This window comes from Prionailurus bengalensis, chromosome C1 (assembly GCF_016509475.1).
Source record: "Prionailurus bengalensis isolate Pbe53 chromosome C1, Fcat_Pben_1.1_paternal_pri, whole genome shotgun sequence".
NCBI classification, from domain to species: domain Eukaryota; kingdom Metazoa; phylum Chordata; class Mammalia; order Carnivora; family Felidae; genus Prionailurus; species Prionailurus bengalensis.
Window position 1 is genome coordinate 66,647,938 of NC_057345.1, and position 72,089 is coordinate 66,720,026.

Consider the following 72,089-nt stretch of genomic DNA (forward strand, 5'->3'; position numbering starts at 1 on the left):
TCACACAGCTCACAGAGTTGAAGGAGGAACTGAAAAACCATACATGTCTTTAGGCAAGACAGCCAGGGACAGAATGAATTAGCATACAGCATACACCTGGGAAAATTTGCAGAAGGGTGTCTTCGGTTATGCATCTTCAGGACCTGAATTAATGACTGTCTTATGCAAGCCTCTCTCATTACATGTTTCCAAATTAAATCACAATCTCACTTCGTGAAGTCTGTGACAAATTTTCCATTATCCATGTGTGATTAAAGTTCAATAGGTTTTCATGCAATGTGCCCGATTTGGTTTTATCAATGATATTTGTATATTCAATAGGTGGATATGAACATCTCTAATCCCTAGTTTTAGACTCTGTACCTACAAAAATAAAGCTGACATTTAACCACAGCCAGTGTCATTTACCTAGTAAGCAGACATCTTATTTTATTAATATCATGCCAGATTTCTTCCCAGTAGTGATTATTTTGGAGATTAGTTGTATTGTAATATGTTGTATTTCTCCATTCTACCATTGACGATGAAAACAAGATTGACATAGTTAAGTATACCCAGAGAGAAAAATACTCTTACAGCAATATTAATTCTGCAAGATTTAAGAAATGTATTATTTTATATTTTTAAATAAAAGCTATATGGTAGATAAATCTAAGCCCTAATTTAAAATATATTCTTTATGGAAAAGCTCAGGTTCTTATCAGTCAACTGATTCACCTTTCAGAAAGTTTTTCTAAAAATGTGGTCAAAGTTTCTGCAAGCAAATTTATAAATAATCTCATTTTGAATTTTGAAAAAGAGATAATGAATACTTTTCCCCTTTTGATTTAATTCTTTAAAAGGTTCTGATGAAAAAATATGCTGATTCTTCCATAGAAGGGATTACCAATTTTTAAACTGAAAATGTAACAATTTCTCCTTTCCTCACCCCCACTAGATTAAATCACTTTCAGTGACTATAAAAAGGAGGTCACTGCAAATGCCAAGTAAAAATACTCATCTACTTGAACTCAAATTATCTGGATATTTGTTAATGTAGATAATATATAGAGGATAACTACTTCACGGTATTTTTGTTATTAATATTATGACTGTATTCATTCCACAGGAAGAGGCAGTTTCTGATTAATGGTTGATTTTGCATCCTTGGATTTTGACAATGAAAACTTGTGCTTCACTGACTTTTTCTGGCAAGTAGGAATTTTTTAAAAGTTCTTTTTATTTCATATTCTACTTCTATGAAAGCTAAATGACTACTGATAGTGTTTAAATTATGTTATAGAATAATTTAGGCATGAAAAACTTGCAAATACAAGAAACCAAAAGTGTTTGTGTCCTTTTATTCACTCAGTAATTCAGCAGACATTTATTGTATCATTAGACCTTTGTGTCAGGTACTTGGCTAGAACTTGGGAATCAAAGATTTTAAAAAATACTAATTAAATACAATTTTTTAATTACAGAGATGAACATTACCAAAACCTTTCATTTTTCTCAGAAGTAAATCTAAATACTAGTAAATAAATACTCTTCCCAGGTACCACCATAGACTCAGAATGAAGACATAGGAATCTATCTTCCTCTGAGGTTTTATCATCATCATTTTAAAGGATATCAATAAGTTTGAACATTGAATGTCTTTTTATCTGTTCATTCATAGACATAGTTAAGCGTTCATTTGGAATTTATACATACATATATATTAACACCCATACATGGAAGTTATTCTTTCAAAGGTGGATTTATATTCTGATCAATTTATCTATTTTGTTTCTATTAGAATATAGAAATGAGCACAGAAATAGATTCTTTGAAATGGATAGGTTGCTTAAATTTTTGTGTTAAAATCAATGCTTTTTGAGCTAAAAAAATTATTACAGCTTAACATCCTTAGATCCCACCCCTTCACCCCCCACTTTTAATTCCAGACAGAATGAATATTAGCATTTTGGCATGCTTGGCAATATTATCAGGGATCTCGGAATACTCTCAGGAGTCTGTAAATGACAAAAATGGTAAACAAAAATATTTATGAAACTCAATAAAAGAATCAAACCCACCTTTTTCTGCACATTTGAAAGTTGGGTCTTATTGTGAAATTCAGACAAGAATACACGTTGAGGCCTAAAAGCAAATTTCTCATACCTGCTGATGTTTAGCAAATGAGGACTAAATGAGTTTAGTCAATTGGGCCCAATATGTTTCTTTCCAATTCCAACATGCTATGGTTGGTTAGACCAAATTTCTATGATCAAGCTACAGTTTTGCACATACAGATGAAACCATTGCTTTTCCTCTGACCTACAGCACCTCCTCTGCTTTTTTGCCTTTGTCCCTGGGAATTTCCATGGTTTCCTATATTGAATGGGGCTCTAATTTTGTAACCTGGGAGAGGAAAAGGATATAGCTCTTATGAACAAACACAAGGTTACAGAGAAAAAGTTATAAGAATTTTATTTGCATAAAATACCTTATGATAAGCCTTCTTGAGAAAAAAGATGAAGGTTACTTTGGGGGTTGTTGTTCCATTCTCTGGACAGGCAGGAATAATATTTCTTAAAGAAAATAAGGCACAAAGTGTGTGGGTGAATGTCTAGAGCTTATACCTGAGAAAGTAAGCAAAAAAAAAAAAAGGCATGTACTAGGTCTAGAAAAACTATCAGTTGAGAAGAATGTCTTTTAAAAGTAATATAGGGATGTCTGGGTGGCTCAGTTGATTAAGCATCAGATTTCGGCTCAGGTCATGATCTCGTGGTCTGTGAGTTCCAGCCCCATGTAGGGCTCTGTGCTGACAACTCAGAGCCTGGAGCTTGTTCGGATTCTGTGTCTCCCTCTCTCTCTGCCTCTCCCCCACTAGTGCTTGCTCTCTCTCTCTCTCTCAAAATAATAAACATTAAAGAAATTAAAAATAAATAAAAATCATTTAACAGATTTGCATGAGGGATAAAGTTAAATGTGAATGAAGAATTTATTAAAAACAAACAAGTGATCATTTATAAGTATGGTATATTGATCCATTAAACATTCACTCCAAATGTGTTCTTCAGAGCCACGTTTTTATATCTATTTCTTTCCTTTAACTCTTGGGTATTTCTGTTCCACAACCTAAAAAAATATACATGCTTGTTTACTATTCTGTTAATTTTTATGTGTGCAATGAAGATGCAATGAGAAGATGAAGATTTGTTCACTCACACTGGTCCCTATTTCCTCTTCCTGAATCCACTTTTTTAAATGTTCATTTGTTTAATTTGAGAGAGAAAGAAAGCACAAGTGAGGGAGGGGCAGAGAGAGAAGAAAAGAGAGAAAGTCCAAAGCAAGTTCCACACTGTCAGCACAGAGCCTGACCTGGACTCGAACCCATGAACTGTGAGATCATGACCTGAGCTGAAATCAAGAATTGGTGCTTAACCAACTGAGCCACCCAGGCACTCCTTCTTAAATCTACTTCTGAAAGCTTTATTATTGTTCAAGATTTTTTGTTGTTGGCTAACTTACCAAATTGTATACTTGTATCTCTAATTTACTTTTTTCTTTCTTTTTTTTTAGTGACAATATTATTTTGTTTGACTTATACACAATGTTCACCTTTGCAGACTATAATTCCTTTCAACCCCTTCCCAAACAACACTCTACTCTCTATGATTACACGTTAGTTTTCATTGTCTTGAAATTTATGCTACCAGAGTAATATAGTATGTACTCATGCCTGGCTTTATTTATTTATTTATTTATTCATAATTTTTTAAAGTTTATTTATTTATTTTTGATAGAGGGAGAGAGAACATGAACAGGGGAAAGGCAGAGAGAGGGAGAGAGAGAATCTCAAGCAGGATCCGTGCTGTCAGCACAGAGCCCAATACTGGGCTCAATCCCACCAACCACGACATCATGACCTGAACTGAAAACAATCACTTGAGTCACTCAGGTGCCCCTTTTATTTATCTTATTTAATTTTAATTTTAATTTTATTTTATTTTAGAGAGCATGAGTTGGGGGAAGGGGCAGAGGGAGAGAGAAAGAATCTTGAGCAGGCTCCAAGCTCAGGGCAGAGCCCAATGCAGGGCTCTATATCACAACCCTGGGATCATGACCTGAGCTGAAATCAAGAGTCAGACAGTCAACCAGCTGAGGCACCCAGGCATCCCTGGACCCTTTTATTTAAAAAAATGATTTTTAAATTCATTCACAATGTTAAGTGATGTAGTATTTCTTTCCTTTTTGTTGCTAAATAGTATTCCATATGGATACACTATATTTTGTTTATCTTTTCACCTATTCATGGGCCCTTGGGTCATTTTAAGTGCTTGGCTACAGCAGTAATAAAACAATTGGTATTAGTCGGAATACTAATGAATAGAATTTCTGAATTGTATGGTGGGGATGTGTTGGACTCAGAAAATTCCAATTCGTGAGATCATGACCTGAGCCTAAGTCAGATGCTTAACCGACTAAGCCACCCAGGCACCCTGATCATTTGTATTTTAATATATGTTTTAGATTCAGCTTGTCAAATTTATTTGAAAAAAAAATCACACTGCAATTTTGAAAAGGATCGTGTTGAATCGATAGCTCAAAGAGAAATCGAGTCTTAACAATACTGAATTTTCCAATTCATAAACATAGCATAGTTCATTATTCATTTGCAACATTTGCCTCTGTTTTGCATATTTTGCTAAATATGCTTGAGTAATTCTGTGTTTGAATTTATTGTCAATTAAGTCATATTTAAAAAATGAGACCTAGTATGGCGCATAAAGTATGATATCATTTAAATGATTTTAAAGTATGAAAAACAATATTCATATATTTTAATTTATGATGAACGTGTGGTAAATTTATTTTAAAAACATACATGGAAGTGACAGACACCAATTCAGGACAGTGCTTAGTCTTGGAAAGAGAAGATAGGGATACAATCAGAAAGAAGTATAAAAGGATTTTAGTTATATTTTAATCTCATTTTTCTTTAAAATCTCTGTGGTATGTATGACCAAATAAATACCTACCATTGTTTTCAACAGTGTTCTTGATGTTTAAAGATTTCATAATGAAAGTGAGAGAAAGAAGGGGGTGGAACTTGAAAAGTGACACTAGTTCAGATTACGGGAGAGATGGTACTTCCTCAAACTGAAGTGACAGCTTTGGAACTGGACACATATTTAGGAGAAAGAATCAATAGCACATGTTGGAGAAAGGAGGCGGTTATCAGTTGAATGATGTTATATTCAGTCTTTAAAGATGAATGCATTTGAATACCAGGAGCTCTGTTGGTGGCAACTAGAATCTTATTATATAAGCACTAAGGGTAAAAATGGCAACAAGATAATGGGACCTAATGCTCCAGGTTGATTCCAAGTCTCTGCCCATTTAATTCCTGTGCCAACATGGCTAAATGTAGCTGGACAAAAGCACACAATCATACTGAAAGGAATAATTTTAATATATATATATATTATATTATATTATCTATATTAAATATGTTTAAATTATATAAATTAAATTATATAATATATATTAAATATATATATGTGTATTTATACACACACACACACACATATGTACATATAAACTCTGAAAAACTTACCTAATGCAAGTCTTCTAAACAAACCCTTTACCCTAATTTCACTTTTATTTTAGTAAGATGAACAAATAAGCAAAAAGAAAAATTGGAGTAATCTGGTCTGAACTCCATTAACAAAACCTTATTGTCTAACATAGTTATATTTCTGCCATACCTGCTTCTATTCAACCTCAGTAGGATATTACTACCTCTGCTTCTCAAGACCAATCCCCTTTATCAGTGCTTTTGATTTCCATTTTCTCTTCCATGATTTCTTTCTAAGAATGATTTTTTCTGACTCCTTTACTTTAATAGTTTTGTATTGATTTATTACATGCAACTTACAAATATTCTAAGCTTTACATTTTTTAAAATTTATGCCTCATCTAGATTTTCTCTTAAACTTCTTTTCTTCATGTGTAGACTTCTTCAGAATAGTCTTCAGTGTTATTTCCATTTCATCACCTCCTGTTATCCCGCGGACACTTTAACGTGGCTTTTTCTTTTTTTTCTTTTTTTTTTTTAACGTTTATTTTATTTTTGGGACAGAGAGAGACAGAGCATGAACGGGGGAGGGGCAGAGAGAGAGGGAGACACAGAATCGGAAACAGGCTCCAGGCTCTGAGCCATCAGCCCAGAGCCCGACACGGGGCTCGAACTCACGGACCGCGAGATTGTGACCTGGCTGAAGTCGGACGCTTAACCGACTGCGCCACCCAGGCGCCCCAAACGTGGCTTTTTCTTTCCAACACTTCCTTAAACTTCTTTAATGATGGTACTCAATGACCTTCTAAATGCCATATCTAGTGGCAAGTACCTTCTCATCTTTATCTTATTTTATACAGTCTTATGTGGCATCGTTGACATTTCTTGTTGGACTTTTACGATTCTTTTTTGTCCAACTTCTCTAGTTATTAGGCTATCGTTTCTCTAATAGCTTCGAAGATCCTTCCTCTCCTTCTGACCATTATTTAATTATTGGCTCATTGTTTTTTTACTCCATATATTCTTCTAGGGCATTTTAATATGATGATCTAAAACTTCTGTACTGTTGACTCTAATGTCTAGACCTCAGAATTCTCTCTATGCTTCCAACTTATAAATATATGCTTTAGTTTATATATAAAATGGTGTTTTGGACATTGCAATTGCACATCCGACAAGAACCTCAAAAGGAATTTACTCACACTGCATTAGTCATTTCTTCTCCAATCCCAGGTCCATAAATTCTTCTCCTTTGCTTTCTCTTACTTATAGTACACCACTATAGGCCTAATTGCCAAGATGAGGAATGAGGAATTGTGTGGGTCTTTCTCTCAATACTGGCAATTGTCAAGTCTTGCCCACCTTTGCCTCCTCAATGACAATTCCTCCTCTTTCTCCTGGTTGTGGTACTGTTGTAATACCTCATTCCCTGTTATCTCTGACCTGAATCTGCAATAACGGTATTGCAGTATATAGAGTATATTGCGGTATAAGAGAAACTACTCTCTTAGTTTCCTATTCACAATAGAGTAAGTTGTCACATTATACAATGGCATTCACGCTTCTCAATATAATACCACTGTCCATTTTAACAGTTTCCACTTCTTGTCTCCAACTTCAACCTCTAGAAAAATGAAAAATGGCTAGTATTTCATGACTTGCTACATGTTGATACTGTTAAAAGATAAAGTAGGGCATGTTTAAAATGTCTAAAGTTTTATTTGAGCAAAGATTGATCCAGATTGGCCAGAATCAAGTGGGTGTGGCCAATGCTCCACCCTGAAGAAGTTAAGAAAAGACTTAAGAGAAGAGGTAGCAGCAAAGCAAGAAAGTCATTTGACTGCCTATAGCTTGAGAAGTTGCATTATTTGGGAAAGGCTAATTGTCTGTGGCTGTTGTCCTTAGGTTTTGATTTCTTAATGTTGATACATTTATAAGCTTGGGCTTCGGTTTGCTTAGTAGGTTGCTAAAAGCACCTCAGTCTAATGGCCTCTTAATTTAATCAATGAACAATATATACTTCAAGGTCTGTGAAGATTTTCTCTCTCTCTTCTCTTTTCTCTGACATCTGCTGGTTTTCTCCTTTCTCTAACTTTTAACCTGAACAACTTTTACTCATCTCTGAGATTTTCACCTCTTAACGTCGTGACCCATATCTTTCTTCTCCCCCAAACTGGATTAGCATTTCTCCTCTACTGACTTGTTGCATTCCGTGACTATTTTTTATCCACAATACTTATCCCATTGCCTTTATTTACTATCTTTACATATGCCTTCCAAATTAATCTCTCTAACAGTAGAGATAAACCTTCATTCATCTCTTTATCCCAATTGCCTAACATAAGGACTATAAAGTAAAAATGAAGGATGCCTTTTGTGATAGACGGAATTTTAATTTGCTCTTCAATTTTCGCACCCTCTGGTGTATACAGCTTTTATAATCCTTTCCCATTGAGTCTGGATGGGACCATGAATATGATGGTTATCACCCCCATGATTAGGTCCCAAATCAGTTGTGTTTTAATTAATCAAAAAGGAGATTATCCTGGATGAGACTTACCTAATTATGTGAACACATATAAAGAACTGGGCTTTCCTAAAGTCAGAGAAATTTCCTTGCTGTCATTGAAAAAGGAAACCCCATGAATTCTACAGATTCAAGGAAATTAATTCCAGGAATAATCTTGTGAGCATGGAAGAGTGAGTACACAGAAGAGAACTCAGCCCAAGACAACACTTTAACTACCATCCCGTGAGATCTGGGGCAAAGGACCCAGCCAACTGTGTTATACTTCTCACCCACAGAAACTCTGAGATAATAAATTTGTATTGTTTTAGTGTGTTAAGTTGTAGCAATTTATTGCACAGCAATTTTTTATTTTTATTTTTTTAATTGTTTTAAATTTATTTTGAGAGAGAGAGAGAGAGAGAGAGAGAGAACACAAGCAGGAGAGGGGCAGAGAGAATCTCAAGCAAGCTGTGCACTTTGAGCATGGAGCCCAATGCAGGGGCTCGAACTCATGAACCCTGAGATCTAAGCCTCAATCGAGAGTTGGACACTTACCCGACTGAGCCACCCAGGCGCCCTGAAACTAATATACTTTTTTAAAAGCTACCCTGCTGAAAGAGCTATAGTTTGTTGAGTTGGTCAAAAGAATTGTAGTCACAGGAGAAGGCTCTCCCTTTCTAGGATTTCTTGTGGTGGCCATGACAATGATGGCAGTTGCAGGAAAACTAATGGTGAATAGCTAACAACAGTAGAATCCTAAGTGGAGTCATGATTGATTTCCTTCCAGCGATGACTGAGTCAAGGAAAGCCATAGCAAACCGAGATAGCAAGTAAGGAGTAAGAAAATGAAAAAGGGACAGAGTTTGGAAACAGGGAGCATCTTTAACGGTAAGGTAGAGAGGCCTAAAGCAAACCCCTTTCCTACTTAAGTTCTGATTAGGCCAAGGACAGTTTGAATCCGGGAAGAAGTTATGGCACTAAATGATATTTTTACTCTAAATGATAACGAGCAAGGTTTAAAGAACTGAGGTATGAAAAAAGTGCTTTACAACACAGGAAAAGGTCTGGCATCTGGGGTGTAACTAGTGACCAGGTTGCTGTGCTGGAGTCTTCGGAAGTTGATAGGAACTTGTTAAATTTGATGCAACTTACGAAATTTTGTTGCAAAGATACACAGGATAGTAGGCTCAGAAAATAGAATCATTTGCATACTTGCAGCCAAGTTTTAGGAGGATCTGATAGGTTTTCAAGAAAAAACAATTCTGCTTACTGTTATCCTGACTCAGCTTTGTTATTCTATTCTAATCCTTTCTTTCTTTCTTTCTTTCTTTCTTTCTTTCTTTCTTTCTCTCTTTCTTTTCTTTCTTTCTTTCTTTCTTTCTTTCTTTCTTTCTTTCTTTCTGTCTTTCTATTAAAGTTTATTTATTTATTTTGAAGGGGAGGGACAGAGAGAGGGAGAGAGAAAATCCCAAGCAGGCTCCACACTGTCAGTGCAGAGCACAATGTGGGGTTCGAACCCACGAACCGTAAGATCATGACCCGAGCCGAAATCAAGAGTCAGATACTTAACAGACTTAGCTACCCTGACACCCTGTCTAATTATATTTTCTTACTCTCTTTGCTTTTAGTATTTCCTTCTTCATTGAAGTGGAATCTCCAAAATGCTGTGTTCCTCAAATGAATCTTCTAAACTGGGTAAATCATGATAATCCTATTCGCTTTGCTAGTGATTTGCTTTTGAAGGATATGGGAGAGTAAATATCCTGGAGGGAATCTGGAAAGGTTTCCTTGCACTGAAGACAGTACAGCAAGAGGAGAAATGGTATCTCTACTTTGTTTTCGGGTATTGCTGGCTCTGGAGGTTGCTTATTAAACCACTGTAGGCATTTTGCTTCCATCTGAGAGCAAAGCCATGAACAGTGTGTGTTTCCCTGGGAAGTGAAGCTGGAGCCTTCAAATATTTCCTCTAGATCACACCTGCTTCTGGAATTTTTATTTGAGAAAATGTGGTTCTCTCATTATTCAATCCAGTTTGGGATAGAGTATTTTATTAGCTGCAGTCAGAAAGCATCCAAAGTGATAACAGTCCAAATGGTTTTTGGCCTCTAAGGCACTTAGCTGTCTTTGTATTTCTGTGTGTCTCATAATTAAAAGCCCTGAGAGAGAAGATATGGTTTATTTACTAGTCACAGTGTGGTACAGAGCGGCTCTCATAGGCAAATTTTGGTACTTGGCAGGATTCATCATAAACCAGTGCCTCTATAGCCATTTTGACATGAGAATTCGATCCCTACAATAGTCAGGAATAGCCACACATACAGATTCTCATTCCGATTCACAGTAGCTTCCTTCAGGGACAGGCATAAAGCTGCATTGCACAGAGATGGACATTGGGAATGATGGGCTGTTTGAGATGCATGGCCTGGCCGGGAAAGATGTTTCATAGGAGAATGCAAGAAATCTGAAGATTAACATCGCATTTAGTTGGTTTCTCTAAGTTTGCTTCAAATAAGAAATCTCCAAGTGAGGCAATGAAAAAATGATCTTACTCCACTGAGGTCGTTAAAATAGCCATTAATGAAAAAGAGAAATCTCTTTAAAGTTTGTTTTGCCTCTGAACATAGCAATATCCCCTTAGACCAGCTATTGTGTTAAAATCTATAGCAGCAGAATAGAAACATGGAAATGAAATGACCCATGATGCTCATGTGTTTATTTAAATTAAAAGGGGAAAACTGCTGACTAATGTAAAATCAAATACCAGGCCTCTATTATTATTTTCCCTCAGATTTTTCAAGATAGCTAAATTGCTGAGCAAATTTCATCAAATATATAGATATTTATGCACACTTTATATATTATCTTCAAAACAAAAAGCCACTTAAGTCTTTATTTTTTTCTCTAGAAGCCAGGACTTTTAAAATTATAAGAATAGAATAATACACAATCCATTTTATGGATTAAGAAAGAAACCTTAGAATAACTTGATCATCTGTGCATCAGAATAAAACATTTCAAACAGCAACATCTTTCTTTTTCTTTTCCTGTTTTTTTGTTTGTTTGTTTTTTTAGAGTGACTATACATGACAGAACACCGAGTTTGTGAATGCAAATAAATTTCCAGTTGGCTGATGAATAAAATCACTACAGAGTTGATCTGATAAATGATTATTCAAAACCTAAGAGATATTTCATATAATGATAGAGCTCTGGTAAATAAGTGTATGTTAAAAAAGAATAGGTGTTTTCTACAGGAAAGTCACTCTGTTAATATGTTGTTTCCATTCTTCTCTAGCACAATAAGTGACCACCTGAATACTAAACAGTATCAATTTGGTGTGATGCTTTCTGACAGTTGTATTTGAAAGAAACCTTATGTAAACACATGCATGTTAGTGGGAGATGAGAAAAAAAAATGATGCTCACGGCAATCTGATGGTATTCTCTAATATATAATGCTGTTTGTGTCTCTTCTTTGATTATCTTTATGTCACAATTATTAGCAGCCATTAGTGCCCTCAGGATAAAGCAAAGCAAAGCAAAACAAAAGAAAACAAAACAAAGACCTGTCAATCTGCAACTGACAGATAGGTCTTTGAGGTTGTAGATGGATTTATTGGCTCTCTGTTTCGAATGCTGCCAAAAAAAAAAAAAAAAAAAAAAAATCCTGAACAGTTTCCTGCCTGAAAGAGGCTGAGGACTGAGCACCTGGAGGCCTTTAATAATGATGATGGTAGGAAAGCACCATACTTTTGAAGTTAAATTTCAATGTGAAATTTATTGAGTACTCTGGCTCAGAAAGAAATTCCTCTGGTGAGAGAGAGGAACATATAACATTTCCTGAAGAGCTTACAAATGTTTTGTTAGATTCTGTTCGTCAAGGGTATCAATCACTCTAAGAAATAAAGCCTCATTTGAGTTCCATTGAACAATATGACATAAGTATTGTTTCTTATTTTTGGTTTCAATATTCATACTCTTTTCTATAGTTTGAAGGACTGAAAAAGTGAAGTTTTTTTTTTCTTTTCTGTTTTGGTTTTTTTTTTGTGTGTGTGTGTGTGGTAGGGTATGATACAGTCCTCTCTTATTTCAAAAATTATTTGGCTTTATGATTTTACTAAATGCAAATAAAATGTGTCATTCACAACCTCTAACTGCAACAAACACTCGTTTATACCCACACCTGAGTAGTATACTGTGGTTCAGGACTGGAACTATCATTCTCTGTTTATTAGTTTTTTCCAATAACATTGAACTTGTATGTGCCAAGCAGGGTGCTAGGAGCCAGTGATTCAAAAGTGATAAACATGAACGTGATCCCTTTATATATACCTTTTTTGTGCTTAGAATATTTTGAGAGGGACCAACAAATAAGGACTAGCCAGGCAAGTATGACAGTGTACTACGTATTTCTAGTTGAGTTAACTGGGAAATATTTTTCAAAGCACTTGAGCTCCCAGAAACTCAACTGCGTCATCCATAATGTGGAATAATAACTTATTACCTGGGTGAAAACAATATGAGTGCGCAGAAGCTTTTATTCTGGACTCTTAAAACTGTAATATCTATGAGTCAACAAAATCATAATTTCTTGGAAATTGCTTAAAATATGAAACGTACTTTAACCAAAGCTTCACCTGCTGAAAACAATTATGGGAGCAATTAAACTCCCAGATTCTAACCTTGTTATTCCCTTGAAGGTTTCTCCAGAAAAGGGTCTGTTTGGCATCTAGAGAGTCACAGCCAGGATGTGGTGGACTCCATGATTACCTTGGTACCAGCTGCTAACTGAAGCTGAAGTTTTCTCTTTTATGGGTAGGCAATTGGTATGCAGAAAAATGACAAAAGTTCTTGTAAGTTTCCAGGTATTTATATTCTTCTGAACAGATTCCATAAAGCCAGGTTAAAAAAAAAAAAAAAACTTACTAGGAAACAAATTAATAGAGTTCTCTGGGTCATGAATACCTTATGAAACTTCCAAAATTGCATCTGGAAAGAAAGAAGACTGACATAAAAGAATTTAATACACTTTCACAGAAGGTACTAGGAACTGACATTGGTAGATTTAACATTGTGGCACATGTGAAACTTTGTTTCCGAGTTTGCAGAATATGGAACAAGTTCTACGCATTTGCCAGGTTTTCAGATAAAAGATAATACATGTACGACAACTGCCAGTATGTTACATCCTCTTCGTCTCTTAAATCTTCTAATTTACATTTTCTTCCTATATTTAATTTAAACAATATTCTGAGAACATGATTTAAAAATCTGCTGCCATATAGGATAGAACATCATGTATCTGAAATAATTGACACGAGTCGCACTGTTACTGAGACAGAAGAACGCTGACTAGTCAAAGTCAACTTTGAAATTAATTTTAAAAATATATTCAGTTTCTTACAAAGGAATAAGATAATGAAATCAGTAATGTGGTGTTATTATCGCCATCATTATTATAGAAATAAAGAAATTGAAGTAGATGGCAACTTAGGTCGTTTCTAGTGATAATAGCTTTTGGGAGTTCTAACTTTCTCATAATACTATAAATTAAATGAAATAATCTGTGCAGTGATTTGAAAATTATAGTGTTTTGTTTAAGTGTGCAGTTCAGGCCATCTGATGGTCAGTTCTTTCTTAGTTGATTGGTTACATAAAACAAATGCTCGATTTAATGTTTTAAAACAACTTTATGCCTTTCTCAATTGCGTGTGTTAGTGTACTCACTTATTTTTAAGATATCGCTAGAGAACTACTATAGCACTATCTTGGGGGTCGGAGCTGAGAGGGTTTGGTTAGAATGTGAAGGAACTAAGCCCTCACCATCCCTTAGTGTTTTCAGGTAGACAAACCTAACTATTACAGAATGGTTTGAGAATTATTTTACCTATCACAGAAGATTCGTTGGAACATGTGCCTGGCCATACTTTTAATTTTACATGGCTCTTTGGAATTTCATAGAAGAGAATTCTGATCATGTCTGTTGTTGCAGTTTTAGTAAGCATAAAGTTATGAGAGGGAATGGACATCGTTAGCAGAAATGAATCTGGGTGGAGAAACAATGGGTCTTTGTTGTTTTTTCTTTAATTTTTTTTTTAACGTTTATTTATTTTTGAGACAGAGAGAGACAGAGCATTGAACGGGGGAGGGTCAGAGAGAGAGGGAGACACAGAATCCGAAGCAGGCTCCAGGCTCTGAGCTGTCAGCACAGAGCCCGACGCGGGGCTTGAACCCACGGACCGCGAGATCATGACCTGAGCCGAAGTCGGCCGCTCAACCAACTGAGCCACCCAGATGCCCCACAATGGGTCTTTGGAAAAACATATCAGTTGGAGGAGACACCCTGCAGAGTCGACTAGGCTAGCAGCAGATCTGCTTGGGTGAAGGAGTGATGTTTCTAGGCACAGCATCTCTGGGAAGGAAAGGCTAGAATAAAGGAAGAGCCAAGTGCTCTGCATAGAGAATTCCTTATGAAAACAGAAAAAAACAAAACTGGTGATCCAATAGGATGGCAGTTACTGACTGATGGGGAAAAGAAAGGAACATAAAAGGATGGCAGTTCAGAGTAGGGAGAATATTGGTCCATGGCTATTCTGGAGTTATATTTGGGCATCTAGTCATACCACTCAGAGGATCATTGACTAAACAAGCCACCAGTAACTTTCCTTCAGATGTACATAAGCTGGAAAGATAAAAAAATCGTCATTCCTTTTGTCAGACATCTGTTTGTATGTTATACCATGTACTCTGTCAGTTCATTTAACCAATATGTGCCTATGTTACACTAGGCCCTGTTCAAGGCATTGGAATTAGTGCAAAGACTAAGATAGACCAGGTTTTATTCTTGTGATGTTTACCATCCAGTAAAGTGAACATTAAAAAGAAAAAAGCAAATTATGATAATTTCTGATGGCATATGTGTTATGGGGCAATGTTAGTATAATGTGGTAGAATGACTGAGGCATCTCTGATTAGAAGTGTCAAAAGTTCCACTGAATATAGAGCTGAAGAATGAAAAGGGAGATCAGATTAAGTTCATCCAAAAAAGAAAGAAGAATCCAACTGTATCAGATTCTGCTGAGCATTTCCACGAGAGAAAGACAAAGTGTCATCAGATTTAGTAAAATAGAGGTCATGGCGAACTTTGACAAAATATGATCGAAATTGAAATACGGTAAATGTAGAGGGGAGACAGTTTATAGCAAATGCGTGGGGAGCCTGGGTGGCTCAGTCGGATCATGATCTTGTGGTCTGTGGGTTCCAGCCCCATGTGGGGTTCTGTGCTGACAGCTCAGCCTAGAGCCTGCTTCAGATTCTGTCTCCCTCTCTCTCTGCCCCTCCCCACTTGCACTCTGTCTCTCTCTGTCTCTCAAAAATAAATAAATGTTAAAAAAATTTTTTTAAAAAGAAACACAATGCTTAGTGTTGCTATGACAGAAACTGGGGATAGGGTAGCAGATGGAGAGAAATTGTGGGCCAAGAGGTAACTTTTTTAATGTTGGGAGATTAGATTTTAATGATAGGCATTATTGGAGTAGTAATGATACAGATACTAGCCATGATGAAATAATCATAGTGCTGGTTTATCATCTGCCAGGTGATTTTCTAAAGGATTTACCTGAGTTATCTAAATTTATCCTCACAAAATCCCTTCAAAGAAGGTTCTACAACAAGCTCAGCTTTACAGAGAAGAAAACTGAGAAACAAAGATAAATGACTTTGCAAGGTTATTCACAAAGTAAATACAGAGTCATAATTTGAGCCGAAAATATTTGACTCTAGAACATTTGTAGAACTTTATCAAATGCCTTATCTTTGTCAATTTGTCATAATTTATGTTTTTATTTTTGTGTAATCAGTTGACAATGTGGACCAGGTTAATTGATTCATAGTGTTAAACTAATATTATTATTCCAAATGCCTTAAATTATGTGAAATTATCTTTTTTACATATGGCTTAGCCAGATTGCTAATATTTTATTTGGGGGTTTTGCAACTTTATCCATGAACATAATTTTTCCTTCTCATTCTAACTCTGTCTTATTTTGCTATAATGTCTATGCTAATCTCATAATTTAAATTGGAGAGTGTTTTTATTTCTCTGTTAGCTAAAAAACAAACAAGCAAACAAAAATGTAGAATTTGAATTACATCTTCCTTCTGTATTTGGTAGACCTCATCAGAAAGACATTAGGATGGATAGTTTTCGTTTTGGAAAGTTTTTAAATTATTGATTTACTTTGCTGGTTATGAGGCCAATCACATATTTTAATTCTTCTTAATCTATTTTGGAACTATTAGTCCTTAGGAAATATTACTGCCTCCACTTTATACCTAAAGAAAGTAGGCTTGGAGAGCTCATCACTTCCCTGTGGGGACTCTGGTGGCAATCTGGGAAGGTAGAACTTGAACCCAAGCAGCTGATTCCAAAATCCAAACTTTTTAAGCTTCTGTACTGCACTGCCCATTAAGTTTTACATTTCGAGAAATGTGTCCATTTCATGTAAGTTTTCAGGTTTTTACAAAGGTGTTTATGTTTCATTTTCAAACACTAATGACCTATAATTATAACTTTATTTATGTTACTACTTTTGCATGTGTACCTCCTTTCTTTTCTTCTTACTCACCTAACTAGAGATTTATCATTTTTTTCAGCTCGTCCAGTGAACCGACCTCTGGCTGTGCGCTACTTTATCATTTATTGTCTTTTATTTTGTTCATCTCTGCTGCATCCTTTTATTTATCCCATCTTCTCATTTATATTTTGCTGTTTTTCCTAATTTAAGTTACCAGTTTAGATCATTCATATTGAATATACCTTCTAGAATCATCAATATTTCACATAAAAAATTATCATTTAATTTAGTTCCATTTCTTTTTCATTTCCCTTTTGATTTGCTCTTTGGTCAATGAGTTATTTAGAATTAAAATACAAGTCTTTACTATTTTGTTATTTTTATTATAGCTACTTATTGTATGCTTGTTGTATGCTGTTCTTAGTTTATATTCTTAATAATTACGTATTTAAACATATAATGTCACCAAAGGACAATTCAGGAGACAGAAAGCATATGTTATTTCAATAAGAAAACTTCAAAATAAAGAATTATTTACTTAGTACAAAATTATTAGCTACCAAAGGAATAAAAGAAGACTTAAAAGTGTCCCTTCATGCCAGCCAATATGACTGCTTCTCCTAAATGACACTTTCTCAATGAATAGCAGCATTATTTACCCTGTGGACCAAGTTAGGAGCATCTAGTCTTTTTTCTAAATCACCTTCTTCATCTCATCAAGTCACCATGTAGTGGAGAGTCTAAGACTATCCAATCAATTTGTGCACTGGCACCTGGGGAATATTTTAGAGATGCAAATTCAGTAAGTTTTCTCAACTCTTTATAATATTTCCATGCCTCTTTCTTCCCTTGGGGATAAAAATCTTTAATCCGATTTCTAAGAAATCTTTATTCTTCTGCCCATGCTGATTTACCATCCACTTCCTGCTTTTTCTAGAATGAACTGCTTGTAGTCTCCGAATGCATGATGGGCTTAGGCATGCATTTTTCTCTACATTCTATCTTGTATAAGATTTTTAAATATATTTGTTCTTTGCACTTGGAACACTCAACTTGGAGCTGTTCTACTCTTTCCCCCTACCTCTAAGATAAATTTATATCTGAGTTCTAAAATTCATATTAGCTATTACATCAATTCAGAAATATTTCTTCTCTTCCTTCTGGGATGGACATTAAATGTTCTCCTTTGACATCCTCATCATATCTATATTATAGAATTTATATACTGCACTCTGTTATTATCTCCAATTTACGAGAATAAAACTAAGAATCAGATAAGTTAAGCTGTTTAGTCAAGACCACCTAAAAAGATATAAATTAAATTGTACTGTTTAGTTTTCTGGCCTTCTTATTATGCTAATATCTAAGGGACAGAGAAAAACCCAAATCATAGCATACATAAAGTGACATAGTTCTAAAGGAAATTTTTAGATAGGAATTTCAAATGTTTTAAAAAGAAAGATAGCACTGTTTTGAAAAAAAAATATGAAACTGTAGTCAGAAACTTAACATGGAACATCCACTCCTCTCCCCAGCTTCCTGGGTGTAGCAGTTTGGAAAACATTGCCTTATTTATTTTTCTTGTAGTATCAGAAACAATACAAACCTGCATGCCTAACAAATCATCTGTGAGATAATGGCAAGGGGTTAGAAAGCTTAAGAAAAACAGGAAACAATCCCCATGGTACTTTAAATATTAATCAAAACAAGTTTTCCTTCAGAAGATTTATGGTGAAGCTAAGATCAACAGAATGAGTCATATCCAGTCCAGAATGCGCCAGGGGGAGGGGAGAGGAAAATGTCAGTTTACGATTCATTCTACTATTGGGAGGAAGGTTATACAATTATAACGAGTATAAATTACAGAAAGCACAACCGAATCATATAACATATGTTTGTACAAATTATTCACAAGTTCCATGACTTCGTTATTCAATCATATTTATTTCAGTCTTTTGGGATTATTTGTCCATGTGCCTGAAGCCAGTAAAAACAGGTGACAGAGAAGTTACAAGGAGTTCTGATTTTGAAATCACATTATTCTCCCCACCCCCCTTTTCAGGGAAGCTTTTATCTTGTAAGGTTTAAGAGGTTAAAATTTATAGTGAAGTGGATATAGCTTTAAAACACAACTCTGTTATTTACCAACTGGTGACCTTTGGCAATTTGCTTAATTTCACTAAGGTTAAATTTCTTCACTTCTGTAAATGTAAATAGCAATATCTACACCATATAATTGCTGCGAAGATGAATAAAACTAAATATCAATTACAAAGTGACAAAGAAGTGACACAAAACTCAAAATGGCTATGGAAAAGGAAATGCATTTATTGGTTTTCATAACTCTTAAGTGTAGCAATAATTCTGTTTCATAGGAAGCTTAATCCAGGTTCAAGTAATATTACTAGGTTTCAAGGTTCTGGTTATTTTCTCTATATATCCTTCTCTATATATCCTTTCTCTATATATCCTTTTTCTATATATCCTTCATGCAAGCACATTCACAGCCTTTTCCTCCATTTGTCATATAAAATGTTCTTGATGATTTTCATATCCCTTTCTATTTAATTTAGCCAGTAGAAAATTCAGTATAAAAGATAGATCTTGGTTTTAGATATATTTACCAAAAGTCTTAAGATTCACTTTTTTAAATGTAATTTTTTAAAGTTTATTTATCTGTGAAAGAGAGAGGGGTGGCAGAGAGAGACGGAGAGAGAGAGAACCCTAAGCAGGCTCGACACTGCCAATATTGAGCCAGGTGTGAAGCTCAAACTCACGAACCAAGATATCATGACCTGAGCTGAAACCAGGAGTCTGAGGCTTAACAGACTGAGCCACCCAGGACCGCCCCCCCCCCCCATAAGATTCACTTTAATTAACTGTCTTAGGTTATATGCTGTCCTTAGAACCATTTACCATCACTAATTGAATAATACAGTGACCTGATTAAGTTGGGCCTGACTCACATTCTCCATCCTAGAGCAAATGATTGACAGGTCTCCTTTCTGGATGTCATGAGCTGAGAGGGAGGGATGAATCTCTGGATAAAAATTAGAAAGACTGAAGAACTGTTCCAGAACGAGAGTGAATGGGGTCCTGAGTGTGGCTGGTGAATAACCAAAATTCCTCTCTCTGCTAAAGATGTGTTAATCAGAAGTAATTTTAGGGGTGACTGGGTGGCTCAGTCTGTGGAAAGTCCGACTTCAGCTCAGGTCATGATCTCACGGTTTGTGCATTCCAGCCTGCCATTGGGCTCTGTGCTGACAGCTTGGAGCCTGGAGCCTGTTTCAGATTCTGTGTCTTCCTTGAGTGGATTCATGTGTCTTCCATGAGTGGAAACCCCTCTTCCACTCATGCTTGCTCTCTCTCTCTCTCTCTCAAAAACAAACGTTAAATTTTTTTAAATAAATAAATAACAATTAAAAAGAAAAAGAAATACTTTTAAATCTTCTGGTTTATGACCCAATAAATACGGTAAGTCTGTGTTTCCAATCACATGATGTAGTGAGTGCGCAGGCTCAAATAAGACCGTTGTGTGAATAATTTGGCATGAGTGTGCCTGGTACTGGCTAACTAATAGAACTGTTTGGAGATTTAACAACAAATCGAGTTGGTAGGTTTTTTTTTTTTAATTTTGTTTTTCCTTTTCAATTTTTTATTTAAATTCTAGTTAGTTAACATACAGTGCAACATTGGTTTCAGGAGAGTTGGTCGTTTTTAAGTACAATAGTGCCATAATGGAATTTCAGTCACACTAGTTATTTACAGTGGCACAGATCCACCCATAACGAAGAAGAATTAACTGACATCTAAACAAATTTAAGGCACTTATGTGGATAACATACTTCCTGAGGCTATCTGTGTTTCTTGCTTGGGTAGTAGGAAAGACTGGGAAACATTCTCTGGACTTACAAATAATTTGGGAGGTTGGATTGTGTTTTGGGACCATCTGGGGAAGTATAATTTTTCCTATTTTGACCAAAATTTGAGTTCTATGGAAGAAAATATAGCATGATTCAAATTCAATATACCTTTCTTGCCAAAAAGGTAAATGGCAAGAAAGGTTTTCACTTGTTATTTTCATAAAATAGTTTCTTTAAGGAAAGAAATATGTCCTTAGATTCTCAGACATGGACATCAAACCATCATTGGGTAAGCCATTTGGTTGTGTGTCCAAGAGACACTTGACAATTTTAACCATCAGGCACTGCACTGAACTTTCTGGTTCCTCTCAGAGAGGGTTGAGAACATGATCCTACTCAGGTATTCCTTTGTGGCTTAAAGGACAAATGATAGCTAAAAGTTGTTCGTGTTCAAAAGACTTGAACTATCACTGAGTCCTGCTCCAGATGGAAAACAGCATGGAAGCTTTAAGGCATTTTCAGAAATGCAAATGCTTCTTCAGTGTCTGTTTTGACTTGACAACTACTTCAACATGGAGTTTTGACTTTGGAAATTTAGATCTACCACTATTTACCATAAGTTGACAGAAGCTCTATGCTGTCTACATAAAGATTTCACTTTTCTAGGTCACTGAGGCACAGTTTAGAGAAGTTATTTCTTTTGGTATGATGGAGGGTACTCTGGAGGACTAGAAGCAGGAAATTATTCACATGGTTGAACATTGTGTGCTAAGGGAGTAATATGCTCATTTCAGTCCCCTCCAGGATCAGCCCAAGTGTAAGAGGATATCTCATAGATTTATCGGTCAGTGTTAGCAAAGGGCACTGAGGAAACTGCTAAAATTAAATTAGAATTTTCTAATTCAGCCTGGCCAATTAAAACCGATTATCATATTACCTTGCAGTTTCATAAAGGTTTGTTTCTAAATATATTAAACTGTCCTTTGAGTATTAATTAAAGAACACTCACAACTCACTTAAGAGATTTTATCTTTTTATGCTACGGCTATATATAGAATATATATTTATTTTCATGAAGAAACTTTAAGCAAAAAGAACCATAGCAGTTTGTGCACTGGTCATTGGTGAGTCAGAGGCCAAGGAAGAAACAGGGCTCTTGACTGCTGTTTTGTTCTGTGCTGGTGATTACAGTCTAAACTGCTTCCTTATATCCTGCTCTTGTTTTCTGACATTGAAAAGAAAAAAAAAAGTCAACAAACACATACTTAAAATCTGAGCCATTAAAATCACTCCTTTTTTAAAGTATTATATGTATTCTTGTTTTATCTTAATCATTAAGCGTGACTACTTTTAAATCAATCTTTCAGAATGTGATGGGAGATTGACCACATTGAGGTCAAGTGCATCGATGAGGGTTTAGAACAAAGACCTTCTGCCTTGAGCACACCTCCCCTAGTCCTCCCCCCCAAACCCCGCCCCCAGAAGCCCACACTGAGAGGCAGAGACTACAGCCATTCCCCCCCCACCGCCCCCGTGACTCTTACCCCAGCCGCTGAGTAGTAAGAAAAGCACTTAAGAAAGATGAAAAGTGATTCTGACATTTTGCCCAGATGTTGATTAACAGCTAGAGACAGTACAAATAAAAATGTTTAATCACAGTTTTAAAGGAGCGATATAAATACAACACCATCTGACCTTTGGAGAAAAGGAAAAAAAAATGACCTTTGCAGTGTGCAGTTTTTACCTTTATCACAAAAGCCACACCTCTTTAATGTGTTGTGTGCTGGCTGTAGTCTAGAATAACTTTCTTCTTGCTTGTGTCTGTAAAAAATATTAGAGTTTAATTTTTGTGACAACCCATTTTAGGCACAAGGATGTGCCAAGTAACTCAAATCAAATATTTTTATATTGTCTATTGTACATCAAATGTACCGCAAAAAGTTCAACTTTTCTTCAGAAATTCCATTGTATGTTATTTGTCCAATATGAAAAAAAATACTTAAACAATTCTGTATGTATATTGACCTCTAAGAGAGCCTGCTGTGGCAAACTTTATAATGCAGTGGTCTGAAAAGTACAATTAATTTTTTCTTAAGAACTAACAAACAAAACAAACCCTTTCACAGATCCTGAACTACCCCACCCACCATTCTTTATAGCTACAGTTAATGACTTCCCCAATTCTCTTCATGTCCTGCTCTCCTCCTGTAACCTCGTTAATGAAAAATAGAAGTGATATTTTACTGTTTTATATCTATGTATTTCAAGATGCAGTCTTGTCAAAATGCACATTAAAAACTCTTTATTTGCCTCAGTTGAGTTGTTTGAATTGTGTATACAACCATTTGTAATGACCCGGCTCTCTACATGTGCATTAACTTGAAAAGAACCCTTCCCTCATCCCCAGTTGCTGGACACAGTTTTTCATGACAATTTTTTTTTCAAGAAATAGATTCAAGAGTTAGAAGAGTGAAATATGATGCATATATTCTCCCTGAGTCAATACTCCCCAAAATGAATCTCACAAAAAACTCCTTGAAAGTAATATGTAACTCTAAATGTCAGCAAGCCTTATTATCTTTCCTAAGGTCTTGGTCATTGGGGGTACCAAAGAGTGGTCTAGTTGAATTGCTTCATAAAATTGCTTAATCTTAGAAGAAGGGACTCTTTCAAAAATACCACTTTATGAACACAATTCCATTACAACCGAAAAGACACACAGAATAAGCAATTCTGTTAAAACAAACTTAATGATCACATGCTGCTCTTCCTCAAAGCTGGCTCATCTAGTAAAATAAAGTGTTATTTTATTCAAGCCCCCACCCCTTTTTCTTAAAGGTTTATTTATTTGGGGGAGAAAGAGCGCAAGTGGGAGAGGGGCAGAGAGAAGGGTACGGAGGATCTCAAGTGGCCTCTGCGCTGACAGAGGCAAGCCCTAAGCGAGGCTGGAAGTCAGGAACTGTGAGATCGTGACCTGAGCCCAAACCAGATGCTCAACTGACTGAGCCATCCAGGTGCCCGTTCAAGCCTTATTTTAACTCTTGGCCCCAACTAGAAATGGAACCCAGAATGGGCTTTTAGAAATCTCTGAACACGAAAAGGTTAGGAATGCTCATAGACTTTACATGGGAAGCTCATTTGTTCGGCCAGGTAGTCGTCCTTCACATTCCTTAACACTCCTGTTTCCTTATCCCCTCCCGTCATTCTCATCTGAGTCAATGCACAGTGATGGGCTTGGAGACACAATTATCTGTCATTAGCTTAAAGCTATTTATGCTTAGTAGGATTTGCAATATCCTTCTTCATAAAGGAGCCACCACCATTGTTGCTGTGTGTGTATTTAATGTGCATCATTACAAAGGGACCATCTGTGCTATTAGGTTAAGTAAGTAGACAGGTCTTGTGGCTACTAAAGTATCTATTGCAACCCTGAAGGTGAAGGAAGAGGGGGTGAGAAAACTTAGTTGTTATCATACAACAGCGATATTTGAGGAAATAGGTATTGATAGGGAAAGGAAATAGAAGAAGATGAATATTACAATCATGGTTTAAAGAGAAGCATTTATTTCATGTACTTCACACTGAATATTGATTCGGGGTAGTGTTTTTATCACACCCAATATCACTTGTCCCAAATCCTTTAATCCAGAATTCTTGCTCATTTGGCTATCTGTACACTTTCTGTTTCTCTTACAACGGACTGCCCTTCTCCTTTCTCTGTCACTCCACAGCAAATGCTTATCCGATAACAAAAGGGACTAATGATGGGTGTCATTGTAGGCCAAGTGATATGAAGGCATTTCTAGCAAGATAGAGGGAGCAAGAGCTTCAAGATTGGGAAGACAGAATTTCCTTGGAACTTATAGTACATGAAACCGGAGAGAGAACAGAACGCTAGGATTGACGGGTTCGTGGACCCTCAGCCCCAGATGGCTCTGGTTTACCCTGAGCAGAAGCAGTATGCTGCTGAGAGGGAGCCTGTTCATTTTCCACTTGAATGGAATCTGAAAGCACAAAAATCTCACAAGAAACTTGAGTCTCACAAGGTTTCAAACCAAATTTTGCAGATTCAGGAGTGAAGTCAACTGAACTTGATAAAATTGTGTGCTTTGGTTTTTTTCCCCATCTCTCCAAATGAACCATCTGTGCTATTATATCAAGTACAGGGAGAGAATCATGTCTTACTCAACCTCTCCCAGATCCCTAGTTAGCAGCCATCCACATGCATTCTGTCGAGGGTGGGGAATGACATTTACCTCCTTTTCTGTTCACTGTCACCTGTCTCTTGACCTCATGGAGGCTGATTACTCCTTGATAAGTATTCTCTTTCTCACTACTCCCCTAGACTGTATTAAATTGATGTGGAGTTTGTCCCTGTGTTGCCTCAGGAAAAGGTGCCACGTGCTCATTGACACTGGTTCTGTTCTTTGCCACTTGATAGGATGAAAGGCTTACTCACTGGCAACTGGCAGGTTTTCCGGAGAACAGTGGGCAGGGCACCAAGTGCGTGATAGACTCAGTTCCTGGGCTTCATAGGCTTCATTAGCAGGACACTTAAAATTACTCCTTTTATCTTTACTTAAACCCCGCTGGGTTCCTTTCTCTCATTTTTTTGAATGTCTGATTACATATTTAAATTTTGAATTTAGCTTGATATTATTCATGCATTTTTGTCTTAGCCAAAACAGTAGTGAATTTGGGGTTAGATACTCTAAATACATTTCTTTTCTCTTTTTTTATTCCTTTGGAATTTGCTATGATGTAATTGTTGTGCTTGGTAGATAAAGATGTTCAACATGCTTAATTGTATCTAATGTATGATAATTTCCCCCTCAGCCACGTCTTCATATTTTTCCTCATCCTTTGCAGGTACAACACCAGAGAAGTTCTGTTAAATAAATAAAAGAGCGTTTGTCATGTGTCAGCCGTTGTTTTAAGACCTTTATCGTGTATTAAGTCATGTGATGCTCCAAACTATCCAATAAATAGGGACCATGGTTATTCTCCACATGAAGGTTAAGTACTTTGACCATTCTTGTCACATGCTAGTGACAAGAATTCCACTCAAGCAGCTGCTATAGAAGTTGTGCCTTTAACCACTGTACCCTGCTGCCTCTCGAGCCCTATCATTTCTTTCAGGAATAATTTATTTTAGCCCTCTGTAAAGTGTTCTGGGAGGTTTCGTCTAGGACTTGTTACAGGAGGACACAATCCTCTTGTGTTCTTTTAACTGGCTGATTCCACGGGAACAGGTAAGGAAATCTCTGTGAGGTAAGGAAATCTCTTGAAATCAAGTGGTACGAGAAAGCTCTTGTCACAAACACAATCCATTAAAAACCACATGCACCAGTTCGAGCCCCGCGTCAGGCTCTGGGCTGATGGCTCAGAGCCTGGAGCCTGTTTCCGATTCTGTGTCTCCCTCTCTCTCTGCCCCTCCCCCGTTCATGCTCTGTCTCTCTCTGTCCCCAAAATAAATAAACTTTGAAAAAAAAAAAAACCACATGCACCAACTCCACTTACACAGACCACGCAATAGGACTTATTTTTCCCCAGATCATTGTAGACAACTATCCAAATCAGCAAGACAAGAGCTAAGTTGACAGAATAAAAAGTGGTTTGCATTGAAAAGAAGAGTGGAAGGTAAATTTGTACTGTATACCTTCACTTAAATAATTTCTGCAGGCTTTGTTATTATTGAAGGAATGTAGGGGATGAGAGAATTTCAGAATGAGATGTTAAAATTAAGCTTGAGATCATACTGCCTTGACTGCTCCTTCTGTGATGTTGAGAAACAGATAACAAATTACCACGGGATATGTTGTGATTTCATGATGACACTTGCCTTTGATCTGTTGGTTGAGTCCCCCATCTGGTGGCTGAATTTCTCATGAATGCTGTGACAGAGGAGATTTTAGGTCTGACGTTAGCCACAAGCAGGGTTTTGTAACCCCAAGGGCCCTCAGAATGAGTTCTCTTTTACTTGGAATTTGTCTTTAGAAATATTAAATGTTTTTCTTTTATTTTGACCTTAGTGAATAATTACTTCCTGAAGGATTTAAAGTTTATACATCTTATACCACATTGCTGGGCTCTCTTCACAAATGTTTCTCAAACTGTGATATGGGACCAACTCATCAGCCGGGTGGTTTATGAAATGAAGATTTCTGGACCTCATCCTAGACCTACTTACTCCTCTGAGATGAATCCTTTGAGATGAAACTCAAGAACCTATATTTTAAATAAATATCACAGATGGGTTTTGCATACTAAGCAGAGAATCGGGAAAGGGTCTTAACTTGTCCTCTTTTTTTTGGCTATTGTTAATATTTTTCTGAGGTAGAGGAAAACTTTAAAATACTAAATAAATGAAAAATATTATGTAGCCATCAGTGAAGTAAAGAAGTTTTGTCTTCTCAAAAGGATTCTGCAGACAAGAGTATTGTCTGTACTTGTCCATAGCCATCAAATCTGACATAACTACTTTGGCAGCCACTTCAAACATTTTTGGAGGAAAGTATAAAATTATACTCTCTCTCTCTCTCTCCCTCTCTGTCTCTTTAATTTTTTTAATTACTTTTTTTTATATATTTTTATGTCAGTCACATTCCTCCATGCTCTTTCCTGGAAAAAAATCTGACAGAATTGTTGTGGACCTGCAGCCTTGCAAAATAGAAAATTTCTCCTCAGAGAATACTGTCTTTTTTTTTTTAATGTGACCTTTTTCTTTGAATCATTGCTTCCTATTTACCAGTACTGTCAGCAGGTGACATACTTTGTACAGGATGAAGTGACAGAGGCTGGCACTAACCTGGTGAACCCTGCACATAACTTAGGATGCAAATCCAAACATTTGAGAGGAGGTCTGCCAATCAAAAAATCTTTTGAGTGTACTAACAGATAGTCTTTTTCTCTTTGAACAGAGGACCTGAGCTATACTTGTGTCAGCTGGATGCCTTTCCTTGTTTCTCTCTTACGATTCCATCGTAAACAGCAGATACTTTAGGGTGATGAAAACACATTCACATCAGTGTGAATTAGAAAAAAAAAAGGCCTTTTAATTTCAGTCTACCTGTTTCACAAAATAACACAAAAGAAAACATAAATATGCATTAACTTTAACAACAACAGAAAATCATCTGCATAGAGAGTTACACATTCTTTCTGTACTGCCATTGATTTCCAGTCTAAGTCAACATTCCTGTAAAGCTTTGTAAAATGATTTTCTTTTTTTAAATTATTTTTAAAATATAATTTATTGTCATATTGGCTTACATACAACACCCAGTGCTCATCCCATCAAGTGCCCTTCTCAGTGTCCATCACCCACTTTCCCCTCTCCCCACCCCCCATCAACCCTCACTTTGTTCTCTGTATTTAAGAGTCTTTTATGATAAAGAAGATGTGGTTTATATATACAAGGGAGCACTACTTGGCAATGAGAAAGAATGAAATCATGCCATTTGCAGCAACATGTATAGAACTGGAGGGTATTATACTAAGTGAAATAAGTCAGTCGGAGAAAGACAGATATCGTATGTTTTCACTCACATGTGGATCTTGAGAATCTTAACAGAAGACCATGGGGTAGGGAAGGGGAAAAAATAGTTACAAACAGAGAGGGAGGAGGGCAAATGATTTCTAAGTCGGTAATTTTCTTGGCCAATGACTCTGCATTAGAGGTAGCTGATTCTATCTGGCCTTTGAAATCTGGGCGTAGTCACATGACTACATATTCCTCCCATTGTTTGTTTACTTTCACCTCTTGTAGATGTGATGGGATGCCGTTGACTACAGGAGCATCGTATCCGAAATTAAAATTTCCACGGACATGAATATTCAGTGGATATATTGTGGTCAAGGCTTAGGGAATGAATAAACTACAGAGTAATTTGTAATTGATATTTATTTAAATTGAAATTTAATGACTAGATATTCTAAAAGGATAAAATAATACGTAAAGATAAAACTGGATTATTGAGGATTTCCTACATCATGAGTTTCTTGAACGATTGTCTCATTTATCTTCGTTTATCCCTGTAGTAGAACACATTGTCTAGAATTCAGAATACTGAAACCAACAACTTGAGCTTGCAAGCTAGTTCTGTTACTTATTATATGTGTTTGGTTAAGTTACTGAAGTCCTGCCATGTACACACTGGGAATAATAATAGTACTTATCTCCTAGGGTCTGTAAGCATTGAATGACATAATAAATGTAACACTTGACATTCTTCTTCACATATTCTAAACTTCAATATTAATTATGCTATTTATCAGTACAGAATGAAAAGGGTTAATATTTAAATCAAGGAGGGTTTTTTTTAATGTTGGTTTTTGAAAGAGAGAGAGAGCACGACACTAGTGGGAATGGAGCAGAGATAGAGGGAACAGTGGATCCAAAGCGGGCTCTGTGCTGGCCGCAGAGAGCCTGACATGGGGCCTGAACTCACAAACTGTGAGATTGTGACCTAAACTGAATTTGGATGCTCAACCACCTGAGCTGCCCAGGTGCCCCTAAAACAAGATTTTAAGACTGTCAGATATACTCTAATCTGTCTTGGCTCTGGATTTTCCGCAATTGTTCGCTGATTCCACATTCTTTTGCTCACCTTGATCTTTCTGATTGAAATGCCTTTTATAACTATTTCCTAGTGTCCCTCATACAGGCAAATTCTTATTTATTATCAAAACATGGAGAATAAAGACTAGAAAAAATAGAAAAAAACACATTGTTCTCACAAGCTTGAACTTGGAAATCAACACAATGCATGATGATAAAGCCTACAAGGTTACCTTAAAGGTAGAGACTAGTTCCTATGTCACCAACACTTGACTCCAACTTAGTGATTCCCCCCGCCCCCACCCCTTCGAAAAAAAGTAACTTTGCTCCCAAAAGGTTATTTGGCAACATCTAGAGCCATTTTTTTTTCTCACAACTTGGGAGACAGTTAACTCTACTAGAAGACAGAGATGCGGGTAAACATCCTACAATGCACTTCGCAGCTCCCATAACAAGTAAATATTCAGCTTAAAATGTCAGTAGTGCTGAGATTGAGTAACCTTCCAACCCAATAATGCATATGTATCTAAATAATGAATATAATTTCCAGAAGAGATATTTATAAACCATGGAAGTATACAAAAAGAGAATCACAGAGGCAAATGTTTTGAGTGCCCGGGGCGCCTGGGTGGCTAAGTCAGTTAAACGTCCGACTTGGGCTCAGGTCACTATCTCCCGGTTCTTGGATTTGAGCCCCGCATCAAGCTCTGTGCTGACAGCTTGGAGCCTGGAGCTGCTGAGGATTCTGTGTCTCCCTCTCTCTCTGTCCCTCCCCCACTGGTGCTCTGTCTCTCTCTCTCTCTCTCTCTCTCTTTCTCAAAAATAAATAAAATGTAAAAAAATAAAAATTAAAAAAAATATTTTGAGTGTCCAACCAATTATCTTCCTGGGGCTAAGTTAGCCTCTGAGATGGACATAATGTCTTTATCCTCCTGGTAGCTGCTCCAGTCTTGTAGAAAGGCACCATTTGAATTCTAAAATGACTGTTTCTAATTCCATACTCATCAAGAAATCTACCAATATGGATTTTTTATAGTTTGTATGGAAAAGATGTCTTTGATAACTTGTGTCTTTCAAGATATTGGACCATTTCCTATAAGGTGTCAAAGTTACTGGCATAAATTTGTTCAAAATATTTTCTTATTATCCTCTTAATATCTGTAGAGTCTATAGTAACATCACCTCGCACATTCCTTATATTGTAACTTTTTTTTCCTTCTTTTTTTTTTTTTGATCAGTCTGGCTAGAGTTTATCAGTTTTATTAACCTCAAAAAGTCAGCTTTTGGTTCCATCAATTTTCCTTATTTTTTCCTTTTCTTTTTTAAACATTTATTTCATTGATTTCACTATTATCTTTCTTTCTCCTACTTACTTTGAAGTTAATGTGCTCTTCTTCCTCCAGTTTAAGGTAAAAGCCAAGATTATTGATTTGATACTGTTCTTTTGTATTATAAGAATTCAGTGATACAAACTTTCCTCGAAGAACCACTTTAGTGGCATCCCACAAATTTTGAAACATTGTGTTTTCATTTTCACTCAGACAAAATAATCTTTAATGTCTCTTTCACATCTTTGACCCATGAGTATTTACAGTATGCTCTTTAATTTACAAATATTGAGGAATTTATCAGAAATCTTTCTATTTTTGATTTCTAAATATTCCAATTGTAATCACAAAGCATACTTTTAATGGCTTGAATATTTTAAAATGTATTAAGATTTCTTTTGTGGTTCAAGATATGATCAATCTTGTCCAGTGTATGCAGTGGAAAAGTATGTATATTCTCTAGTGTTGTGTAGGGTGTTCTTTAAATAAATGTCATTGAGTAACATAGTGAATAGTTTTGCTCACTGTTCACTTCATAACAGTTGAATTGTCAAGGTAGATATTAAATTGTAGGCTCCTGTCTAGGAAACCAACCTGCCTAGTCCAGCCAGTCTCTTCTTTTTTTCGTATTCACCATTTTAGGAAATTCCAGTCCAGCCTTCCCCATGATTCAACCCAATGTTAACTATTTGAAGAAGCCTTCTTGCTTTCTTCGAATAGCATAAGAACTAATAGTATTGTTTATATTGATAGCATATTTAATTTTGTATATATTTATTTTCATGTTCTATTGTACCTTGAAAATAAAGACTAGTTCTTATCTATGTGCATATTCATAGCAGATGGTAAAGAACTTGGAATATGGCATGTGTTAAAACAGTGGAATAGAATTGTTATCTCTTAAAGCTTTGTGTTAATCGTAATTCATTTGCACAAAAATTGATCTTCCTTTGATTAAATAGATTCCTTCTAAAGTATTCCAAACCAGTGACCAACCATCATTACTTTGAACACTTCTAATAATTTGCAACTTGTTATTCCTAGAACTAACTTAATTTATGCTTTGAGAGTTCTATTAACTTTTTTCCCTAGGTTATATTAAAACCTGCCTTGTTGTTATCTGCATCTAGAAAAAAAGATGCACCTTCTTGTTTTGTTTTTTCTTCCTCGATTCTCTTTGCCATTTTCTTGTCATGCTAAGAATTTACTGTCCTTTCATGCATTTCTTCTCTATGACATGGCCTAGTGACCATCACCATTGTAGTTATTTTACACCATGTGTAGATGCATACTTCAGGTTGTCAAAGCATATTCTGTGGTATACATAAATGTAACCAGTTTCCTATATCTGGGCCAATCATAACTTCTCTTGTACTGAACCCTATGCTTCTGTATGATAGTCACAGAAAGAGTGAATAGTGGGACAGATGAAGAAATGAGGGGCTGTCTATTTTTCTAACACTTATCTAGAGATATTATGCACGTTTCTGCAGGTTGTTCACTGCACAAGGGTGTCCCCCTAAAGAAAAAAGTGAAGAATAAAGCCAAATTGGGGCGCCTGGGTGGTGCAGTCGGTTAAGCGTCCGACTTCAGCCAGGTCATGATCTTGCGGTCCGTGAGTTCGAGCCCTGCGTCGGGCTCTGGGCTGATGGCTCAGAGCCTGGAGCCTGTTTCCGATTCTGTGTCTCCCTCTCTCTCTGCCCCTCCCCCGTTCATGCTCTGTCTCTCTCTGTCCCAAAAATAAATAAACGTTGAAAAAAAAATAAAGCCAAATTACCACTCTGTTGGTCAAGTCTTTTACTCAGTTGTGGGGTTGTGTCTGTCCAGCGTAAAAAGTGCCTTCTGATGGAGCCACGCTGTGCTCTTAGGGTTTGCATCTATCTGGAGAGAGACACCCTTGACCAATTATCACAACAATGCTGTGTTGTATATTTTCATCTCAGCCCTCTTCGCATCCACCCCTCACATCACAGATGATGAAATTGATGTCTAAAGTGGCGACCTCAAGCCACACAAGTCATGAATATTTTGCACAAAATGTACTATGGAAATCATATGCTGAATGAATTTTCTTATTTTAGCTTTTGCCTATATTTGTTCCAAATGCTCATTTAAGCAAGACTTTATGAACTTAGATTATGTTTCCTATAACATGTGTCCGATGCTGTAAAATAATCTCTAATCCTAATAACTTGAACATGAAGTTGTTAGATGGGAAAGTGCAGAACGCAGATATTATCAGCATTAAGGGTACACATGATGGCTTCAGGCAGGTTGATTCACTGTTATGGTTAAAACCATATTTCATCTTAAGACAGCTTCACTATGGTGGGTTAGTGAACACAGATCATATACTGTAATAATTTTTACCATAGGGTTCATAGAGACATCAGAATAAAAGTGGACATCACATCATACTCAACCAAGAAGTTACAAAGTAAAATGTATTAAAAATTAATTTTCTGAATTCCATTGTATTTGCCATATTAACTTTATGTATCATTTCATTTTCTTTCTGCTATAAAATTCATTAATTTTAATCCAGGATTAACACAATAAGAAGAGAGAAATTGGTTTTCTGTAGCATCTTCCACACTCAAAGTATCCTAATGTGCTTTATAAATAATGAATGAGATACTGTTAGAGTAAGGAGTTGGTAGGCAAACAGAGTAACCATTGTACAAACTGGTGATAACTCTCAAAAAAAAAAAAAGATAAATACGAAAATGAAAGCACTTTCATGCCGTCTTTTTTTCCTCTAAGTTTTGGTGAAATTTTTAAGTAAGTTGTTATCTGGGAGTAAATGTCATGTCTAAAGAGAGGGATCAGAGAATGACTATTAGAAAATTCATTAATCAGGGTTGTATTTGTAAGTCATAATAATCATTTATTAGCCTAAGTAAGACTCCTGAGGTTTTTCACTTCTAAAACTTATCCTTCTATAATGAAAAAAAAAAATGGGCTCGAGGTTGAAACCTCAACCAAGCAATGGAAGATAGTTTAGAACCCCTAGAGCCCATTTAATTCAAGCATAGTATCTTTTCCTACAGGCAATAATATATATATATATTAAACTCAAATGAATTTACCCCAAATATTTTTTTGAGTTGGAAACAGAACTCAAACCCAAACAAACCCTATCTTATTAGGCCTCAGTATGTTTCTCTCTAGTCAACAATTTGAGGAAATATGGCAGGAGCTTGAACACCATGATGAATGAGGAAGCCACAGGTGAACCTGGCGGGGGGGGGGGGGGGGGGGGCGGAGTTCCTTTACTTTCTAGACAAAGCTTCTTGAATCCTTAAATTTACTGTCTTTAAAGGCTCCTTGCAAGTTAAAGAAATTTAATTTGCCATTTCTTCTTTGGAAACGTAACTCAACTGTTGGAAGCCTGTCTACTGTTTCAAAGTAGAAAAATGTCATATGGGGAGGGAAGATTAGACAGGACAATATTTTTCTACATCTGTATGTGTTAATTTAGAAAGCTAATTCATTAGCTGCCAGAGGCCTTATCTGAGGGAAGGGGTGAGTCCAAAAGGAATTCTAGCTGTGTGGGCAGAAGCTGAGTAGAAGTCAGACTGGATCAGTCTTGACTGATATTCAAGTGAGTGAAAGTGCTTGTAATCTAAGAGGTGTGCATTGCAGTTGAAGACAGGAGCCACATGGGTTGTAGAGGAATTATCTCAGAGAACATGTCCCTGGAGCAAAAGGGAAGTCAGACAAGAAGATGGGAGAAGAGTTCCAAAGCTGAGATGCTCAAAACCAGATCCTGGGGCAAACTGGGAGTCAGACACAGAAAATATATAGAGAGGATGTGGTTGGAGTGATTCAAGTACAGTGGTGATCTAGGGTCAGCAAATTTCTGTAAAGGGATAATGAGTAAATGTTTTATGCTTTGTGAAACATGTGGTCTCTATGGCCTATACTCTGCCACTGCAGGACCATAGATAATGCCTAAGTGAATACCGCATGTGGCTGTGTTCCAGTGACACCTTACTTGCATAGAGAGATGACACTCTGCCTTTGGCCCACAGGCCTTAGATGGTCAACCTTTGACACGAACAACAGTGCTGATTTAAGATAATCCATAGTCAGACAATAATCATGTTATATGAGCAAGGGACACAGGGCACAGGTGGTGCATATAGACTCCTGGCACCTGGACACTCTTTGCTGAAGGCAGTGCTGCTGAAAGACTTGCATTGGGACTGGTCTTTGGAAAATGGGAGGCCTGGTATGGTCTTTGGGTATTGGAGACAAGGATTAACATAGATTCAAAACTTGAAGGGAAGAATGCCAAGGAAAAATGTACTCATTTTAAAACCTTATTCCTTACCTTATGGTCATCTATCCAGATAAGCATGGAGAACTCTTCCTGAATCCCAGGGAATGTATGTAGACAAATAATGTCTTTGTCACTTTGGTGGCTTTAGAGATTCTGTTTTGTGCTTTACATTTTAAGTTTTGATAACTGTATGCATCTCACTGTGGGTTAAGCTGCCTCATAGACAGAGCTACTAGCATGTTCTCCAGGATGTGTATTGCATTGTTGTTAGGAAGGGTATTTGATGAAATTGTGATATATACTAGTGACTATTTAAAGTAATATGCTGCCTGACTGAAAATAGAATCAATGTGTAAACATATGTGTGTTTATGGGGTATGAGAATATACAACCAAACTTCACCAACTGGGGAAGAAAAAAAATCAGTGCTCTGAGAGCAAGGAGAGAACAGGGACATTAGTAAGGTCATCAGTCTCTATCTGAGCTTTAAAACAAACTCCAAATGGAGGAATAGTCAAATATATTTTTTGACGCCTGGAGGCAAACAAAGAATTTTTATGTAGGGATTTTTTTTAAATACCAACTTTGAGTTATTGTTAAAGTATTTTTTATCTTTAAAGGTCTTTTAGATATTTGTGTGTTTTATTCATAAAACAATGCATATATATTCTCTATTTCATTTTTTGTTGTTTCAGCTGCAATAATTCTAAGTGATATCTAGAGTCATATCATCCACTCTTACAGAATTACGTCAAGGTGTTGGAAAGAACTGTAGGTTTTCTTAAGGTCTTTCTCACAAATTATGTTTCTCCCTAGAAAGAAAACTTTCCTTAGTATGCCAACACTTTAGTCCATTCCATTTAAATGACTTTAATTTGTATAAATCATCATTGCCATTATAATCATCATCATCACTATTTATCATATCAGACATGGGTAAAGTGCCTTGATACATTACATCTCTTAGCATTTACAATGATTCAGGGAAAGAGATGAGAACACGAGATTTAGAGAGATTAAGTACCATGGTCACCATTTGGCATACAGCAGAGCTAGGATTTGAAACCAAATCCAACTGACTCCCATTATCTTTATACATAATAATCCATAAATACATACATATATGTAGTGTAACTAATACCAAAAATTGTAATATGAATACTAATTGCTAACATTTACTGAGCACTTAGCCATTAATTGAGATAGAACTCTGAATCTGATGCTTTTTCTATTACAATGCAATCTTAAATCATCAGCTTATTATGTAGAACTCCATATTTTTGCTTCTGATTTTCAGAGTTGACTTCAGTATCAGTGATGGTTGCATTATTTAGCATGGTCCAAAATGTGTCTGGCTTAGTAACTAAATCCTTCTTTCCCTACTTTATTTTGCTTCCCAGGCAGCATATAGGAATTTGTTTTTAGTGAACACAGAGCCATGCCTCCTGCAATAGTTTAGTCTTCATTTGCCATTTACATTCTGTAAAGAAAGACTATGTTGTTGATAACGCCCTTCAATGCTAGGAGAGAAAATCAGACAGCTTCTTTCGAATATAAATCTTTTCTCTTTTATGTTCACACATTTATTGGGCTAATATTTCATGAGCATATATAATGTACAAGGTGCTAGGCTAGGGCCAAATTGGGTAGTGAACAAACAGGTTAAGTCCCTACTCTAGCAAGGTTTAAATTTTGGTGCATAAAGAGAGACAATAAATGAATCAATGAATAAATCCATATTATTTCTGGTGGTAACAAGTACTATGAAGAAACAAAAGGAAGAATAAGAAGTAGAAATTGACAAAGCTGGATGGAGATGTGATATTTTGGCTGTCTTGCTCCAATCCCCTAATTTACTTATGTAGGGAATCTTGCATACATGGGGTCTAAATAAATTTGAACTGTCTTGTCTGCGATTCTCTAGGGGCTTCTTAAATATGCATTTCTTTCTCCGTAACCTTTTTCATTTTCCTCTAGGACATCGACTTTGAAATGTTGTGAATAATGCAATTTAAGATGGAACTGCATACAGGAAAGTGGGCCGGAAAATCTGCAATGTCCTATAGCTGTCCAAAGAAACATACTTTTAATGGTTTTTCAATGCTCATAAAAAATGAGCAGCCGGGGCTTCAGATTTCCCCATCTAGGAGTTACATGATTGAAATCCCACATTCCCACCCAAGGAGAAATTGTGGTTAAAAGTTTTCATGTGTGTGCATATGTGTGTGTATGTGCGTGTACGTGTTACGTGGCTGTTTGACTCCAGCTGGAATATAGATTTGGTCCTAAGTCAGAAGAGAGCAATAAGATTGTTTTAAGGTTATTGATTTTTAAAGATGGCAGGGGAGAAATTCTGGGCCATTACATTCTTGAGTCCTAAAGTGAGAAACCTGTCATAAGAAAACAGGATTCAATAGTATCTGAGCGGGTTTGGAGATTGATGGAGGAACCTAGAAAATTATAAACAGTAGAGCATGGAGGTACATCATTCCAACTAGGGATGGCATTTGAATGGTGCCATTAATGTGCAATGATCTCTGAGTAAAGGACCTGGAGCCAACATTAACCATAATGATTCACAGAAGTGAAAATACTCGTGTCCAGGTGCAAAATCAACATTCCTTAAGAAATCTGTTGAGTAACTCCAGATGTTTGTATTGAGGTTCCCTTGTAATGAATGTCACTTTTCCAGTTTTTAACAACCTTAGACCTCATATGGGCCTATCTTAAAGCAACTTTGGTTTTTTGTTTGTTCTGAAAAGCAACTGAATGCTTATATCTGTGGTAATTCAAATTTAACAAATAAAGGTAGACATGATGTGTTGATACTTTTATTAGCCCAAAACTTTGGAATTTTAGTTTAAACTAAAATCATGGAGTGTAAATTAACTTGTATTCAGAAAAAATATTTCATAGGATTTCATAGGAGAACTGGTTCTATGGGGGAAGGATAGAAGGGAATTTATAAAGACACCATATCTCCAAGGATGTTAAATTGCCATAATATGAAAAATTAATAGTTAACAAAAGAACATTATTTTAAAATACTAAGGAAATTAATTTTTAAAAACTCTCCCATTCCTGAGATATTTGGAGAAAAATGTTTAATGCATAAACTAAGCAGGGGTACATTTGTTTCTGTTTTGAATGTTCTCCCATGGAGGTTTGGCCTATCTTTTACACATACAAATATAAGCTGCCAGGAATCCTTAGGCACTAAAGAGGATTCGAGGTACTTCAACATGGAGGTAAAGCTTATAAATACAGGACATTAAAAGTCAGGAAAATATATCACCAGAGCCCAATGTGGATAAAGAATCTAATACCATACAACCTTAAGGTTTTTTATAAAATCCCGAACTGTAAAATATCATTTACAAAGTAAGGAGACATTCACATTTTTTTGGAAAGCCCTAAAAAAGAAAAAAAATAACTAAAACACATAAACACACAAAATTCTATTATTGTCATGTTCTGAAAAATGTGGGAGATAAAAGCCATCCAGAATGTAATGTTGATATCCTGTTTATTGAAGTATAGCACTAGAAATTTTTTCACCAAGGATTTTGTATTAAGGAAAGTTATATTTGAAGAAATTAAATTAAAAGACATAATATAGGACAATGGAAAAGCTACTCTCAAGTTTCTCTTACTTGTTTTAGCCTGCTTGTTGTTGATGGATATGTTAGACATGCAAGTTTTCATTTTTCTAGTTTTTAACTAAATCCTTGTATAAAATAAGGCATTTGTATTTAAAGGATAACTTTGCTAATTAACCAACCTTATAGGAATAGTGAAATTATAAAGAGTGTATTTCACATTTAGAGTGAAGATATCATATCTAGAGTTTTAAAATGAAAACAAAAGAAGAGTAAAAAAATGTCTACAGGGGTTCCTGGGTGGCTCAGTCGGTTAAGCATCTGACTTTTGGTTTAGGCTCAGGTCATGATTTCACAGTTCGTGAGTTTGAGCCCCACGTTGGGCTCACTCAGAGCCCGCTACCCATCCTCTGTCCCCTTCTCTCTCTGTCCCTCCCCCACTCATGTTCTCTCTCTGCCCCTTCCCTGCTCATGTTCTCTCTCTCTCTCTCTCGAAAATAAACATTAAAAAAAGAATGTCTATGATTTAATGTAAATTACCATTACCAGCATGCATCATCCTTTTTCCTTGATTTAATGACTCATTAAAAATCTGTATATTTCTTTAAAAAATCTATTTCTAAGATTGACGATTTTTAAAAAAATCCAATTCTAGGATGAGAAAAGTATGCCTCTGTACCCAGCGGATTTACAAACTTGGATGAAAGGGAAGTACTAACAAATAATTTTTATTTTGTTGGTAAATGCTAAAAGATTGATGCTTAGGGAATTACAGAGGCATGAAGTTCGGCATATGATCTTTGCCTTATGGATATCAAGGAAGATTTTATGTGGAGGAGGTGATATTGAGTTGAACTTGAGTCACGCCTAGGGAGTTGGCCAAATGAAAGAGGGGCAGACAGGAATTGTAAGCAGAGAGAATAGTGATAAAGCTAGGAGCAGCAGAAATCTTATTTTCTATCTTGCCATGTTACCACATAATCACCTCAGTTCAAACCTTGGGTCAAATAAACTATTCTATTACTGAGGGAATATTTTATTATATTATAATGTTTGCTGAGCATCTAGTATGCACCTAGCACTATGCTGGAGGCTGGGGAGATATAGAGAGTCTGTAAAATCCTGTCCCTATTAACAAGGAAGTTAATTATCGAATGGAAAAAAATAGATCAGTTCAAGAAAAAAGTGCTAAGAATAATAAAAGTGATGCACAATTGAATCAAAGCAACTAAGACTTTGTATCTTATTGTAGCAAAGTTTTACTAAATTACAGGAAGATATTTCTCTTCATGCTTTGATAGGTAGAAGATGTTTGTTTCCCAAGCTTGATGTTTTGTTTTATACCCTGCTGATTTAAAATATGGGAAACATGCTCTGTGTTTAGAAAGCAACTTGTAGTCTGGGGCTGGAGGAGAGTGTTTTCCTATCCTACTTGGCCCCTTAGCTATTTACTTCCTCACTTGCTGCTGCTGAATTCTTCAGAATATTTTTATCAAATGGTCTTGTTCACTTGGTGACTCTGGGAGCAGAGAAGGATAACATGATAGTTCATGATCTTTACACGAGAGTTGTTGTTAAGAAAACAAAGTTAAATCACAGACGTGATACTTGTACTTGAAACAAGTTTGTTGTGCAGTTTGACAATAGAATGTGTGATTTGGTTACTGGATAAATCCAGCTCTCTTTTAAACCAGTTGACTGAGTTTATTTGGGGGGGACTAATACTACAGATGATTTCTGTATTTAGAAAAAAATGTGTGAAATGTAGACATAGTCTCAATCTCTTCTCTGGCTAATGGGTCTATCTCACTATCACACCTGCTTTGAGTTAGGTATGGATACAGTGGAATTATGATTTGAATACGATCTAAGACATTACATAATTATGTTACATTACTTAGATACAAGCATCAATCTTCTTTGTCAACCACTGACATTTTTTGAGAGGCCTACGAAAGTTAAATTATGGATATAGAAAGACACCATTCATACTTCACATGATTTTATAGTCCTTTGTGTTCTGGTAAGGTTGAATGGGCAGTGGCTCTGGCTGGTGGATATCAATGACCCCACTGGAAATTGTTAGATGATGAACAAATGGGTAAGACGTCTATCGTTTTCTGGATGTGATAATTGAACTGAGGTGAGTCCCTTGAACAAGAAGATTAGATAGGTTAGAACTAATAGTGAAGAAAACTCTATTTTCCAGTTTATTCCAACTTAACTCTAGGGACAGAAAACTTCAATTTACTGCCAGAGCAAAGGTCATGAGGTGATGTTCAAGCAATGTTACAGTCAGATTTCCAGGTATCTGGAGTGGATATCATTTAGAATCCAAAAGCTTAGAGTTAGAGTAGGATAATTTCAAGTATCAACAGCATATTTGTACCTGTGTTCAAAATTCAGCTTGGAAAAAGCAGTTTTTCCAGTAAGACGTCTGTAAATAAGAGATATACACTGGGGACCAACAAAAATCATAACTGTGATAACTAAAGTGGATGTCTTTTTGTTCCTACTGAAACTAATTGTTATTTTAGAAAACTTATTTGGAATTAAGCACAATTACTCACATAAACTTATTTACACATTTCTCTCATTTGTTTATCGTTTAGTCATCCATTCTTCCATTAAAAGTACGTTTACTGAGTTTCAATTATGCAAGCCAGAGCTGGAGATATGGGCATAAAAAAGACAAGCCCAGCCCTAGCCCTCCTGAATATCATATTCAAGGAGAGCACATAGACAAAACAATTAATTCCACAAATGGTCATTACATTACAATCGAGATAAGAGGTGCAAAGGAAGGTAAAGGGTTCTTGGAAATAACTGGAGGATTTGATATAGTCTGGAGTTAAAACAGTTTCCCTTGAAAAAAGAAATTCCACTGATCCCTAAAGGACGGAGAGACATGAATAAAAGAAGTAGAAATTAATGGACATAGTGCTGTACAGAAAGGAGCACGTGTAACCATCCTGAAGCTCATGGCCTGGGGAAGGCCAGAGTCTTGGGATGTGGGGTTACAAGAGATAATGGAACACCACAGGCAGGTAAAGGGGTTCCCACTCTGCAGTGCAGCATGCAAAGACTATGGTCTTTATGACCAATAAGAAGACTGAAAAGGGTTTTAAATGAAGATTGACATAGCCATACTTTCATTTTAAATAAAGTGCTCTGGAGGCAACATGAAGATGGTTCTGGATTGAAAATGAGAAGAATAAGTAAAAAAGACTAGCTAGGAAACTATTTCTGTAATTCAGAGAGAGTCCAACAGAAGCCTTGACTGGTGCAGTGGAAATATAGTTGGGGAAAATAACCAGAGAGAAGAGACATTTAGGAGGTAAAATTGATAGGATTGGGTGATTAATTGAAAATAGGGCTGGGAAAGGATGATTTGAAGAATGAGCTCCATATTTGGGGTCTGTGTAATTAGGCACAGTGGTGCTATTTATTGGCTAAAAGAAAACACCAAAGAAGGAAACATTTTGGGAGCAGTCATTGATAAAGTGGAATCAACTAATGATCTATAAAACATATTACATTCTAACAAGTAGATGGAACAAAATACCCATGTTTTGATAGCACGTTTCTGTCACCTGGGCAGTGAGCAACATGTTTAACACAAATGTTTCTCCTTTCATGGACAAAGTCACTGAGTACAGGTCTGGAGAGAAAAAGGATTTTTCTTTTTTAGAAAGAGTTATTCTCCTACTGTACTTCATTCATCATTCATTCCTTTCTCAATAATTCATCAAATACCTATTGGACAACTTACATATTACTGACTTTTACTGGTCATTGGAGACGTGGCAATGAACAAAGAAGATGCAGACCTGGACCATTTTTCCCTCGTGAACTTTCCAGTGCGAAAGGATTTAGAATGTACCAGGCGTGGCGGCACGTCACCTCTTCTGAGGTACTCATGTAGGGGTGATAGAGATGCCATGCTCTTCAGATTCATCTCCTGGAATGGCAGGTTACAGGACTGAGAATTAAAACTTCCAAGCTTCAGATTAGTCTCCATGAAAATAACATTCTCCCCAAGAGGCCTAATGCAGAGATTTCCAACAGTGTGGGGATTAGCCATAGCTGGTGCTAAAACTACCAAGTCCTACTGTTTAGAGGGACGTGGAGGCAGGAAGTGTAGCTGGCACATAAAAGAGTAGGAAATGAAATTGAATCACGGTGAAGGGACCCTTGGCTGGTACTGCGCTAAGAACCAGGCCTAAAGTTAAAAAACAAGAGTGGGCCCGTTTTGTCAGTGAGCAAATCTATAGGTGCAGAGAAAGAAAATCTGGTTGCCAAGGCTCAGAATTAGTAGGCAGCCCCTGGAAACTAACTCACGGTCCAGAAACACCAAGGAGTGATGAATCTAAGTGAGACCACTCAGGGTCGGCCTGTTAGGGATTATCTCCAAGAGAGAAGCTCTTTCAACATCTCAAAGTAAGCAATGTTACCTTTTAGTGGTCTGGTCTCTCACTCCATCTCGTAGAAAAGAAACTTTATTCCTCAACAAATATTAACAAATTGTTTACAGGGAGAGGGAGACTAAGACAGAGGACTAAAATTTTTATGAGAGCCTTAAAGGAAGAAATGAAATAAGGGGATTGACTGAGAATACAACTACTACTCATATATTGCATTTATATAGGTCTGGTGCCTTATAAAGCACTTTCACTTACGTTACCCTCCACTTCTGACATTAAGCTATATATGTTAATGTGTTATATATGTATGTACAGGTGTATATATATATGTACACAATATGCACGTTATATATTATATATTGTATATTATTTTTTACGGATAATATATACATTACATACATAACATATATATACCATACACTCATTGTGGGGGTGTGTGTGTGTGTATATATATATATATACACACACACACACACACACACACATACACACTCCTGCTCAATTGGCACACTGTGCTTATTGTACTTTCTACTTACTGAACATGGCTTATGCAAATGTTAGTTTAATGCCTAAGCATCAGGAGAACTGAGATCGTGACTGTTTTCCTGCTGTATCTTCTTTGATGGTAATTGAGAGGAATCAAGTAAACATATCAAAGGAGGAATTATTTTATTTTGTAGATGAGTAAGTTGAAACTCAGACATGCAAAATGGTTTGTATAAGGCTTCAAAATGTGAAAACAGTAGACCCAGGCCTCTGTACTTCAAATTCCTTGCTGGTATACAAGGATGGACAAGATCAAGGGAAGTACCTAAAAGAGAAGTTTGAACAACTGGGAGATCTTTGAAAGGAGGTGGATTCAAGTAGGTAGGAAAATACAGAGAAGAAGGCATAAGACACAGAATATGCTGTGGAAAGTTGTTGAATTTCTTTTACCTTCTCAGTATTGCTGTCGGTGGGTGTGTTTATGCCTATTAAATTTTAATTAGGTGATTATGTAGCTACCTAAATAGATGAAGTTAGAGGAAACTAATCTTCACTGAGCAACTACTATGAAGTTATGTATATTACTTCATTGACTCTGTATGCCTATCCTGGAAGAGGTAATTACTAACATTCTTGTTAAAGATGGAGAATCAAGACTAATAAATTTTCTAAGTTCTCGCAGTAAATGGCAGGCCCAGTCTTTATAATCCCCTATCTCTTCATGGAATTGGCAAATACACATCAAGTGCCTACCATGACAACTTAGTCTTCAGTATGGGAGGCAAGTACAATTAGTGAGAAGAGCTGAGACATTTCCAGATGCTAAGGGAACATTTGCAGGAGTAGCCCCTAAGGCCATCCTGGGGGTATCAATAAAAGCTTTCTGGAAGAATTATCTTCAAGTTTAAAACCTGAAGAACGCAGAAAGTCCTGAAGTCTTTTCACTGTATCTAAAACTATTGGATACAGGAAAACAATTTCCTGAAGGAAATTGGATATCTTTAATTCAAGTTAATTCTAGATAATTAACTGCCCAGATTGCCTAAATTTTAACTTCCTACTTCATCGCCCACCCATGCGAGTGTGACTTCATAAATGGAAGTGTTACCACATGGCAGAGAACTAAATGTAAATTGATTTTATAATGATATGATTTACCAGTAAATACTACCCAACTTTATTGCATAATCATCTACACGTAGTGATCTATGACACTTTGATCAATACCTTCCACAGTTTCTCTCTTTATTCAATTTATGTGGCTTTTTCTGTTTCCTTCCTAGATGTACTGACTTTCATTTTCTATTCTACTTTTCTGTGTAAGAAGATTCAAGATTACTTTGTCTTTATTATATCCCTGAATCATATGAACACAAAGTATATAAATATGCCTCTGTAGTTTCAATTGTCCTAATTTGGTGTCTGTGAGTATCAGTGACTTCCAACTACAGCCCCTCCACCCACGCATTTATTTTGAAGACCGTGTAATAAATGAGGAACACACAATTGCACTAAGCACTTAACTACATGTCTGGTCTTGCTTTGCTATCTTCAGCTAGCTTTTAATCTCCACGAATGTTAAAAGACTTTCAGTTTTTAGAGTGAAGTATTATGGTACAGTGCCAGATACATGACAGTTAAAACACCCACAGACTTTTGGCAGGGAATAAATCAGTGAATGTTCATATGGGTGAACAGTGTCTTAACAAGGGAACCATATGTGTTCCAATGAAAGGTTTGATGGAAGCAGAACTATATGTGTTCCAACGAAAAGTTTTATAGAATTATATATATAATTAAAAGAGTAAATATATATATGTATATATGTATATATATATGTATATGTATATATATGTATATATATATGTATATATATATATATACATATATATATTTAAAAGAGAAAAAGTATACCAAACAATTTCTGCCACCTGAAAACTTAGATTTTTAGAAGATGAATATTGCAGGGCATGCTTGATAAGGGCAGTTTTCCTTTATCTCTGATAGCTATATTTGGAGTGGCCTTATGTCCACATAAAAACTTGCACATGTAACTGCCAAAAACTAAAAGTAGCCAAGATGTCCTTCAATAGCAGAATGGATAAACTGTGGTATATTCACATAATGGAATATTATTCAGTGATAATAAAGAAATGAGCTTTCAAGCCATGGAAAGGCAGAAAGGTGTGTTCCTAAATAAAAGAAGCTAGTCTGAAAAAACTTCATACTGTACGAGCAAAACTACAGAGACAGTAAATATATCAGTGATTGCCAGGGGTTTGGTTATGGGGAAGCTGGAATCAGTGAAATAAGAGAGTTATCTAGGGGCAGCAAAACCATTCCGCATGCCACTGTAATCACGGATACATGTCATTGTGCATTTGTCAAAATTCATAGAACTGCAGAACATAAAGAGTGAATCCTAATGCATACAAATTTTAAAAAAATATTTAGGAGGTGATGGCATCTGTGGATGGGATGCAGAATGTGACAAAATCTAACCATATTACAAATGTACGAAACAACTTCACTAAAAGAGGTGAGAGAAAAAGATACTGACATAAAGAACTCTAGAAACATGTGGTATCTGTGAGGCTAAGGCAAAAAAAAAAACCCAAAAAAACAAAAAACAAAAAACAAAAAAACAACAAAAACAACAGCAAAACAACAACAACAACAGCAAAAAAAAACCCACAAAACCACAGACAAATGAAAAAGAAACTAAACATAAGCACTGTAGTCTAGTCGATACCATTATACATACATACTGGAACCGAAGACCTCGTGGATTTGACAGCAGATGCTGTGAGATTACATATCAGCAAAGAGAAGGGTATAGAATGCTTCATGTGGTAATGGATTGAAATTCGAGACTTTAGTAGAAACTTATTTTGACAGTGTAGATACAAATTATTACATATAAAATACTTATAGATATGAGCATATACATGGATTAGTACAGATACACACATTTCTGTGTTTTGTAAGCTGAGAGGGTTCAGAAGCAGAAACACCCAAGTAGCAATGCGCATAGCTAGGCCCAAATCTTCATTTCTTACTTTTTAATGTTTATTTATTTTTGAGAAAGAGAGAGAGAGACAGACAGAGCATGAGTGGGGGAGGGGCAGAGAGAGAGGGAGACAGAATCAAAAGCAGGCTCCAGGCTCCAAGGTGTCAGCACAGAGCTTGACACAGGGCTTGAACTCACCAGCCATGAGATCATGACCTGAGCCAAAGTTAAATGCTTAACTGACTGAGCCACCCAGGCCCCCCCCCATCTTGATTTCTAATACCATTCTCTAATAAAGGGAACCAAGTAACCTTGGAGAAAGGATTGATTCTAAGAATGGGGTAGGAAATATACAAGATGAGCCTATTGCATCTTATAGTGACAGAAAGTGAGGAAGTAATAAAAGAAAACCCTTAATAATGGGACTATGTGAAAGGGATGCAGAAACTCTGTTAGCAACAAAAGAGTTCCCAATTGTTCCAGCAGGAATTTGAGAAACAAAATAAAGTAGAATTGGATTATAACCCAAAGTATAAACGAAATATCCATTAGTCTGTACTAATTTAATAAAGAAATTAGTACATAATTTTATATTAGTACATATTAGTACATAATTTTAGTACATAATTTTATGTACTAATTTAGTACATATTAGTACATAATTAGTACTAATAATTTAATATTAGTACATAATTTAATAAAGAAATAATATATAATTCACATAAATAGGGGATAAGAGACAAATCACCATGCAGAAGAATTCCAAATAATTTATGTAGATAATTTGTCCTCAAAAGGTGGTGTAGGCTACCCATAGTGAATTCCTTTCAGAAAGTACAATTTGGAAGGTGGGAAAAAAATTACTTTACCATGGAGAAACCTGATAAACATTTCTTCAGTTAGGTGATCAGATTCAATATCTACAGAGGTCAGTCATGCTGATAGCTATACTCTTGATATGATGTGTTAAAATGGTAATTTTGCCCTGTGATCTTCTCCTCCAAAACCCATTAGCCCAGTCTAATCATGAGAAAAATATAAGCCAAAGCCTAATTGAGGAACAGTCTACAAAATACTTGATCAACACTCCTCAAATCTCTCAAGGTCATCAAAATCAACAAAGTCTGAAAAACTGTTGCAAACAGGAGGATCCTAAGGAGACATAACTACTAAATGTAATGAATCCTGGATGAGAACCTGGAACAGAAAAAAGACATTGAGTAAAAACGTAGGTAATCTGAGAAATATGGACATTAGTTAATTTAGCAATACCGGCTCATTAGTTGTAACAAATGCACCTTTCTAATGTAAGATGTTAATAATAGAGGAAACTCAGTGCTGGGTACATGGGAATTCCATGTATTAGTTTTGCAAGTGTTTGGTAAGTCTAAATCTGATCTAAAATAAAAAGTTTACTTATGTTTTTGAATGTTTATTTAATTTTGAGAGAGCACAAACAGGGAAGGGTAGAGAGAGGGGGACAGAGGATCTGAAATGGTCTCTGCGCAGACAGGCGTGAGACCTACGTGGGGGTCGAATTCAAACCGTGAGATCATTACCTGAGCTGAAGCAGATGCTCAGCCAGCTGAGCCACTGAGGTGCCCCTAAAATAAAAAGTTTGTTTTAAGAACAACCATTTTTTGTCACCTGACAGCTTGAACTTGGAAGATGACAAGTACAAAGACTGAGAAGTAAAGGAGGGTTTTCTCTCTTCTCTGAAGTCTAAATTGAGAGATCTGAAAGAAGAAGAGTAATGATAATTTCTATATGTTTTATAAATACATATATGTGTGTGTATGTGAGTAAAGGAAAAATTAATCATATGATTAATATATCAAGATAACTTCAGTCTTTAATTCCCAAACACAGTAAACATATTCCCAATTTATTCATTCATTTTTTTTCACTCAGAAAACATTTTTTCAAAGCCAACAATATAGTCTGTGCTATTCTAACATCTGTGGGAAAGAACACAAACAAGATCCCTGCCATCACAGAACTTAAATTATAATGAGGGAAAAGGGACAATCAACAAGTAAGTATTACTTTAGGTTTTACATTGGAATGAGGGAATATATAGAATGTCAGAATATTTTGGTAGTCTGGGAAGGCCTTTTTTGAGAAAGCTCTCTTTCAACTGAGACCTGAAAATAGGAGGAGTGAGGCATAAGAAATAACTCGAAGAAGGGTGTTGGATACAGAAGAAACAGCTTAATAAAGAAAAGTCTTGGTAGTCGGAACAAGACTGATGTGTTAAAAGAACAGCTTATCTCGTCTTTGTTCTTTCAATACGTCACATACATATATGTAATATCACTAGCATAAGACACTACATATATATTAGACAGTATATATATATGTGTGTGTGTGTGTGTGTGTGTGTGTGTGTGTGGAGAGAGAGAGAGAGAGAGAGAGAATGAGGGAGACGTAGGAAGCACTGATCATTTAAAGGGTAGAAAGGCTTTTACTACAGAGTATTAAGAATTGCTCGAATGACTAAAGAAAGATTTAAGTTCTAAATTTTTGAAATGATCCTCAGGCTGCACCATGGAGCCCAGCCACCATGGGAACTGTGCCTCTTCTAAGATCAGGCAATGTGACCACAGAATTCCATTGCTCCTGGTGTGCTTAAGAAGAATATTATTGCAGCAAGATCTGGAATCAAACCTCTGTGACACACTCAACAGAAACAAAATGGACATCTCACTCTTGAGACCCTTGAATGTAATGGCTGGGCTTTGACAACTCTACCAGTGATTCCATGGAAAAAGAAATTCTCTAAAGATTATACCTGCCTGGTGGAACCAGCAAAAACAGAAGTTCTGCCCTCACGTAAGTCTTGCCTCTTAATTGACATGAGACAACACTGATTTGTTCAAAACTATATCCTATGTTTAATCACAGGTTCCAGCAAGTCTGTTAAACATAATTTTAGCTGTACGCACACTCCATTGTGGAAAGCACGTTAGAAGTAGGAAGGACTATGGTTTCAAGAATAGCAAGTTATTGTGTCAAAAGTTGCCGAGAAAAAATGGGGCTGGAGATATGCCAATTGAATTAAAAAATATAAAGATCACTAGTGCCCTTGGCAGATGTAGTTTCTGTTAGAATCATGGAAACAGAAACCTTACACACTAGTTAAGACATGCAAAGGAATGTACATGAATTAAACTCTAAGCCAAAGCATTAGGAGAAATCAAGGATTAGGTCCTAACACCCAACTCATTGCTTCCCAGCAGACATTTATTGTGAGGGCTATGAAAAATGCACTTCAAAGATCATGAAGTCAAATTGATGGGCTGGATATGTCTTCAAAGTATGAACATCAATGTTTGAGTAAGCTAAACAAATCTAGAAATATGTTAAGAGTGGAGTATGTTTTTATTTCTATGGCTGGCCAGGTTGAAAGTGAGAATGTAGACAAGCATCAAATCCAAATAACAAAGATAAAGGGGCAAAGTAGATAAACAGTTTATTTAGGACTTTTGGAACCAAATGGAATTATTTCAAGCAAAGGTGTAGAAAAATTTTCCATAAAAGGATCAGGAACTAATGGTTTGTGTTCCAGGGCTTTCTTCCCTACCATGTGAATGGTGCATCATTTAGAAATGAACGTAATCGTGGTTAGAGGTACCTCAGTTTTGGAAAAAGTTTGTGAAATGATTAGCTGTGAGGTTGATGTAAAAAAAATCTTACAGAGTGGGATATTAAAAAAAATCAAGGGACCTTAGTTCAGCTTTGGTATCATAAAGCAGTCATTGACAGGATTCTACTTCCAAAAACTCATATTTTACCCAACTGAGAAAGAGTATTCCAAGATGCAATGTATCATGCTCTCTTTCTGACTCCAAAGTCAATACAAACATGCTTACATTCCATAAACACACATTTTAAATTGATCCTTTCATTTTACTACCTATCACAAGCTTTCCAGTCGCTTCCTTGTCTCTATCCTCCAATAAATGATTTCCCGAGAACAAAAACATTATCATTTGACTATAAATTTCCTGTTTGGGAGATAGTTAAGGGTAACCCTCATATGAGAACCTTTCTTGGTTTCCTACAATTTCTATTACGAATGGCAAAAGTAGCATCATACTTTCTACTTATTAGACAATGTAAACAACGTTTCTTTAAATTTCTCTCTTCCTTCCTTCCTTCCTTCCATTCTTTCTTTCTGTCTTTCTTTCTTTCTTTCCCCCCTATAATTTGGCTAGTTATTTCTTTCTAACTCACGAGCATACCTCACTTTATGAATTTCTTCCCTCTTTCACTCTAAACTATATTAGAACATTCTATGTTCCCTTTTTTCTTCTATTCTCCAGATAGATTCCTTTTCTTTCCTCCTTCCCCACTGCTCTCCAATGTCTAATTTTTCCATCACTTTTCTGCTCAGATGACATTTCCCAGAAGACAGAGAAACTTCTATCCAATGTCCTGAAGGAAAGTGTGCCAAGATCACTTTTCATTTGTGGTCAAATTTTGTTCCCCTCTGCCCTGAAACTATGGTCATAGGATTTGCAAATGATGAAGAGATCATTAATATAAATCTGCACAACAAATTTTATTCCTTTGTCTTTTATCTTTTCCTAAGTTATGTTTCATTCCAAAAACCAAGATTCTAGCTTCTATGTCATAATGAATTGTTTTTGTTTGTTTATCCCTTAAAAATACTAGTATAAGATGCTACAAATCACTACAATAACTGATTTTGCAGCAACAATGAAATAGTTCATTTCAGGGCTTAGCCAGTAGTGAGACTAGTAACCTGCATAATCTTGATTTTTCTTATAAGCATTTGAAAAATGTTTTTTCCATAAATAGTTTAGATATTTTCCCTAAATGATTAGAATGGTTTTTCTATTTATTATACTATATTAAAATACAGATATACAATCTTTAGAATACTTTTTTTTGCATAGTTTCTCATTCTATGGTGAACTTTTTTTTTAAGGAAAATCTGTGATTGGCATACTTAAACATAAGTATATTCTCTGTTTCTTTTCACAAGGTACCAACATCTGCAATGGATTCTTTGAGTGTGACATTCAGAGTACTTCTTTTTTTTTTTAAGTTTTTTTTTTTAAGTTTTTTTTCAACGTTTATTTATTTTTGGGACAGAGAGAGACAGAGTATGAACGGGGGAGGGGAAGAGAGAGAGGGAGACACAGAATCAGAAACAGGCTCCAGGCTCTGAGCCATCAGCCCAGAGCCTGACGCGGGGCTCGAACTCACAGACCGCGAGATCGTGACCTGGCTGAAGCAGAGTACTTCTTTACAAAGTTATGTTAATGTAAAACTGTTTTCTCTCAACATACGTATTCAGTTATAATTATAAATACAAATCCCTGAGTAGCTGTGGTCTGCGACCCTCAAATTTATATAAGAGATCATAGAACCCACAGATATTAATTGAAAACTCTCCTCTGCAATTTTTCAACAATTTTTCAACATTTTTCCATTTTTTCAATGGAAAAATGTTACAGTCAACACATCCAGAGCCAAATTATTTGGATATTGTTTTGTAGCTGGTCTTTGAAAGGTTTAATCACATTGTTAAGGTCATCTAAGTAAGCAGTGATATAGCCATTGTTCTTCAAAATATTCACTTTCCTTCTATTTTTCTTTTTTTTTAAGTTTATTTATTTATTTATTGATTGATTGATTGAGAGAGAGCACAAGCAGGGGAGAGGCAGACAGGGAGAGAGGGAGGGAGAGAGAGAGAGAGAGAGAGAGAGAGAGAGAGAGAGAATCTGACCATGCAGAGCCCGATGCAGTGCTCTAATTCATGAACCATGAGATCATGACCTGAGCTGAAATCAAGAGTTGTATGCTTAACCCACTGAGCCACCCGGTGGTGCCCCTTCCATCACATTTTGATCCTGCATGAACCTGGGCAAGACAATTGACTCTCTCCAGCCTTGGTATTTTTCATTCATTAAAAAAAAAAATAGAGGCCCTTTCAATAAAATAATGCAGGTTGAAATCATTTTATAAGATATAAACCTATGATGATGCAACCTTTCTATTTTTTTCTTTTAGAGATTAATTTTTTTTGTTTTTTTATTTTAAATTTTATTTTTTTAAATTTACATCCAAATTAGCATATAGTACAACAATGATTTCAGTAGTAGATTCCTTAATGCCCCTTACCCATTTAGCCCATCCCCCCTCCCAAAACCCCTCCAGTAACCTTCAGTTTGTTCTCCATATTTATGAGTCTCTTCTGTTTTGTCCCCCTCCCTGTTTTTATATTATTTTTGTTTCCCTTCCCTTACGTTCATCTATTTTGTCTCTCAAAGTCTTCATATGAATGAAGTCATATGGTATTTGTCTTTCTCTGACTAATTTCACTTAGCATAATACCCTCCAGTTCCATCCACGTAGATGCAAATGGCAAGATTTCATTCTTTTTGATCAGCTAGTAATACTCCATTATATATATATATATATATATATATATATATATATATAACACATGTTCTTTATCCATTCATCCATCGATGGACTTTGGGCTCTTTCCATACTTTGGCTATTGTTGATAGTATTGCTATAAACATGGGGGTGCATGTGTCCCTTCGACACAGCACACCTGTATCCCATGGATAAATGCCTAGTAGTGCAATAGCTGGGTCGTAGGGTAGTTCTATTTTTAGTTTTTTGAGAAACCTCCATACTGTTTTCCAGAGTGGCTGTACCAGCTTGCATTCCCACCAACAATGCAAAAAAGATCCTCTTTCTCTGCATCCTCTCCAACATCTGTTGTTGCTTGAGTTGCTAATGTTAGCCATTCTGACAGGTGTAAGGAGGTATCTCATTGTGGTTTGATTTGTATTTCCCTGATGATGAGTGAGGTTGAGCATTTTTTCATGTGTCGCTTGGCCATCTGGATGTCTTCCTTGGAGAAGTGTCTATTCATGTCTTTTGCCCATTTCTTCACTGGATTATTTGTCTTTTGGGTGTTGATATTGATAAATTCTTTATAAATTTTGGATACTAACTAACACTTTATCTGATATGTAATTTGCAAATATCTACTCCCATTCTGTCAGTTGCCTTTTAGTTATGCTGATTGTTTCCTTTGCTGTGCAGAGGCTTTTTATTTTGATGAGGTCCCAGTAGTTCATTTTTGCTTTTGTTTCCCTTGCCTCCAGAGACGTGTTGAGTAAGACGTTGCTGCGGCCAAGATCAAAGAAGTTTTTCCTGTCTTTGCTCGAGGATTTTGATGGCTTCCTCTCTTACATTGAGGTCTTTCATCCATTTTGAGTTCATTTTTGGGTATGGTGTAAGAAAGTGGTCCAGGTTCATTCTTCTGTATGTCGCTGTCCAGTTTTCCCAGCACCACTTGCTGAAGACACTGTCTTTATTCCATTGGATATTCTTTCCTGCTTTGTCAAAGATTAGTTGGCCATACGTTTGTGGGTCCATTTCTGGGTTCTCTATTGTGTTCCATTGACCTGAGTGTCTGTTCTTGTGCCAGTACCATACTGTCTTGATGATTACAGCTTTGTAGTATAGCTTGAAGTCTGGGATTGTGATGCTTCCTACTTTGGTTTTCTTTTTCAAGATTGCTTTGGCTAGTCAGGGTCTTTTCTGGTTCCATACAAATTTTAGGATTATTTGTTCTAGCTCTGTGAAGAATGCTGGTGTTTCTTTGATAGGGATTGCATTGAATATGTAGATTGCTTTGGGTAGTATTGACATTTTAACAATATTTGTTCTTCTTATCCAGGAATATGGAATCTTTTTCCAATTTTTTGTGTCTTCTTCAATTTCTTTCATAAGCTTTCTATAGTTTTCAGTGTATAGATTTTTCACCTCTTGGTTAGATTTATTCCTAGGTAATTTATGATTTTTTGTGCAACTGTGAATGGGATCGATTCCTTGATTTCTCTTTCTGTCACTTCATTGTTGGTGTATAGGATTGCAACTGATATCTGTGTGTTGATTTTACATCCTGCAACTTTGCTGATTTCATGAATCAATTCTAGCAGTTTTTTTGTGGAATCTTTTGGGTTTTCTGTATACAGTATCATGTCATTTGCGAAGAGTGAAAGTTTGACCTCCTCCTGGCTGATTTGGATGCCTTTTATTTCTTTGTGTTGTCTGAATGCAAAGGCTAAGCCTTCCAATACTATGTTAAATAACAGTGGTGAGAGTGGACATCCCTGTCTTGTTCCTGACCTTAGGGGGAAAGCTCTCAGTTTTTCCCCATTGAGGATGATATTAGCGTTGGGTCGTTCATATATGGCTTTTATGATCTCAAGGTATTCTCCTTCTATCCCTACTTTCTTGAGGGTTTTGATCAAGAAAGAATGCTGTATTTTGTCAAATGCTTTCTCTGCATCTATTGAGAGGATCATATGGTTCTTGTCCTTTCTTTTATTGATGTGATGAATCACGTTAATTGTTTTGCAGATATTGAACCAGCCCTGCATCCCAGGTATGAATTGCGCTTGGTCGTGGTGAATAATTTTTTTACTGTATTGTTGGATCCAGTTGGCTAATATCTTGTTGAGGATTTTGCATCCATGTTCATCAGAGAAATGAGTCTATTGTTCTCCTTTTTAGTGGGGTCTCTGGTTTTGGAATCAAGGTAATGCTGTCTTCATAGAAAGAGTTTGGAAGTTTTCCTTCCATTTCTATTTTTTGGAACACTTTCAAAAGAATAGGTGTTAACTCTTCCTTAAATGTTTGGTAGAATTCCCCTGGAAAGCCCTCTGGCCCTGTATTCTTGTTTTTTGGCAGATTTTTTATTACTAATTCGATTTCCTTACTGGTTATGGTTCTGTTCAAATTTTCTATTTCTTCCTGTTTCAGTTTTGGTAGTGTATATGTTTCTAGGAGTTTGTCCATTTCTTCCAGATTGCCCTTTTATTGGCATATAATTGCTCATAATATTCTCTTATTATTGTTTTTATTTCTGCTGTGTTGGTTGTGATCTCTCCTCTTTCATTTTGGATTTCATTTATTTGGGTTCTTTCGTTTTTCTTTTTGATCAAACTGGCTAGTGGTTTATCAATTTTGTTAATTCTTTCCAGGAACCAGCTTCTGGTTTCATTGATCTGTTGTACTGTTTTTTTTTTGTTTGTTTGTTTGTTTGTTTGTTGTTGTTTTTTGTTTTTTTTTTGTTTCAATAGCATTAATTTCTGCTCTAATCTTTATTATTTCTTGTCTTCTGCTGGTTTTGGGTTTTATTTGCTGTTCTTTTTCCAGCTCCTTAAGGCATAAGGTTAGGTTGTGTATCTGAGATCTTTCTTCCTTCTTTAGGAAACCTGGATTACTATATACTTTCCTCTTATGACCGCCTTTGCTGCATCCCAGAGGTTTTGGGTTGTGGTGTTATCATTTTCATTGACTTCTATATACTTTTTCATTTCCTCTTTAAATTTTTTTTTTCAACGTTTATTTATTTTTGAGACAAAGAGAGACAGAGCATGAACAGGGGAGGGGCAGAGAGAGAGGGAGACACAGAATCTGAAACAGGCTGCAGGGTCTGAGCGGTCAGCACAGAGCCCGATGTGGGGCTCGAACTCACGGGCCGTGAGATCATGACCTGAGCCAAAGTCCCGAAGTCAGACGCTTAACCGACCAAGCCACCCAGGCGCCCCTTCATTTCCTCTTTAACTGCTTGGTTAGCCTATTCATTCTTTAGTAGGATGTTCTTCAGTCTCCAAATATATGTTACCTTTCCAAAATTTGTCTTGTGGTTGATTTCAAGTTTCATAGTGTTGTGATCTGAAAATATGCACAGTATGATCTTGATCTTTTTGTACTTACTTAGGGCTGATTTGTGTCCCAGTATATGGTCTATTCTTGAGAACATTCCATGTACACTGGAGAAGAATGTATATTCTGCTGCTTTAGGATGAAATGTTCTGAATATATCTGTTAAGTCCATCTGGTCCAGTGTGTCATTCAAAGCCATTGTTTCCTTGTTGATGTTTTGATTAGATGATCTGTCTATTCCTGTGAGTGGGGTGTTGAAGTCTCCTACTATTATGGTATTACTATTGATGAGTTTCTTTATGCTTGTGATTAATTGATTTATATATTTGGGTGCTTGCACATTTGGCGCATAAATGTTTACAATTGTTAGGTCTTCTTGGTGGATAGATCCTTTGATTATGATATAATGTCCTTCTGCATCTCTTGATACAGTCTTTATTTTAAAGTCTAGATTGTCTGATATAAGTATGGCTACTCCGGCTTTCTTTTGTTGACCATTAGCATGATAGATACTTCTCCATCCCCTTATTTTCAATCTGAAGGTGTCTTTAGGTCTAAAGTGGGTCTCTTTAAACAGCATATAGATGGATCTTGTTTTATTATCCATTGTGTTACACTATGTCTTTTTATTGGAGCATTGGGCCTGCTGATGTTTAGAGTGAGTACTGAAAGATAGGAATTTTTTGCCGTTATGTTGCTTGTAGAGTTAGAGTTTCTGGTGGTGTTCTCTGGTCCTTTCTAATCTTTGTTACTTTTCAGGTATATATATATATATATATATATATATGTACACACATATATATATATATATATACACACACACACACATATATATATATTTTTTTTTTCCCATCTTTTCTCCCCTCAGAGAGTCCCTCTTAAATTTCTTGCACAAATTTCTGGTCACAAACTCCTTTAAATTTTGTTTGTCTGGGAAACTTTTTATCTCTCCTTCTATTTTGATTTGAATGACACCCTTGCTGGATAGAGAATTCTTGGCTGCATATTTTTCTGATTCAGCACACTGAATATGTCCTTCCACTCCTTTCTGGCCTGCCAAGTTTCTGTGGATAGGTTTGTGCAAACCTGATCTGTATTCCTTTGTAGGTTAGGGACTTTTTTTCCCTTGCTGCTTTCATGATTCTCTCCTTGCTTGAGTATTTTGTGAATTGGACTATGATATGCCTTGCTGATGGCTGGTTTTTGTTGAATCTAATGTGGGTCTTCTGTGCTTCCTGCATTTTGATGTCTGTGTCTTTCCTCAGGTTAGGAAAGTTTTCTACTATGATTTGCTCACATAACCCTTTTACCCCTATTTCTCTCTTCCTCTTCTTGGACCCCTATGATTCTGATGTTGTCCCTTTTTAATGAGTCACTGATTTCTCTAATTCTTAAATCGTGCTCTTTTGCCTTAATCTCCCTCTTTTTTTCTGCTTTGTTATTCTCCATAAGTTTGTCCTCTATATCGCCGATTCTCAGTTCTACCTCGTCCATCCTTTCCACTGCTGCATCCATCCGTGATTGCAGCTCAGTTATAGCATTTTTAATTTCATTCTGGCTATTTTTTACTTCTTTTATCTCTGCAGAAAGGGATTCTAATCTATTTTCGACTCCAGTCAGTATTATTATCGTGATTCTAAATTCTGGTTCAGACATCTTGCTTGTATCTGTGTTGGTTAAATCCTTGGCTGTCGTTTCTTCGTGCTCTTTCTTTTGGTGTAAATTCGTTCGTTTTGTCATTTTGAAGGGAGAAAAGCAATTAATGAGGTAGAAAAATTGAAATTAAAAAAATTAGAATTAAAAATGTATTAAAATTAAAAATTAAACACACACACACACACACGAGTCAAATAGATGATGCTAGATCCTAGGTGTGTTTTGGTCTGGGTGTTGAAAGTGGTTTGACAGATTAGAGGGAAAAAAAGGTGTGGGGGGAAGAAAAAAAAGGAAATCATTTGAGAATTTGAAAAAATGAATAATCTACTCAAGTAGACTAAAATGAGATGATGGGGGTAAAATAGAATTGGAAAAAATTTACACAAAAGTAAAGAATATAGTAGAAAAAAAATTAGAGAAAAATATTTTTAATAAAAATTAAAAATAAATATGATTTTTTTCTTTTTCTGTATTTAAGAAAAAAGAAAGGAAGCGAAAAAGAGAAAAAAGAAAAAAAGAAATCATTTGAAAATTTGAAAAAGTGAATACACTATAGTAGACTAAAATAAAATGATGGAAGTAAAATAGAATTTGAAAAAATTTACATAAAAGCAAAAAATATAGTAATCAAAATTAAAGAAAAATATTTTTATTAGAAAGTAAAAGTAAAAATGAATTTTTTTCTCTTTTTGCATTCAAGAAAAAGAAAAGAAATGAAAAATAGAAAAAAAGAAAAATAAAGAAAAAAAGGAAATTGTTGAAAATTTGAAAAGGTGAATGCACTGAAGTAGACTAAAATAAAATGATGGAAGTAAAGTAGAATTTGAAAAAGTTTACACAAAAGTAAAAAATATAGTAATAAAAATTAAAGAAAAATATTTTTAATAAAAATTGAAAATAACAATGAAATTTTTCTCTTTCTGTGTTCAAGAAAAAGAATTGTAGCTCAGGTCACGATCTTGCGGTCCACGAGTTTGAGCCCCGCGTCGGGCTCTGGGCTGATGGCTCAGAGCCTGGAGCCTGCTTCCAATTCTGTGTTTCCCTCTCTCTCTGCCCCTCCCCCGTTCATGCTGTGTCTCTCTCTGTCTCCAAAATAAATAAACGTTAAAAAAAAATTAAAAAAAAAAAAAGAAAAAGAATTGTAAAAGAGAAAAAGAGAAAAGAAAAAAAAGAAAGAAATTTGAATAGCTGAACCTGTGAACAGATTGAAGTAGGACTGAAATTGCTTCATTTTCCCCTAGAAGTCAGTCTATGTAGCACTTTGTAGTCCATAAACTAAGCCGGCGGTGAGACTTGTGTTCTTGAAGAGCAAAGTTGGCCCAGTTGGGCGGGACTCAGTGTAACAGCTCCGCTCTCCCCAAGATGGCGCTGCTAGCCTACTGGGGTGGATGGTTGCAGTCCTCATAGGTGCGTATGCACATGCGCATGCTACCTACTCTGTTCTCCTGGATCAGGTATCGCACACCTGTCCTCTGTCTTCAGCTCTTGTCCACTCCCTGCTTTTTCACTCTTCATGACCAGGCCTCACGCAGTACCTCTCTACTGAGTTTTTTCTCAGGTGCAGCTGTTTCCCCCAGCCCCTTACTTCTAAAGGACTGTGGCTTTGACCCATTCCGCCCCTCTGCGGGAGGGTCTCACCGAGCAGTGGCCGAATGACCAATGGCCGAATGTTGGTTGCACCCAGGAATGCCCGCTGGACCCTGCTGCTGCCGGTGCCCCGAGACTGTGGGCAGGTGCCAGCCCACCCCAGAAAAAGTTCGTGAGACAGTGTAGCAGCAGCGTTTCAGGGATTATGGAAAATCACAATACACATCTGGCACCAGGCTTCACCCTTAATGACCTTGTCCCAGCACCAGAGAATGTGGCCGCCTTCCAGGGTCTGCTGGGACCAGGTGGCTTCAACAGTCTCTATCAAATGTCCTTCCAGCAGCAGAACCGCTTTCCCCATGTGGCCCGAGAACCTCCCAGATCCCACTCTGTTCCTGGGGATTCGCCCTTCCCACCAAAGCATCGCCAGGTGTCTAGCTGCAGAGTTGCAGCCTTTGCGCTCCCCTTGTTTGCAGTCTTAATGGAATTTAAAACCTCTCCTTTCTCCTTTCTCCCTTTTTAGTTTAGTCCCTGTGGCTATTTCCAATTTTCCACTTTCTCTCCAGCTGCTTTTGGGGAGGGGTGCTTTTCCCGTATTCTCCCACCCCCCCCAGTCTCCATCCTCTCTCCACCCACAAAAGCAGTTCCCTACCTTTTGCGGCTTCTCGCTCCCCAAATTCACCTCTCCGCGCCGCGTACCTGCTGAATTCTGTGGTTCAGGTTGTGCTGATTGTTGTGTTAATCCTCCAGTCAGTTTCCTAGGTGTGTAGGACGGTTTAGTGTTGGTCTGGCTGTATTTCATGGACGCGAGACACACAAAAATCTTCCATGCTGTTCCGCCATCTTGGCTCTTCCCTATTATTTTTTTAATGTTTTTTTTTTGTTGTTTTTTCGAGACAGAAAGCGCCATTGAGTGACTAATGAGTATAACTTCCTCCAATTTCTGTCCAGATACTCACTGAAATCCTCACTGAAATCAGAGGGAATCCTAGGAAAAATTGCTTAGCTTTTTTTGGCTGATGTTTACTATAGGGAAGCAAGCCGACTGGTGTTTTATTCAAGGGTTGCAACCTGGCAAACATTGGCTTAACATGATCTCTGGATGTGCTTCGTTTTGTTTTCATTAAGTCCACACTACATTGTAGAGGCAATGTGGGTAGGCAGCGTTATGCTGGGTCGTAATACAAGCAGCTTATACCCATATTCCTTGTATTAGACTTAGTGACACTGTCAGGTTGACTGGATACCCCCAGCAGGAGGCGGAATTTATAAACCTCTTCATTCATCAAATATTTATGATCTCTGTGAAGACATTTTGAGGCACCGGAGAACAGGAGCATGAGACTTGATGTATGTCTTCTCAGATTTGGCTAATGCTCTGATGGCAAAGCAAAATTAAGTAGACAACAAATTGCAGTACACAGCAGTGTTCAATAAATTCCATATGCACTGTTAAAAGAATAGGGCTGTAGGAGCAATCTTATCCAGAGGAAGAACCAGGCAAAAAAGAAAATAACTTCCACTTGAAGGGATGGGAGAAACCGTGGAGGGTGGGGAAGGAAAGGTGGGGAACGACGAAGGGCACCGTGGACAGAGAGCCTGCTACAAGACTTTTGGAGACTCTTAGAGACAAATCTACTCACTAAATGCCTGGATGCATTTGTATTACGACCAGACAACCTTTCTATTTTTACATTGTAAATCACCCATACACAAAATACCCTGAGGGATCAATTGATGTTAAATGTAATTGTTATAAATACAATAGCGTACTAAAATATTGGGTCTTGTTATTACTATCTATGCTGGTACAGTTAAATGTATATTTAAAAATAACTATGATTTTATTTAAATTAGTTTAATCAGAGTGGCCACCATCACTCACATTACTGGCTGTGGTATGGTGGTAATTTATGGTATTCTCAGCCAATGACCATGACAAGTCTATTAAAAAGTTTTCAATGAAAATTTCGTATCTGTAACATAAAGGATCTGGAAGCATAAGGTATTCTTTTCCCTAGCCAGATCATACCTGAACTGAGCATAACTCCTTATCTGGTTAAAACTGGTAATAAGGAGGGGTGCCTGGGTAGCTCAGCTGGTTAAGCATCTGACTTCAGCTTAGGTTGTGATCACACAGTTTGTGGGTTCGACCCCCGCATCGGGCTCTGTGCTAACAGCTCACAGCCTGGAGCCTGCTTCAGATTCTGTGTCTCCCTCTTTCTCTGCCACTCTCCCACACACATTTTGTCTCTCTCTCCCTCAAAAATAAATAAACAATAAAAACAATTAAAAAAAACTGATAATAAGGACTAGTAAAGACAGTTCTGAACAAGAAACCAGAAGACCTAGGTTTTGTTCCCCACTCTGTCCTTATGTAACTGGGAAGTTTTGATTCAGGATTCCTTGAGAACAATCTTGACACCTTACTGATCAAATGAACAGAAAATAAATATAAGCCTTCATGTGCTGTTCAAAGAAGGGCAGGGTTGGAAATGGAACCAGAAATTTCTGGAAACTTTGTGACCATCTATGAACCAGGAATTCACCAACTTTGTCTACATTGCTTATACTGAAATTTCTTTGTTTTCCAGTGACACACACTTAGCATTGGACTTGTTTACTAACCATGTTGGTCTGGCCTAACATGAAAGGAAGGCAATAGAAAAAGCACAAAGTACAAGAGACGAACTATGGATATGTTGCAATCATTGGAGCCAATGTTTCGGATTTTCTGGGAATCTGAAGCTGAACATGGTATAAAGAATTGTGGGGAAGAGATCCGTCTATTTGACAAATGTTTGGAGCAGGACTTGCCCCACATGTGAGAGTGGTCCCTTTTCTGTATATGACAGGCACAATCTTGCCACACTGTAATCACATTTGTAAGATAGGGCCACACTGCTCCATGGAATCTTAAATGAAATTGTGTGACAGCCAGGGTTTTTACTGCAGGTAGCAAAGCACATTCCAAATAGTTTAAACAGAAATGAATTTACTAAGGCATAGTTGATAGTTTATGGAACATCAGGAAAGTCAGAGAACCAGACTGTGTTTCATGGTTAGGAAAATGCTCAACCACACCATGGAATTTTTTTAGGGGAAATTACCATGAAGTTGATACCCACTCTTAGGAATCTATGGCTGGCCTGGATACCCATAATCCACCAGGCTGTCCAGAACATCTGATTTCCCTTTGACCAGTTGCCATGTTATGCAGGTGCGTTGATTGGAAGAAATTGGACACAATCCTACAGCCTAGCTGGAAGGGAGTCAGTGAAATTTGTTGGTACATGTGCTAAGTGAGCCAAATATCAGGATCTACTACAAGTAATATCAAATAGTAATAGTAATAATATAATATAACAGTAGTTTAAATGTATATAGCACTTATGCCTGCAAAGTCCTGCTCTAAGCCCACTAGCTGGTTATTTTGTTTTTTGTTTATGTTTTGTTTTGTTTTTGAGAGAGAGAGAGAGAGAGAGAGGGAACGAGCGAGCGTGGGGGAAAGGGGCAAAGCCAGGGAGAGAGAGGGAGAGAGAGAGAGAGAGACAGAGAGAGAGAGAGTCCCCAAGCAGGCTCCACACTGAGCATGGAGCCTGATGTGGGGTTCGATTCCATTACCCTAGGATCATGACCTAAACTGAAATCAAGAGTAGGACACTCAAACGACTGAGCCACCCCAGTGCCCCTATACATTCAATTCTTAAAAAGAAATTGCAATGTAAGTAGTCATCAACATTTTACAGAAAATGAGGTTTAAGAGATGTGGTTCGCTGTCCCAGGTCACATAATTGCTAAAAAGCAGAGTCAGTCAATGGACCCTGGCAACCTGGCTCAGAGGCCACGGTCTTTAGTGCTATCACACACTAGTTCTCATGCAGAGAAGGAGAACACTCTTGACAATGAGGGAAGGAAGGAGTGTGGCAAGTGTTAACAGATAAATAATCGAAATCAGCCCAATTTTATTGACTTTGTTAAATGGATGGGCTCTGATCTAGAATTTGGCCCTAATCTGGAATTTGACTGTAGGAAAGAGAGCAGAGCTCTCTTCTAGGTTTCTCTTCTAGGACACAGTAAAGATTGTGCAGCTTGGCTGTGCTGTGCAGGAGCATGAGAAGCATTCTGGCTCTTTCTATTCCTTCCAGCGCTGCCTTTTGCTTTACTGACATAAGAAACCTTGACTGGTGTCATAGAAAAGCAATGTGTTTAGGAAAGGTCAGAGGAGATTGTGTACTGCCCCTTGACATCATCAAGAAAATCTTTGGTTTCATGGTAATTACAGATCTTTATCAATGGCCAGGAGAGGGGACGATGAGAATGCAGTTTGGATTCCAAATCCCAGGCTGATTACAGAACATAAAAAATTGAGAAAAATCATCCCTGACTTGTAAACAGAAAATTTGAAATGGAAATCACTGAGAAAAAACAAATATTGACTCAGCATAGCAGTTTTTATAACTACACTTTCAAAATGCATCAGACCGGATTTGCTAGAACAACAATAGCTGCCCTTTCCTAGTTGATGTTTTTATTATTTGATTTTGATGTGAAATTTTTGTCCTTTGATGTCGAGATCATCAGGACACATATGCCTGTTAATTACTTTATTTAGAAATACCATTGTTCAGATGTTAACATGGATCATGTTTGGACTTCCTGGGGACAATAAGGCTCTCTAGGGGGTACTTGGCCTGATGAAAATGTTGTTTCTGAACGATCATTTCTTCCTTGCACAAGTCTGCTAATAAATACCACTAATGAGCATATTAAGTATGTTTCTTCCTTCATTATGTGGTAGGTCACCCCTGAACACAGATTCATTTTACTTACAAAATGGAGCCATTTATTTACTTTTTAGGCAAAAGACTTTCTGTTTAAAATTCAGTTTATTATTATTCCTATGGGAAGACTACAACATTAGAAAGATGTAACTCTGAGTATAAAACATTACAAAGAGGTAAACTCGAAAAGGAGAAGTTGGAACATTGTGGTAAGGTTACAAATAAGATATTTTTTTCCTATTTAATAGGTAGGGAAGAAGATTTTTTTAATAGCGTGTTCATGTAACATTTTACCATCACAATGGGTTGCTTTCAATAAATACATTTGAGCCAACTTCCACATTTATTCAAAACTAAGTTAATTTCTTGTGGTTTGTCTTCAAATTCCATGGGTTTTCGACATCAGTTATGATTCTTTATGTGCACATTATATACAAAGGAGTACCTACAAATTAAAGATCTTTTTGCTCAATAAGAAAAAAATACTCATTAATGATTCTCAAACCGTATTCTACAGGATTGTTAAGATAGCACAGTTACAAGCTATGCTTAGCATAGCACAGAATCATTACCACAAATGTTTTTATACTGATAGATGTTAAAAGATAAACTGAGGCTTAACATAATTTTAAGAGTTGATTTGAAAAAAAAAAATGATTCCAACCAGATGGTGCCAAACTGGAAGTGGTCAGGAGCAATTTACTAACAGGAGCTAGGGGAAAGACTTTTATAGAGAAAAGGTGGAAGCAAAACAAGGAAATTAATTACTTGGCTATGGCTTTTGCCTTATTCGAAAAAGCCTGTTTGGCTGTTGGTGATTGGCTTTCCTTAGGTTATGATTTCTTAACCTTGAGTCATTTTCAGGCTTGGGTTTTGATTTGCTTAGGTAGACTGCTGAGGTATTAGAGCCACTTCAGTCTAATGGCCTCCTTGTTTAATTCATTTAACCTAGAGTACTGCATTCCAGAACACTGAAGAAGGGGCGCTTATCTTACTTTCAGTGAGTGGGTCATTCTTGTTGCTGGTAGACATTCCTGTTGCTCTACACACTCTCATTTTCTATGGTTCTTTTACTGTAAAACCAAATGCCACCGATTGTGTGCACCAACTAAAAGAGTTTATAGACTCTTTCTGAGTCAGATTTTTATGGTCTCTGTTGTATTATATCATGTGACATCAGTACAAATACAACTGGTAGTAATCAAGTTGTTTGGTGAAATCTTTTTGCTGCACTTAGGTCTTGTAATACAAAGTGGACCATAATCTCTTCCTGTTTAGGCTCCATATCTCACAAGTGAAGGAGGAGTTCAGAAAGAATACCCCAGTCTCTTACTTATTTATACCCTATAGAGTGCACACATCAAAAGGACCTTGGGGGGTTTTGGTAAGATATGTTACTGGGGGAATTTAAGTCACATAGAAAGTTTAGATGTGTGAATTATAAGAAGAAATGAGAAATACTTTTTTTTTCTGATTTAATAAGTGAGTATCCAGAAAGATTGAGTACTCCTCATTAGAAACTGAGACATCATTTTACTAGCATGGGAAATATCACGAGACAGGGGCAAAGGGTTCTTTGGTGTGTTCCCTCATTCAGCCGACAGCCCCTTGAATGGTAGGCAATAAAAGCAGGCTATCACCATTAGCACCACTCATTACAGGGTTAGAAAATATTGATTACTTGGTTTTCAAGAAAATTACATAATAAATTCAGACTTGATCCACCATTTCCTTTCTCTATATTTGTTCTGATTTGCTGTTGAATCCATTTTTTACACACTCAAAACCGACTGTTTTCCCCATAGAGGAATGTGGGTTACACATAATGAACAGGATTGAATTTGTGTTCAGATTATTAATGGATTGGTAACAACTGTTACTGTGCCATGCTTCTCTCAACAGCTGTTTATATTTTATTTAAAATCTGTAAAAACATTTCCGTGTAGTCCCTTGATCTGTATAATAATTTCCTTTTGTTCCAAGCCGTTGAAGGTGTCTTTGAACCCACGAGGCACTATTCATCTATTCCTTCAAGACAGGTCCACTTTCATCATAAAAAATGAACATCATGAAAAATGAACTCTGAAATCAAAGTGAGAAAACAAAGGTGGGTGAACTCTACAAGGCGATAGAATAAAAGCCGAGGCAGCTGCTGAAAAAGATCACTCACTATTGTTCCAAACTGCCCTTGATTTGCACCAGGAAGCTGCCTTCCTGCACTACACCGAATCTTTTCCAGAGTTATCTTTTGTGTTCATTCTCTGCTTACAGCCTCTCTAAAAATTCTGCTCACTGTTTGTCACAGTCAGGAACAAGTCTGGTAAGCTCCCCCTAGTTGATAAGTAGGCGTTGTTACTTATGGATATCCTGTTGTGTTCACCTCCCGTAGTCTTGAATTTTCTTATTGTTCAAGCCAGAGTGATCTCAGAAGAGCATTCTTTGTAAAGTACAATGTCTACTTAAAAATTTGTCAATGTGATTCCAAAAATAACCTGGATATGAGTCCAAATGACCGTTCTCTCCACATGCTTCATTGTGATTAAAGTAAAACCAGAAAAAAAAAATTCTACAAAATGGGAAAGGGAGGCAGAGCACGATCCTGCAAATTGCTATATCACCTGCAAAATGCCATGAAAGGGCCTTTCCTTTTTGAAGCAAAGGATGAATAAGAAAATATGAGTCCATCATATGCAAGTGGAGAAAAAAAAAGATAAAAGGACAAAATCTTTTACTGCTGTGTGAATGAAAGGTACAGGATAAGTTGGGTTGGGGTGGGGTGGAGTGGAAGGAAGGAGAAGGCTCGATAAATGTCAGATTTCTGAGAGCGCAGGGTGGTTTTGAGTTTGCAAATTTAGCCAATGACTTTTACCTGTAAAATCAGAAGGTGGTCACTTTTAATCACTTTATATAGCTAACCTTGTTTATAGGAAACTCTAGAATGACAGTGAGGAATTTCTTGAGTCATATTTAATACCACTCCCACATAATGTTTTACAGTGACTATTCCAGATATTTACTAGAAATCAGAGCCTGGGTTCGCATAACTTTTACATCTTAATGCCTTATTTGTACACAAAGTCGTTCTTCTTTGCATTAGGAAAATTGCAGTTCTATCAATGAAGGGGAAGCCAGTAAAGAATGGGTAGTGGAGGAAAGGAGGCCTCAGGCTGCCAAAGGAGATGTATGACTACTATCTAAACCAAACCTAGAAAAAAAAAGCAAAATATTTCAGAAGAGGAATATATTTAATTGCGGCCCCAGAAGAGGCAATTTATGTGCCAACAAGTTATGTGGGTTTTAAGTGCCTATTAGTTTGCTATTCAATTAAAAAATGTGTACTTACCATGGCAACACCCATCTCTCCTGATACACAAGCTAATTTTGAGTCATGCAGAGCACCTTCTCAAAGCAACACACAAACAAGCCAGCAGATTCCAATAGATGCAAATTTCTTTAAAGCATATCATTGAAACAGATGTGCTGCAAATGCCGATTTTATTTTAGGAATGCTTTTTGTGTTTCATGGTAATGATAACTCTGAGTTATAAAAGGCCTCTTTAAAAATCAAGCTGCAAAATAGTAAGCACTATAACAAGTGATCTTTGAAATAAGAGAAATATTTCCATTTATTAGAGAGTCAATTTCCTAAATTAATTGTCCTATTGGTTATGAGGTAATTAGATTATCTTCTATTTTCTCATGATACATGCTTCTATTTTCTTTGCATAAGTAGAATCCAAATATATTAATGAGAAGAGATGGCAAAAGAATATTTGCTCCTTTTCATCTGTCTTCATTTGGAATGACCAAAACCTAGTAAATATTCCAGTTATTAAAATAGTTATCATGTTGATACATTGGGCAAGACCGATCTAAGGACTTTCAGATGGTTTCTGCTGAATTAGGTAGATTTTCTATTTTAAATTATTGCATTTGCATACAAATTTTTATATAATGCAAATGCTCCTTATTATCATTTGTATATTAAGAATAAGCTATTGCTGACGCAATTAGGTAGCTTAGTGGCTAAGACCAATGATTCTATTCCAAAGTGTTTGAGTTTGATTAAAAATTCTACAGTTTAAAAGTGGCAGACTTTAAGCAAATTATTTAGTCTTTCTTTGGAACTCTTTTGATGGGCTGTAAAACTGAGATAATTAAGGCGGTGTAGGGAAGACATGAATTGGAAAACATTTGTCATAGAACATGTTTGTAATAAATGTCTGCTCTTCTTTGCAATAAAGATTAAAGCCACAATCTAATATTTTTATTAGTTTACAGAACACTTAGTTAAATAGTTTAAAGCTCAACTTATATACTCCATAGAGCAGTATACATACAAAACTTGTCTACCAAATAGCTTTTGATGACAAAGATGAGTTTATTTTCTACTCTTTCTGTCATAGTTATGTTAGCTAAGTTCTCTGAGCTGTGGTTTTTCCTTTGATAAAATGGAGATAGCATTGCTTAGCCTTAAAGGATTGTTATGAGGAGTCAATAAAATAATATAAATCAAATTTCAATGTAGTGAAAAGCATATGACATTCATTCAATGAATAAATTTTTCCTTAATATGTAGGGCATAGTTTGGCAATATCAGGTTACTTCCAAAATGGAGAGTAAGTCAGTATATCTAAATATTTTTAATGTATGAGGTATTTAAGAGAAAAGATCAAATTGAATTTGAAATAAACAACAACGAAAAAGAAATATAAAATTACAGCAGAATTAATGAAATTGAAAACAGGATATCAATAGGAATATAAATGAGGCCAAAAGCTGATTCTTTGAAAAGATGAATAAAATCAATAAGCTTCTAGCTAGACTAATTAAAAGTGACAGAAGACACAAATTAATAATATCAGAAATGAAAGATGGTTATCACTACAGATCTACAAAACATTAAAAACATAATACAGGAATATTATGAACAGCTCTATGCCCACAAATTTGATAACCTAGATTAAATGAATCCATCCCTTGAAAGACACAGTTTGCTAAAACTCATACAAGAAAAATAAAGATAATCTGAATAGGTTCTATATTTTAAAAAAGGAATCAATAATCTTCCAAAATAGAAAGCACCAGGCCCAGGTGGGTTCACTGGTGAATTCTACCAAACATTTAAAGAAGAAATTATATGAACTCTGTACATTGTCTTTCAGAAAATAGAAGCAGAGAGAATACTTTCTATCTCATTCTATGAGGCCAGAATTACCCTAATAACGAAACTTTGAAAGCTTTTAAATACCATTATTTCTAATAAACATAGATGCAAAAATGCTCCATAAAATATTAGCAAATCAAACCCAGCAATGTATAAAAGAATGATACACCACAACCACGTGTGATTTATTACAGGTATATAAGTCTGGTTCAATAGTAAAAAATCAATTAATGTAATCTATTACATCACAGGCTAATCAAGAAAACCACATATTAATAGCAATAGATACAGAGAAAGAATTGGATAAAATCTAACTTCCATTCAAAACTTCCAACAAACCAGGAATAGAAGAAAACATCTTCGACTTGATTAAAAACAAAATCTACACAACCCCTCCCACGTCTAACATCATACTTACTGATATGAAACTAGAAACTTTTTTGCTAAGATCAAGAAGAAGGTAAAGATATTCCCTCCTATCACTCCTTTTCAACATTGTACTAGAAGACCTAGTTCATGAAATAAATGACAAAAGGAAATAAAAAAGATTGAGAGGGAAGAGATAAAACTTTGTACACAGATGACTTTGTAAGCTATGTAAAAAAATCCAAAAAAATTTAAAACAACAACAACAACAATAAAAACCCTCTCAGAACTAATAAATGATTACAGCAAAATTGCAGGATACAAGATTAATATATTAAAGTCAATCTTTTGCCTATATCTCAGCAATGAAAAAGTGGAATTTGCAATTAAAAGCACAATACCATTTATATTAGAACCTACCCCCCGCCCCGGATAAAGTACTGAGGTATAAATCTAACAAAATATGTCCAAGAACTATATGTGAAAAACTAAAAATTTCTGATGAAAGAAATCGAAGAAGAACTACATAAATGGAGAGATATTCCGTGTTCATGAATAGGAATATTCAAATTGCCAAAATGTCAATTCTTTTAAACTTGTTTTATAGATTTGAATCAATCTCAATAAAAATCCTGGCAAGTTATATTGTAAATATCAACAAATTGATTCTAAAGTTTATACTGAGAAGCAAAAGAAGTTAGAAAAGCCAGCACAATATTAAAGGAGAAGAAAAAGTTGTATGTCCTATACTGACACTACCCAACATCAAGACCTATAGAAAGCAAGACAGCGTAGAATTTGCAAAAAAAATAGTAAATAGTGCAATGGAACAGAATAGAGTCCCAAAATAGACTCACATAACTATAGCAAAGTGATCTTTGAAAAAGGATAGAAAGTCTTTCCACAATTAGTGCTAGAACAACTAGCCATCCACATGTAGGAAGAAAAAAAATGAATGTACAATCTTCACACCCTTACCCAAAATAACTCAAAATAGTTCCCAGACTTAAATGTAAAATGCAAATCTATAAAAAAATATTTAGAAGATAACATAGGAGAAAACCTAGATGGCTTTGGGATTGGTAAAGACTTTTAGATACAACACCAAACGTATGATCTATGAAAGGACTAATTGATAAACAGGACCTCATTACAATTAAAAACTTCTGCAAAAGACATTATCAAGACAATGAAGAGACAAGTTACAGACAGGGAGAAAAGATTTGCAAAAGATAAAGAACTTTTATGCACAATATACAAGAACTTTTAAAACTCAACCATAAGAAAATGAACAACTCTACTACAACATGGGCAAAATAACTTAACACTCACCTCAACTAAAAAGATATACTGATAGCAAGTAAGTATAGGAAAAGATATTCAGCATCATATGATATTAGGGATTTGCAAATTAAAACAGCAATGGGAACCATTACATGCCTATTAAAATGGCCCAAATCCAAAACACTAACAACACCAAATCCTGGCAAGAATGTGAACTAACAGCAACGCTCATCCACTACTGGTGAAAATGCAAATTAATACAGCCACTTTTGAAGATAGTTTGGCAGATTCTCACAAAACTAAACATAGTCTTACCATATGATTCAGCAATTACACTCATTGGTATTTATCCAAATGAGTTGAAAACTTATATACACACATAAAATCTCTACACATTTATTTATTACAGCTTTTTAAAATAATTCTCAAAAGCTGGAAGCAACCAAGATGTCCTTCAGTTGGTGAATAGATAAATAAACTGTAGTACATCCATTTCAATGGAGTATTTTTTTTAGCACAAAAGAGAAATAAATTATCAGATATGAGAAGTATAGAGCAAAACTTAAATGCATATTACTAAGTAAAAGACGCCAGTAAGAAAAGGTTGCACACTTTATGATTCCAACCGTATGACAGTCTGGAAAGGGAAACTATGGGAATAGTAAAAAGATCAATGATGCCAGGGGTTGGGGATGAGGAGCAGGGATGAATAAGTGGTTCACTAGAATTTTTAGAGCAGTGAAACAATTCTATATGATATCATTTGATAATGGTGGATACAGGCCATTATAGATTTATCAAAACCTGTAGAATGTACAATACCACAAGTGAAACCTATGGTAAACTATAGACTTTGCGAGATAATGATGAGCCATTGTAGGTTCATCAAATGTAACAAATGTAGCACTCTGGTGGGGGATATTCACAGTGGGGAAGCTGTGCCTGTGCATGGACAGGGGACATATGGGAACTCTATATGTGAACCTAAAACTGCTCTAAAACAATAAAGTTTATTAAAAAAATGGAAACGTTCTGGAGGCCTGGGTTTATGATCATGTCAATTCTAATCTAAATTATTGAAGCATTCAGGGCGTTTGGGTGGCTCAGTCGGTTAAGTGTCCTACTTCGGCTCAGGTCATGATCTCATGGTTTGTGAGTTCCAGCCCCGCATCTGGCTCTGTGCTTACAGCTCAAAGCCTGGAGCCTACTTTGGATTCTGTGTCTCCCTTTCTCTCTGCTCCTCCCCTGCTCACGCTCTGTCTCTCTCTCCTTCAAAAATAATAAACATTCAAAAAGAAATTTAAAAAATTATTGAAGCATTATCAGTG